Genomic DNA, 67,500 nt, shown 5'->3' with positions numbered 1-67,500 from the left:
CGGGGGAGACACAAGCACATACTTGGTTTGAAGGGTTTTCACATGAACTCTCTCTGTGTTAAACGCATCAAAAACGTCCCCATATCTAAGAATATCTCGCCTTTTTAGCTGAAGGAAGACACCTCCAGTTCAGAATATCCCCTTTAAGAAAAATCAGTATTCGTATTCACGAAGGCCAAGTTGTATTCATGTGGCTTTCTATAGGCTATTAGGCCTATGGGTTTACATTTGATTCATTCAATCACAATTCGAATAAGACAATTATTAGGTTTTACAAATATCCGGTGTATAGTGTCCACATAGCTTACTTCATTTTATTGACGAGTGTTTATTTTGGTCATCATTTGTGTTTGCAATTCTATGTCTATTTTCAGACATGCTAAATGTTCCACATAGGCTAATCCCCTATAATGTCCAACTAAACATTCTCTTTAGAATTCCATTAAATGATGACACCCTTTCTTGCCTATATTTGGGCGGGATGGGTGGTTCCCAAAGTTCTCCACCCCTGGGTTTTGCGCGCGCTCTCGTTGTTTAGGTTAAATTAGAATGATAATTCGCCGCCTCCCCAGCCTCGGTCCTGACCCCTTCAATAGGAGCAACTCCCGAGGGAAGTCCCAAAGGGAGATTCACCACTCTATAGGAATTCTATTGATCGCCACGCACCAGAAACCAGGCTAATTCCCGCGTATTTATCACTACCACGAAACTGCTTTGGGGAGAAAAAAAACAGTTTTTCACACGAGCCATGTTATTTAGGGTGTTTGTTATTTTTGTTAGTTAGTTTGTTCCACATAAGAACGTTTTGTAATAAGCTATCATTTTACACCAGTTGAGCAATGCCCTCCTCGCGGAGGCCGACTCTCCCTCGTGCATCATTCTGATCTGAGCTCTACTCTGCTGCCTACGATTCATGGCCGTGTAAAAATAGGACGGACTCAGTAAACTTCCCCCGGGTGCGCGGGCGGGGAGTGTGCTGGAGCCCAGTCCAGCTTCCCGTATGTTTACACCAGCCGCGGCTCGCTTCTTGGCGTCCTGCGCGTGTGCGCCTCCTCACCTCCGGAGAACGGCTGCGCGGCCCAACGCACGACCGTGCCTGCCAGGGGATTTACTGATTGGCGCTCTGCCCAGCCGCAAGCAGTCTAGTTCGCTCGGTTCTCACGACCTCAGCACCACAAAGGCATCTCTGAACTATTAACTCTGACACGCAGGCAACAGGAACAGCCGCATAGCCCACACACTGCCAACTAGTGTTTCACTTGTGCAGAAGTGGGATTTTATAGGCTACATGACTGGCTCGGAGCTGTTGTTTTTTTCATTTGGTATTTTCGTAGAAAGGAGTCAAATGCAGGGCACCAAAAGTAAAAGATAAACGTGAGGGATAAAAACCCCACAGATTAACAAACCGAGCTGTTGTTTGTTGAAAAGAAATTTGCAAACAAGCATTATCTTTTATAGGCATGATAAAAGGAAGGGGTTGAGTAAATATAGCCTATCACAGGATTTCAACATCAAAAGAAGATATAATTGCACCATTCACTTGCCATTGTAATGTATGAGGAAAATGGAAATTCGTTTGCGAATTAGTACCTAGATCTCTACAGAGACCACGTTGACCCGTCACGGTGACAGAATATCCTCCATATGTTTAAAAGATCTTAAAAGACAAACTGCCACACGCTAATGGCCCATAACTTATTTTTAAGCTGAGCAAGCAATCCGCTCTCACAAGAGTGAATGCTGGCGGACCTTTTACCAGGGTGTAACCTTATCCGGGGAAGAGGAGGCCCCGCCGGCTGCAAGTGGCTGACACACGGCTAGCACCACGCCGGCTGCCACGGCAACACGTCTCCCAGTTCCAGACCGCTCTCACTAGTGTGAGATGAGTTTACAGAGATAACTGAGAGAGTAAAGTGAGAATCGGAGAGAGCGAGAGAAAGAGAGGGAGGGAGGGATGAGGGTTATGTTTTTAAACGTTTTGGCCTATATGGTATGAAGGGGGGGGGGGGCAACAACAAAAAGCTCTAAGATCGTCTCGCATCCATGAAGTCTTGTACCGCATGTCTGCTTTGATCAATTCAACTCTCCATCAAGTGTACCCGCCAAGTGTCAGGCACTAAACTGCACGTTCCTCCGTTTTCCCGCTATTCAGGTATGGCTGCTCGAGACAAGCTGAACAATTGCTGCACAAAAGGAAGCGAGGACCCTTCCATATTCCCTTTTCAGTGGGGCAATCTGTTAGTGACATTAACCCCCAAGAGCATTTCCCATGGCCATGAATAGGCTTTAAGACTTCTTTAAAGAACCCGCTGCATAGGATGACTCTCTTTTCAAACTTTTAATTACCTTTTTTTCTGCAAAAGAAGAAATCCCCCATGCTATTGTTACTTCGACGCGTTTTACATTATATGGAAGACACACTCCCGCCAAAGAGTGAAAAGATGTGAGTTTTAAAACGTGTGGTAGGCTAGGCTATTCCCTCTTTGAGATACATTCAGGAACTCAAATAAGGTTTATTAAATTAGAACACACGCATGCTAGCAGGAATGCTATAGCCTATGGACTATTGGCCCATAGCCTAGGCCTGTTCAAAATAGAAACATTTCGAGGGGGCTACAGAATTAAGGAGACACTTTAAATCAGTGTTCTCTTTTTCTATCTACAATGCGATTAAAATAGTGAAGACAACTTAAGTAAATTGAACTTGAGCAACTGATTTATTGGAACAACGGGCCATTGCCCAACTTCAATTTCAAACGACAAACAATATAAAACACTCAGCTTTGGTATAACAATCAATAACAAATCTGTACAAAACTAAATATTTCCATAAAAAGTACTTCATCCCAAATAATTCATAAACTTCCATTGCATGAACACCATATTTATCACCACATCCAAATTTTGGAATCAGCCAATAAATACGAAAAAAAAGAAGAAAAAAAAACTTTTGCCATGTCCAACAAAGGAAACAACGTTCCATAAAACGGAACTTTTGAATTAAATGAACATTTGCATTTCATCGTAGTGTCAATATCCCCTGCTTCAGTCTACCAAGGGCGCCATACGGGCTCCGAGTTCTCCGGGCCAGTGCTAACTCCGACTGGGCTGACAGCCTGAGACACACAGGCGAATGATGTCATCCCGTGGACGGGGGAGGCTACAGTGGGAGCGGAGCTGGCATGGACTGGGCTGGCATTCACCGTGACAGGCACACCCGCGTTCGCGTAAAGAGGGATTACGGGAGTCGTGGCGGAGCTGAAGGCGGGGTTGGGAATGAGAAATGCGAACTGTCCATCCGTGGCGGGCACGAGCTGGAACCCGCCGAAGACTTTAGGGGAGAGGGCTTCGGAGGGGCTGAGTTTGGAACCCATGGAGGCACTGTTGATAGGCAGGGTGGAGGGTAGCTGCACGTGGAGGGGCTGCGCGAGGTGAGACTGCTGTTGTGTCTGCTGGGGATAGTTCATGGCGATCATCTGCCCCATGCAGCCGGACAGGTGGTTGAGTAGCCGCGACCTCACCTCCGTGTTCACCCCCTCGCTGGTGGACAAGAAGCGGGTGACCTCGTTCATGCATTCGTTGAATCCCGCACGGTATTTACTCAGGACTGTAGAATCGGCTGTCAGCGCTGCTAATAAAAAAAGAGGAGTTTGTTTTTAGAACATGTGCTTGACAAAATTCTGTGTGCACTGTGCTCACTTTTTTCTCCAAGTGATGGAAGTTTTAGGCTAACGAGTAGACTGTAGGGACATATGGTATTTGAATTTACCGGTCATCTGGACCCGCTGTAGGTTCCTCAAGTGCTTCACTGTCATCTCCAGAATATCGGCTTTCTCCAGTTTAGAATGCCTGGAACTCTGAAAGACAAAACAAAGCAAGGACGTTTTAAAACGGATGCAATAAAATACAGCACCATAAGTCGAGCGATTGTGCAAGTCTGTTAAGATGTTGTTGTTGTTGTGAAGTTAAACTTACATCTTTCTTAAGTGCATCGAGGATAAGTGTCTTGAGTTGTCCGAGGCTTTCGTTAATCCTTGCTCTCCGACGTTTTTCCATAATTGGTTTCGATGACTGGAAAAAATAAAATATTGACATTAATTATTTGCCCTTTAGCCGTACAAATAAGACTTTGGATTGCATGTCCGTTTCATTCGGAATTGGTTTCAGAAATTGACAGGTGATTGATTTTGTTTTAACTGTTTATAGGCTTATCTGTGTTCCGTTTTTTTTTAATCTCACCTTTCTATGCTCACTGGCATTTTTGGGTTTGTCCGGGGTGTGGGACGCAGTGGCTGGGGCCCCTGCGACGGGAGATCCCGTTGGTTTCTCCATAGTATCGGCTGGCATCTTGAACTAAATATTCTCCTCGAATACAAAAAAAAGTCCTTAATTCCTTTTGGGGGAACAGCGGCGATTATTACAGCTGGTCGATACGACCGCGCTTCGGGAGTTCAGAAAAAATCTTCTCAAACGTGAACGATCGCAGAAAGTGAGCGAGCCCCACTGATCAGCTATATCACTTGTTATCACCGAACTGTCATCGGAGTACGAGAGCGTGCTTGAGACCAGGCAGCGTCAGGGCAGATCGAGACTGCTTTGGTGCCGACACACGCCAGCGGTACTTATAGATGGTTCGCGTGCTCCTAGTTCGTGTGAAACCCTCTCTGCATTCTTTCCCACACTCCTCTCAGCCAATGGGCGCGCGGACTCACCCATTGGGCGCGGGGCAGACTGCTGATTGGACAACACCCCCGCGGGCTGTCAGTCACGCGCTGCTCAATCAGTCCTGCAGGGACAGACAACAAAGCGGCGGGTGCAGCGGAGCTGGCTGTGAAGCGATAAGGGGAATTGGGGGAATGCGCTGTGTGTTTGCTTCCAACTTTTTCATAGTAACCCGCAAGAATTCATGCTCTTAGTATTTTAGCGCGTAATAGTTTGAGTTTTAGAGAGAGAATGTGGACTCGGAACAAGGTCGAACAAACATTCTGAAACGTTTTTTCTGCTTTGATTTTGTTGTTGTTTTCTATAGAAAACTGCATCGCTATTTGTCTTCGGAGTTTCTACATTTGTGAATCAGTTCAAGATGCTGTTGTTGTTATGCTGTAATGAATCCCCAAATTTACCAAAGGCTTGTTATAGACCTCTGTAAGAACAACTAAATACTTATTTTTACTTACTTATCAATGTTTTCCGCATAAATAGTCTAGGCCTTCTATTAAAGGTTTATTGATAGACAATTCGTATTATACAATTGGACAAAATAGTTACTTAACACCGCTTATTCTAAGTTTGTCTTAACAACTAGTTCAAATCTTGTATATAATGTTTTATGTAGCCTATATATAATAACTACTAATCCTACAGTCGGTTGCGCCTTCAAAGGAATAAACAGCTGTAAAGGCACGCGAGGCGGTTTGCAGAAGCAAGCAGGAAACCAATGGCAGGCAGCCACTTTATGCAAATGAAACGGAGAAGGGTCTTATTGGCTGTGTGAACACCCATGTGTCAATCATTCCAGGGCGGGAGCCTCGAACGGGCGGGGAAAGCGATGCGACATCTGTCCGCGTGCCACTCGCACTGTGTGCGCCTGCTCCATGCTCTTCAGCTTCCCCTGAGCACGTGCCAAAACTGGCTTGGCTGATTACACAGCGGAGAGAGACGGAGAGGGAGTGTTCCTCTCCAAACCGTTGATTTTTCACTGAAGCACGGAAAACATTTCGCTCGTAGGCCAACTAAATGCGCTTGTCTTCTTCTCGCGTTAGTATAAACTAAAGATTATAAATGATACATAAATAAACACATTAGATAGTTACTTTATGATGTCTGCTATACACTGTTATAAGTAGCCTACTAAAATAAATTAATAGTTTTTTTTACATTATAAAAGAGCACTCGGTTAATCGTGCTTAGTTTCACACGCAACTTTGTATCAGCATTTGGGACATTTTAGCGCGCAACCCTTTAGCGTTCTAAGTTTGCCTAAACACTGTCTGCTTTATGGCTAAAACAGTGTTCGGACGCAGCGAACCGATTAGTTTGATGGAGAAGAGCGCCACCTGCTGACAGGTCTAGCCAAGAGTCACGTAAAGGTTTAGCAAGACTCCTTACATTGGCTTATGCACTTTTTTATTAAACTTTTCAAATGGTGCGTAATAGTAGACTTGGTAAACTAAACTGTCAGCGCCAGTAGGCCTAAGGCGCACTACTGCAGAAAACCCTGTTTAACAGGGCACAGGGTTCCCAACGATGGTATGCAAGCACGAATTCAACAATAAGCCTATACAATACATGATATAAAATATCCAAGCACTGACATCAATAAAAGGGAGGCAATGTTCTTAATGTCAGTTATACAGCGTTTCCAAGCAAGGAGCATGTATGTGATTGTTCACGCGTAGGCCTACTTGTGTTGGCCACCAGGCGGCGCAGTATTAATCCAATCATCTGGAACACCGTACCTATTGCGCAACAATTAGTCTCTAGTGAAATGTATTCACTGTTAGCAAAAAGAAAACCCAAACATCACAAGTAAAGAATGTGTCTTTGAACATAATCATAAACAAAAGCGGTTGTTCATAGAGCAGTTTATCAGAAGATGTGTCAAATAATGTGAAGGAGAAAAACGCACACCCATGTGTTACATTTCAAAGTTAGATCCTGCAATAGCATGATAATTAAATCATTAAAGCAGTACGGGAATAAAATCTATCCCATCTTTCTTGTCATTCTACAGACAGAAAACTCCACTCATCAAACAAACAACTAAATTCAGTCAAATAAACCACATAGCTGTAAGAGTTTAAGGACAGCGGAACATTTTCGGGAACAGTTTCAGGACGGCACACCTGAAAAGAAACAGAAAAAAAACAGTTGGTGAAAGAAGAAAGGCCACATTTCCACATTTAAAATCCGAGTTACAATGGGGGCCAACCAGTGCTGGCGGTGTGATCCTTAGATGTAATAGTAATCTAACAAGCCTTGCCTGAGCCCTATAAGAGCCAGAGTGGATCACCAGTCTATTGAGCGGGCCCAAATGTAATAAAAGTTTGTTAAGCCTCTTCCCTGCCCGGTCTCCATCACCCCCACCCCGTTCCCCTCCACCCACCCCACCTCTGTTCCCCTCCTGCCCCCCCCCCCCCCCCCCCCCCCCTCCTCATTGTTCTGGAGCTCTTGTCTTCTAAGAGGGGGCTCTACTGAAGCATGCCGGACTCTTGTTTACCCAGCATCCCCTGGACCTGAAGGGCCAGCTGTGTGTGGCTTGTGTGCTCACGTTTGCTTCGTTTGCTTTCGGATCGGCGCAAATGACGCAGAGTTAATTCCAGCGCCGGGCTCTGCGCAGGGTGCCCCCTGTAGGCCTGGAGGGATCACTGGATGTGGCTGGGGGTCAGGGTGGTGTATCTGGGGTTGTGTGGATGTGGTTTGTGTTTGATGTCAGTACTACGGTTCTGTCACTGTTGGATCAGAGATGATGAAACATGCCAGCGCTTTGTCCACGCTGTAGTGTGTCTGACACACAATGTCTGGGAAGGAACCTTTCAGACAGATCAAGTGGGGAAGTTGAAAAAAATCCCAGACCATAATTCCCTGGATGTTACTGCCTTTGCAAACGTACGGGAGTCTTTGCGGCGCACGCACAAAAGGAAGCACAAAGGAATCCCCTTTCAAGCCAGCCTGAAACATTTCGAGTGGCGACATTATCATAACGTCCGAACAGAACGCATTCTGACACCGACAATACCAGCCGGCGGAATGCTAATACCTTCTAGAACTCACTGCTCTTTTAAGGGCTGATTTACATGCAATCAAACTAGAGCTGAGGGTACTTGCTTTTTGACTTAGGTTCATGAGGTTGGGGCCCTGAAGATGAAAGGAGGGGATGGGGGCTTGGAGGGTTAGGGTGAAAAGGAAGGGAGAGGGGAGGAGAATGTCTGCCTTTGCAGATTTAACACTGTCCAGTAGATAGTTGTTACGGAGCGTGCCCAACAGCATCTTTTCACCGGCGACTGGTTGATTTGTCCTCATTTAATGAGTCTCTATTTTCCTCTAAATCCGTGTTCCAGAAAGCTGAGGGGAAGGGAGAAAAAAAAGAGTCAATTATACCTGTATTAGCTTCCGTTGGTTGGACAATCTCCTTACACACCCTAACCCTAATCAGAGGGCTGGTAATTGTGTTTGCCACGATGAATCCAAACACAAAGCAGCGGCGAGGCATGTGAAGGTGGCTGGTGCATTCTCACACAATTACTGTGTCCACTTTAGACAGGAGGCGGGCGGGGGTGGGGATGGGGGGTGGCGAGCAAAAAAAGGAACACAAAAGGGACAATTCAGGAACCAGAATCCACCTGCAAAAATTCCGGAAATTGAGCACAGCTGAAATGAACTGAAACAGTTTTGTGAACTTCCAGTGGGATGTGAAGGAATTTTATGAAGGAAACTTTGAAAACGGTTTCCTATTTAGAAACACTGTCTGGTTGTGAGACAGTTGCTCGTATTCAGCATGTTGCAAATCAATCAATCAAACACTCAATAGTATGCAAGAGCAGGCCCAGGACATTAGGAACCGTGCAGTTAAGGTACAGAGGTGCACTATGCAATTTTGGGCTCCCATTCAACAATGAACAGTTAGAATGAATCTTCGCCAATTATTTAGAACCTGTAATCAATGGTGCTGTATTAAAACTCAGCTGAAACATGTACCATTTTGAGATCAGGTCGACTTCTGTTCACTGAAATTATTATCGGAACACATTGCTTCAAGATTGGCCTGAACTTTTGAACACAACTCTATGTGGGTTATAGCAAGGACACATAGTATATAATATTTTGGGGTTTACCTAAACTAGGTTTACCTTCTAAATATTCTCTCTTAGACCACATCCAACCATCTATCTTCTCCAGTCAACATTATGCTTCTTTAACAAGATTTCTTTGCTTCTTTCAGCTCCCCTATCACAGGTTGTAGTCAGTCTGTCCAATGTTCCTCCTTCTGCAACATTGGGTTGGAGACCAGTAATTAAACCATGTTGATCCATTCTGCTACCCAACTTCAGCCTTTGACTGAGGACTCCTGTGGTTGCTGCATCCACCCTTGAATTGAATAGCAGGATTATGCCGCTAACCCTAAACCCAAAGCACAAATACGCTGGGCTGGAACCCATAGAGGAATCTGATGACAATGAGCAAATATGATGGTTAATATTAAATAACTGAGCACTTATTTTCATGTTAAATAATAATACTCTGAGCGCATGTGCTATCAAAGAGAGCTTTTGCGAGTTTTTCTTGGCATGAGATCTAAGGAGATTATCCCCTGGCTCTGAGTGGATATGATATTGCGTGTGTGTTGTTGCTAGGGATTTCTTAAAACTATGAGTGACTTAGTGATGTATTTAGCATTTGGTTACTCCCATCTTTGTATTGGTATTAATACAAATTGTTTCCTTGTTGAAGCTATTTTGTTTGATGTCTTCAGCACTGTGGGAAGTTTTATATTGGTAAAAAAATAAATCCATGAAAAAAGCAGACGTATTTCTCATGACTGGACTAGGGGTTCGATCAATCAAAGACTTCAAAGCAGGAAGTTAGTACAACAAACGTGACAGAGCATGGTATTTTTCACAGAATTTAGCCTTATTCTTTCTTAATCTTATTACTTTCTTTTTTTGTTCTAATACCTGCAAAAAAAAAGCCTGGGATCAATTATGTTTGCTTCGCTTTTCAAGCAGCTTGTTGTCATTTTGCCATCTGCAGACCAGCATGTCCAGTACAATGTGATGTATTCACCCAGTCTCTTTGCCTTTCTGAACAGAGAGAGAGATCCCTATTCTCTCTCCCCTCGGCCCAATTCAGAGCTTTATTCTCTTCTTTTAAGTGGACTGTTGATGAGGTTAGTCTAATCAGATTAAGTCAACTCACATTGGTCTCCGCAGTTAGTTGTCCTTGTATAGGTCTGACATCTCCATGCTTTTCCTTTATCTTCTTTTTTTCCTCTTTTTTTTTGCACTTTTCATCCAGGCTTCCACCCCATAATAATCCTTTGAGCGCAGATTCCAATGGACTCCTTTATAAACCTTGGTTTTCCAATGATATAGGTTGTTTAGAATGGGTCACTACACCGCAATACTTAGGCAGAGGGCTTTAAAATTGTGCAGTGACGCATTTGGAACATTCTCGCGGGTGTCTGTGTAAAAAAGGGCTTGTCAACCCTCAGATTAGGAATACACAAAACACTAAATCAAATTCTGGAAATCACTGGAACCTTTAATTAGATTCTTAAATAAATGTTTGAGGAGTGTTGTGTTAAAGTACAAGACTAATGCAATCTTCACTTGTGTTAAGACACGGATGAAACCAAATCTCTCATGGCTAGTTGTTAACTAGTTTCTAAATGTCATAAGCATTGTCTGGCAATTAATTGGTTAAATTGCATTAATATGTTTGAAATCCTTAAACTACTAAATAGATCACAACAATCATTTTACAGTTTGTCACAGGTTATTAGAATTTAGAATTTTCAAAAGTTTTTACTGAACAATTCAGCTGAATGTGTGCTTAGTTTGTATAAAGCTGAAATATTACAGTTTTTTTCTGCAATAGTAAGAAAGATGTTCAAGTAATACAGGATACCATGGACAGATACATTTGAGTATAAATGTATTTTGTTATACACACTGTCATAACTTTCAACCAGGAAACACAAAACAAACAGGGCTATTTGTTAAAGATAATCAAACTTATGCTGTTAACTCTATGTCTGACTAAGGGTCCACAGGATATAAGTAATACTGTATATTACAGTTTACTATTCAAAATACTAAAATATATTATAATAAGTCAGCAATATGTGCTTGCCATTTTAACTACTTTCTCTACTACAAATGTAATCAGTCAACAAGTAAATTGTAAACTAGCGAGGTTGCAACTTCTGGGGAGGTGTGTTTCCGACTATCCCTTGTTTAACTACATTTACAGACTTATTGTTTAAAATAATATGAAAAGTCCGAATATTCAGAGAAACACATGGGTGTACTTACATTACACAACTGATATTTCTGTATATTAATATGTATGTACACTTATTATTTATTAAAACTGCGTAAATGAAAAAAACAAAAAAAAACAAAGTGGGCCTGAACATGTACATCCATATTCCCGCCTCACTGAATGTGACCCCTCCAGGAAGGTGCCCTGGTGAGCAGAAGCGCCCCTTCAGTAGCCGACTGTACGGTGGGTGACCACGTTGTCATCAGTGTTGTGCCATGACTAGATTCCCCCTGCTAATAACAGGCTTACAAAGACAATAAGCACAATGACTACAGAGGAGGGCCCCCATTCACATGACTTAAGAGGCCTCCACTGAGAAAAGAAATGGCTGCCTACTGTCCTAATGAGGGTCTGGGGAACCATTTAAAGTTAATGGATCAGAGAGAGAGAAAGATGAAGGGGGGCGGGGGAGGGGGAGAGAAAGGAGAAGGGGAAGGAGGGAGGGGGAGAGAGAAAGGAGAGGGGGAGGGAGGGGGGAAGAGGGAGAGTGAGAGAAGTAGAGACAGAAAGAGGGGGAGAGACTGTCCCCATTAAAGACATTGCTGCAGTCTGTCCTAATGAGGGGCTGTAGAACAATTTAAAGTTAATGGATCAGAGAGAGAGGAGAGAGACTAAGAAAGAGAGAGAGAGAGAGAGAGAGAGAGAGAGAGAGAGAGAGAGAGGGAAAGAAAGAAAGAGAGAGAGGGAGAGAGGGAAAGAAAAAGAGAGAGAGAGGGAAAGAAAAAGAGAGAGAGAGAGAGAGAGAGAGAGGAGCGAAAGAGAGAGAGAGAGAGAGAAAGAGAGAGAGAGAGAGAGAGAGAGAGGGAAAGAAAGAAAGAAAGAAAGAGAGAGAGGGAGAGAGGGAAAGAAAAAGAGAGAGAGAGAGGGAAAGAAAAAGAGAGAGAGAGAGAGAGAGACGTTCTCCCCATAGTTACAGCGTTACAGCCATCCCTCTGGGCTCCACACTCACTTCTCTGGGCACACCGGTCACAGCACGTCATCCATTCATATCATAGCTCCACTCTGGAATAATCCAGTATGACAGTTACGGCCCCCTTGAGCGCGAGGGGGCGAGGGGGCGAGGGGGCGAGAGGGCGAGAGGGCGAGGGGACGACGCTCGGCGCGGCCGCCTGGAACCTCGTCTCAGCCTCCCCCGCCTGCAAATTCCTGGAGTTGAAACAGAGGGAGGGCGCCGCAAAGACAATGCATCAAACATATCAGACAGAAGCAGATCTGGAAATCAAAAGGGTTTCAAACACAGGTGTCCCTGGCTCTGCCGTCAGACAGCAGCTACAGACTGTGAACTGACCGGGACAAGACAAAGACATTGAGTACACTACTCAGTGTGTAGTTTGATAGTTTGAATAAGCATTGTATGTTTATAATGACTCGCTTGTTAAAAGTTAAATATATTGTAGATGGATAAAAGTCTTAAATGCAGCATGTTAGTGCAAGTTGATATGTACAGTATACTGTATATCGTGTATGTATATATGATATAGGTATATATACATATGTGTATTTCTACACATAACTTGTGCTTCCAATATTTTTTTTTAATTAAGAATATAATTTGTGTGTTGTAAAATTCTTGCAATGCAGCTAACTATAGAAAACATTCTTAGACTTTTTTATCTATCAAATTATTTTATGTAAAAAAAAACTGACTTTATCCTGAATCAACATTGAGTGCAAAATTGAAAGTACTTCTGAACTCCTTTACTACCATTTTATAAGATAATTTGCTACCTGTCACTGAAGGCTAAGGTACCAGAAAACTCATTTAATATGTACTAATAGTTTCACTTGTTTGTTTGTAGATTTGTTTTTCCCATTCATGGGTTGAGACGGGTAACATGCAAGTGAATGATATGCTTGGGAATTAAATACAGGGACAAAATGGTCGTTTTTGGTCTTTTGGTTTCGATTTAACTTGTGTCGAATCCATTTGGCAAAACCAAACAGGCCTAAAAGGGGAACAGCACTTTTCAGAGGCTGTGGCGAATGGTGTTGGTTAAGTCAAACAGACAAACACAGACCAGGAAAAGCGCATTTGTCACTGAATGAACACGCTGAATACGACCCACGATCTGTTTAGGTTCATAAAGAACCACTCCGAACGATCAGAAAGCAAACTATTCATATTCTGACTGATGTTTTCACAACTCTTGAGGAAATGTGGACATTCCTATGGCCATGGGCTAAGTGGAAAATCTCCCCAAACTAATGATGCACAAAGGTCCAATTTCACCATTTTCCTCCCTGATAGCCGTATTAAAGGTGGCTTTAGATATTTTTTGTTCCGTTCGGTTGGTCCGAGAGAAGCGAGATGCTTTTCTCTCTAAGTTTCTCAGGACAAAAAAAATGACTTCTTTTGTTCGGGGGCAAAATCAATGCAAATTAATCCTTTATGCATTTCCCTGTGAATAATTTAAAGTCTTTGGCACTTTTGTTTGGGCCCCGCTCACCAAACAAAATCATAAGAAAGGTAGAGAATGTGAGCGTTTATGGAGAGACCGTGTGGAATGAGATGACCCCACTCCCGCCTCACAAAGAGCCCTTTATGACGCCTCAAGCCTTCCATGAAGAGCCAGAGTTCCATTCTGACTGACCAGGCACCACGGGAGACACAACACGTGCAAACGCCGCCCGGCCAAATCAACTCTATTTACTCCAATAAAAGAGAAGGAAAACCAACCAGCCATAATCTATGGCCATGGGCCATTCATAGCCATCGTTCCCAGGGACAGGCTCACTGACAGGGTTGGGAGGAATGATGGTTGCCAGACAGTAGGCCGTGTTGCCAGGTGTGAGCAGTGAAGCCCTAGAGAAGAGACCTTCACCTGTGAATGACAGGGGAGGACTAGTCATGTGACCTCACACAATCATTGTTGGCTACCTGGATGGCTAGAGATCGAAAGTTTATTCATGACCCAAAAAATATACCAATTGTAGATTTTTTCCTTTTTAAATCTAGATATATTTTTTTTTTATGTTTCTGTGCTTTCTGAAGGCTATCATCTGATGTATTCAGGGAAATTAAGGGTTATAATGTTTGAGCAACTAATGACAGGCTTTTAGGGATGGAAACATGTCAGAGTGAGTTTGAGCCAGAAGGCAAAAAGGGGTTGTGCTAAAACAAGCAGCAAATGCGATCTAACGTGAGATAAAATACAACCGCCAAGCAGTCGCAATAATCAGCGTCTACCATCTACAGAAACGTTAAAACAATCTACTTAAAGAAAAAAAAAGAAGAAAAAAAAAACACGAACGGGAACATGAACTTCATCAATCAAACTCACGATCAACATGCTCAAATCAAAAATCCGATTCCCAACGTAGCTCAAATCTACAGCAGGATCATCCCTTCAGGCTACGCTTCAGTTTACAGTTTACAGACCATGCACTCATCAAAGATCAGCCCCTCCCTTACCCTTCCCTCCCCCTTCCCTCTCTCCCTCCCTCCCCTCATCTCTTCTGATGTGAAGGTTCACATACTTCCCCACCCCATACCCATACCCTCTCTTCCACTTTATTTTGGGCCAAACATCGTTGGAAGAAGGACGATTTGTGTTCCCCCGAAAAAAACAACAACATCATGTATCAAGCGGATCAAAAGCTTCTGGGGGTCACAAAAGCGAAGGGCTGGCAGAGTCACAGACAAGCACAGACATTAGTCACCTCGTTCCCTTTCAGAGACATCACAGAAGCAGCGAGTGTTTTTACACCGAGCAGGAAAGGCCCACGCGGGAGAGGCCGAGGGAATGGAAGAGCCTTTTCACTGTGGATGCAGACAAGAGAGCCACTGTTGTACGCAGTTGAACACAACAGCTCCGAGATCAGAGGAGTCAGGAAGTAGATGTGTTTCTTCTCGTGTTTAGCAACACAGTTTTGTGTCTTTTCCCCATGAACTTGTCCCCTTTATTTTTTTATCTTCACGACTTGTAGATACTGTTCCGTGCCACTGCTGAAAGAGTTGGACATTTGATTTACGTTTATTCAGTACAAGATGGTTTTATATGATGCAACGTACAAAAAGGGTTGTGTCAATGTTAGTGCCAAATAATGGCTAAGGCTATAAATAAATAGAAATCTATGTTTAGACTCGAGGAGATCTATTTCATTACCCGAAACTCACAACACGATGTCATCAACCAAACGTTTCACAAACACACTTCCTCACAAAGCTCCACTCTCCACTGAGGGGTTTTCCCGGCACAGCCACCCAGCCCTGCAGCACAGCCACCCAGCCCTGCAGCACAGCCACCCAGCCCTGCAGCACAGCCACCCAGCCCTGCAGCACAGCTACTCAGCCCTGCAGCACAGCCACCCAGCCCTGCAGCACAGCTACTCAGCCCTGCAGCACAGCTACTCAGCCCTGCAGCACAGCCACCCAGCCCTGCAGCACAGCTACTCAGCCCTGCAGCACAGCTACTCAGCCCTGCAGCACAGCTACTCAGCCCTGCAGCACAGCTACTCAGCCCTGCAGCACAGCCCTGCAGCACAGCCACCCAGCCCTGCAGCACAGCCCTGCAGCACAGCCCTGCAGCACAGCCCTGCAGCACAGCCACCCAGCCCTGTCCCCTGTACCTCACGTCTTTCCTATCCTCTGCTGTCCCAGACCCCTGCCTGCGCCTGACCCTGTGTACCCGGCCAACCGCCCCCCCCCCATCCCCCCTCCCCCAACTAGCCCCCCCAACCCTTCTCCTCAACCAGCCCTCCAACCCCCCAAATCCGGCCCCCCCAAACAAACCACCCCCCACACAACTGCCCATTTCCACACCCCCCCCCCCCCCACACCCCCACCCGGCCCCGGGGAGGGAGGCCCACGGAGAAGCTGGGTCTCTGGGCTCATTAGCGGGGCCCACCTGGAGGCTGGCCCTGGGGCCTGTGGGGGAACCAGCCTTGATCTGAGGGCTGAGAGCGGGAGCATGACACACGGCCTGGCTGGAAGTAGCCGGTTACTTCACAGAGGAAGCCGGGCGCAGTGTGTAACACAGAGCACTGTGGGGGACAGTCCCCCTCAAGCCCTCAGTCAGATCAGACCAATCTCTTTAATTGTCCCCACAGCCAAAACAAGTACTCGTAAGGAGACCCCTTTTCATCCACCTCAGCGTCATAAAAGGCCGTGGGTCTTTGAATTCTGCTAAAGAATCCTCTACAGGACTGCTGGATGGATGTTTTTGTTTTGGTCTGCGATCGCGGCTGTCGATATCAATAAACGACTGGCTTGTCTTTTCTCATGGATGTTTTTGCTCACTATGGGATGCTATCTCATTTGCATGTGTTGTTTACTGCACGTTAGTGTCAGTTATGTATGTCTGCCTTTATCTCAGGGTTTTTCTGGTGGTGGTTGTGGTCATGGGGAGGTATGTTGGTGTCTAGAGCCCCTGTGGTTGACTAGCCTATGTCTGGGAGGACACAAAGAGTTCCCACAGACAGGACAGCTAGCCTACTGGGACAAGTGGCTCCACACTCGCAGTCCCACCAACAGGGAACACACAGCACCAAACCAATATCAGACCTTGTCACGTGTCATATCACTGTCATGTAATGCAAGTTTTCTCACCCTTAATTCATCATTGATTTGCCCAGCCAAAGCAGGAGTCATGAGTAATCCAACACACATGAGAGTTTTTCCGATCAGTTGTTGGGAGAACGTGGTATCTGGGATCTAGTGAAGTTAGTGTCATTCAAAAGATTTCACAGAGGTGCAGATATGTGTGATATGTGGGTTTGTTCGCCCTCCCGGCTTCAGAGGCGCATTGTCCTGCTATGCTACAGCCCCAGGTAAGGGCCCTGCTCTCTGACTATAACCTGTAACCTTCAGTACCATAGGGATAGTGGTTAGCTGCTCTACCCTTGCAGTACCAGAGGGTTAGCGGTTAGCTCTTCAACCCCTGCAGTAGTATAGAGTTAGCTTGTGGGGGAAACATGTCCAGTGTTGTGTTTGAAAGTTTCTTCTCTTTTTTGTCCCCCTTTTTCAAATGACGAGTTTGGAGAAGGGTGACATCTTTCGTTCGATTTACACCCATGCTTGGTGGTCCAGAAACCCCTTCCCCCATTCCCCTCCGTAAAATGTATACGCAGAATTACAGGGTTCTACAGAAAGCAGACTTTCAAGACAGAATAAAAAAAAAAATCCAAGACAACAGAAGGTCCGCGAGATTGTGACCGGTACACCCCGGTCATGGGCCATCACATCACCAACAATTAGCATTAGCATTAGCACAATTAGCATTAGCATGGCTCTCCATGCTCTGCCATCTCAATAAGACCCTTATGAAAAGAGAAGCCTGCTGACTAAGCACATTCCACCTGCAGCTTGCAGTTCAAAGGGCTCCCATGATGGTCTCCCCCTGCACCTCGCCGCTTCATAGCCAGCCAGTCAGCCCACCGGCCCCGAGGCAAACCTGGCAACCCATCTCCACACCGCAGGTGACCACAGCGCTCCCCCAACAGTCCCATTCTTCTTCATTCTAAGTGCAGCTAAGCTAACTCTATGGTACTACTGGGGTTGAGGCGCTAACAGCTAACCCTGTGATAAAGTAAGGCGCTGAGATGGTAACTGCTAAATGTGTGGTACTGCTGGGGCTGAGAGGCTAACCGCTAACCCTACCGCGCTAATGACTATCCCATGGTACTGCAGGCTGACGACGTGCTAACCGCTAATGCCTCAGGTGACATGCAAGTGAGTTTCATCTTAGCATCAGCTCCACCTCTGCCCCGAGGGGCTAGGGAGCATGAGGGGATCAGCATATGGCCAGAAGAAGAATACCCCCACTGTTTGGAGGAGCTAGCGAGGAGCCTCCAGGGTGATCGTGGCTTCACGCCCCCCTTGACTAGATTAAGCTGAATAATCTCCCAGTAACGAGACTTTAAATCAGAAGTGGTAAAACTCGGGTCCCTGGGGGTCACTTACACAGAGCGCATGCTGTTTTACCCCCTAAAACACTCTATTTTACGACAGCAGTAAGAGCGGAAATGAGTACTTTTCCTCGCCAACTTTCCCTGAATTGTTCGCCCGTAAATGAAGGAAATAAGAGTTTATCTCTGTGTTCAAACGTACTTTTCTAGGCATTCCAAAAAGTTAACTCAATCGCATTTAGTCATTAACCCGCAAAAAATCTAATCAAGCAAACAGATTTGTATTTATGCCAACAAAGATTCAAATGAGCAACCTGCAGCCATTGATTAATCTAAGTGTGGGTATGTGAGAGTGTGTGTGTGTGGGTCATGTGTGTGTGACTTTTTTGTGTCCTTTACCTGTGATGGCCAGATTTGAAGACCGATACACTGGCCCTCTGTTGACAGTGCTGATGTCACCGCAGGGCTGGGACACCTGCAGGCTCTGCTTCCAATGGCTCCAAAAGAAAAGGGTTGACGAAGCCTAAGTCACCCATGCGTGGGTGATTATCTCCTCAGTTCCACATCACCAGAGGAAGACCTCTCTTTTCTCTCTAAACACGAAAACACATACACACATTTTTTTTACGGTGGGGGGGATTGTAATCATTGGGATTATGATTGGGATCATTTTGAAGGCTGATAGGGATATCTAAAAGTTTACCCAACATAACTGTAGGTGAGTTCAACAAAGCACCAAATCGTACATTTCAGAGATCATCCGACCTCGCCATCCGACCTCGCCAAACAGCCCAGAACAAACTCTGCTTTCCACCTCCATAAAAAAAAAACCCTCACCTCATCTCATCCAACTATACTTACCCAAAATGGAATCACATTCCTCTCAGTGTGGGCACTTTTGATTAAAACCAGGACAAATGACACTACTGTGGCGGTAACATTTGGCCCCCGGCATATTGAACTGAAGGCCAGGAAGCCCCTGGTTACCCTCCTTGGGAAAACAGCAACTAATAATGCAGCCGGGAGCACTGCTGTTAGGCTGATTAGGAGATGCCTTCCCTGGGCTGCTGGGCAGCAAAACGCCGTCTTCTGCCCTCTGGGAACTGAAGTCTTTCACCACTTCCCCCTCACCTTTCCTTCCTCTCTCCTCTCCTCCCTCTTTCCTCCCCTTCTCGTCCCGCTTCCCTTTCCCTCTCCTCTCTCTCTCTCTCCCTCCCTTCCTCTCCTCCCTATTTCCTTCCCTCTCTTGCCTCCCCCTTTCCTATCCCTCTCCAATCCTCCCTCTTTCTTTTCCTTTCCTTTCCTTCATCTCTCCTCTCCCTCTCCTCCCTTTTCCTCCACCCCACCCCCGCACAAGGCCTGGAACCTGGAACCCGCTTCTCTCCGTTCTCTTAATCTATCGTGAGGAGGAAGCAGTATAGACAGGAAGGAACCCTGGAGATGAGAGATATTAACATCAGGATTAGGGATGAGATGGGCTGAGGTGATTGAGGATGGGCTTTGTTTACCTGTTTATCTACTTATTCGTATCGCGCTGCGCCATGTAAACAAATGACTGCGCTAAGAATGCACGGAGAGGAGATGTGGGAGAACAGGATGGTTGAGTGAATGGAGGAGGCTGAGGATGTTCTGTACACGATTTACACAAGCTTTACTTCCACCTGAGTGGGATGAATCGAGATTAAGTCACTGAATAGACCAGACAATCAATTTATCTCTCGACCATCAGAAACGTGTGATGTCTCCCCATGTACTGTCTAAGTCAGAGAGACGCATCAACATAGCAAATGTCTTAATTTGACACCAGGAGTGATATAAATAAGTCAGTCTCATGAGAGTGGCTCTACACAAACACTCAACGAGTAAAAATAAATTAAAAAAACTCCCTTAGTGTGTAATCCACACTGACATTTGCTGCAAGTGGTTGCGACAGACCTGTTCATTACTGTTCCCCTCCGACAAACCTCAGGTCAGAGTCTGCAGCATCCACATGCTCCAGACAATGACATTCCAGCCAGGAGACACATCCCAGCGCCTCCACACCGGGCAGAACCACGACGACCAGATCCACGTCTGGACCTGCTGTCCGAGCTCCAGACAGCCGGCTGGAGGAGCCAGGAATGCCAGACTTGGGCTCGATAGGAGACCATGTTCCCCTTATTGGCTACCGGAGAGAAGAATTGCAGGGGACAATGTCCTCGATGAGTTCTCACACAATAGGAACAAGACATTTATGACTCTTAAGGCTATGGAGGAGGAGGGTTCAGATTCAGGACAGTGGCCTGTCCCCCACTGTCACCCCAAGAGAGAGTCTGGTCCTGGAGTAGACAGCCTCACATTTCTGAGGAAGGCTCTTCATGCAGAGCACCTACCATGCCTGTCCTATTTGGGGTGATTTAAGTGGGATGTTATTAGCTCTTCCATCTATTGTCTCACACCCAAAGTCTCATATGCCACTGTCTTTAATCATTAGCCCTCACGGCTAGTAAGGTTGGAGTCAGCAAAATTCCTGCGTGCCATTTCTCACTAGTGGTATGTGGAAATGACAAGTAAAAGCCCGAGGTAACCGAAGAGAAAATGTCAAACGCGTATCGATGGTTTCCATGGAGATCATTTCAGGGACACGTAAAGAATACAGTAAATACCGCATTGAATAAAATAGATATAAGATGTTTTTTATGCCACATATAGAAGCATGGTTCTGGTCGGTTTTCGTTTTCCTTTTTTTCGCTGGTATATTTCTTATATCTTATATTATATTTTAAAAAACGAAAGAAAAAATGAATGTTCTAGGGGCTACTTGGTCACATGATAAAGTTGCGTGTGTGTCATAAACTTTAATAGCAAAACAAGATAAATAGTTTTTACATTCTAGCTAAATAACTTCATTCTGGTGTAGAGTCCACCTGCCTCTTGGTATAAGTTCACTTTTTGAATGAAAATAGTATGATTGACTATAATCAAAACACTACAGAAGCGCTATCGTCTTTGGAAAAGAACAGCACAACTTTTGTGTTAGGAAAAGTTTCTTAAAAACCGTCTGCATTATAAAAAGGTACATAACGACTATATTACCGGTTAGAGGTTTGTCTTTAATAAATTAGCCTATATTTGGTTGGACAAATTTAAATACGCCTGGAAATTAACCAGCACGCTCAGTTAGGCTATGATCGCCACCTACTGGTCAAATGGCAGAATCTCAATTCGTTGTTGAAAGGATAACTTCTCGTTCTATTCACATTGCCAAACTATGTTCGTATCTTTATAATTTACTGCAACCTTTGGTGGCGTAATTTGGACACGTTGTGGCCTATATAGCCTATGTTATTTATTGGAAATCGTTCGTAAAAACATTGAATATTCTCCAATAATTGCAATTATCAGATAATATATTTACTGATTAAAGCTCTCAACTGCAAATATCAATATTTATAGGCTATTGCAATAACGTTTTTTGTGTTTTTTGTTAACAATATTCAATTGTAGGCTACCTCATTCCATAAACGCAGCTTCACACGTCATTGTCCGGTGGGTCAATACAATGTAGGAATAACCCACCAAACCCTTTGGATCAATATTGTTTTTGTCGTAGGCTATTTAAACCTCTCCCAATTAAACCGCCAGCGCTGGGGAGTTTCTCAACGCTACTTTGATAGGCCACTTATGACACAAATTCACGCTCCCAATTAGAACGACACATGTACCCGCATCTTTTCATCCACAGACACTCGCTCGATTTCAACACAGATCGTCTTCCGTTCAACAACACTGATTGGGCGAATTAGCCGACACCATTGTGGGCCTAAACTGCTCATCTGCTATTTGAACCGCGCAGCCCAACCTTTTCCCCAATTAGAACCATCTTCCACTTGGAGCGTCCTTGTTGAAAGCACCGGTAGAAAAACAAGTCTCTTTTAACAGGCGTGCTCCATTCTCTAGTTCACTGAGAAGTTTACCCACATGTGCCCCTGCCCCTAACCCCTGCATGAGAAGGGGTCAGTGCTAAGGTCAGGGGTCGGCACTTGTTCCATTGTGGCCCAGAGCCAACATGAACCCCAGGGTCTCACACAGTGGCTGGGAGGGGAGGGCGCCAGGTTTGCGTCAGGTCCCGGGAGGTGTCTGTGAAGGGAACCGGAGCTTCGCTTTGACGCTGCCCGTCGTGGCGGAGGGTTAGGGTTGAAAGAAGACTGTTCAGATTCCCTTAATTAAGAGAAGAACAAGAGGGTTGAGGTTCTTTGTCGCCCCCGTCCTTTGTGCGCCTCAATGCCCCGGGACCAAACAGAGGAGCAGGGAGACGGCGGCAGGGACATCTCACAGGTGCGCCAAGATGCATGTGAAGCTTCCCTTGAGAACGACCCGAAGATATCCCTGTGTGTGTGTGTGTGTGAGGGTGTGTGTGTCAGGTTGGGTGTGTGTGCGTGAGTGTGGATGTATGTGAGAATGTGTTTGTGAGGGTGTGTGAGGATATGTGAGGATGTGTGTGAGGGTGTGAGGATGTAAAGGTGTGTTTGTGTGTGAGAATGTGTGTGAGGGTATGTGTGAGAATGTGAGGGTGAGCGTGTGTGCATGTGAGGGTGTGTTTGTGTGTGAGGATGTGCATGTGTGTCACACACACACACGCGAGGAGTTGCTCCCAGAGTTTACGTGGCCCTCAAGGGGGAGGTCTGTGTGAGAACGGACCTAGTTAGGACCGTCTCCAAAGCCCCACAGAACCAGGCGTCCAGGTCAGGCCCCTCACCGCAGAGCGACTCTGCGGTGTCCTAACCACTGATTGTCAAAACAGCAGCAGGCTAGCTCCCTTTCTGCTTCTCTCTCTTTCTCTCTCTCACTTTCTTTCTCCGTTATCAGCAAGCCTTCGTCTATAATTGACCTGATTCCCAGATTACTCTCCACTGTGGCCACCCTCGCTGTAACTCAGAGGTGGGTAGCGTAGGTGACAGGAGACTGGCCGACTGAGAAAAAGAATGTCAAAAGAATGTATTCTTCTAATGGCTTTGAAAAGAAAACAGGAAAATCATTATAATGACCGTGGTCCCCTCCCACACATTCACTCACTCTCTCTCACACACACCTCACACACATGCACACACAACCACACCTCTTTCTCCCTCTCTCACTCATACACACACAATCCACACACCCCTAAAACACCCCCGCAAGCACACCCACACACACTCTCCCCCCCTCCTTATCCTTCTCTCTTCCTCATCCAAATCTTGATTAACCTCCTCTTCCACTCCCCTGTTCCCTCCCACTCACATTCACACACACACATAGACACAATGTGCCTTGGGGCCCCTGACAGATGGGAAGAGAGGGGTTTGGGTGGAGGCAGGAGGGGTGCCCTGGACAAATGGCAGCCTGGTTTAGTGTGGTGTTGTCAGGGTTTGAATTGATCCCTAGGACTGCTGATGATTCTCTCTGCCAGTGTGTCACAATGGCAACAAGTGTGTGGATCTGGGAGCAAGCTTGTGTAGGCATGGGACCCACAGACCCATGAATGATAGCTTAGCAAATGACCCTCCATTCACAGGGTCTCATTGTAGAGCATCGCTCGTTCTCTTTCACACTCCCCTCTTTAAAAAAAAAAAAAAGAAAAGAAAGAAAACTATACCGCTTTGTATGTTTTATTGGATTTGATTGGTTTGAGATTCAGAAAAGTTTGGGTTTTTTTGTTCAATTTTTGGGGAAGTATTTCCTTTTTATTTATTTTTAAGGTGGAGGGGGGTGATGGGATTGGGTTGGGGGGGTGGTTTGGTGAATTTTAGCTTGTTAAATGGATGAGCTTGGTGGTCTCACGGTACAGACTGGAATGATGTCAAGCTATCTGTCACTGGCTAAAGGCACTGAATGTTATTCAGTTCCATCTTAAAGCAGCTTGCAGGGAGGTCCTGAGGGGTTTCTCTCAGTGAGATAAACATCATGTGTGGATTTACACCACCACATATAATTCCTACCAAAAAGAGTGGTCTCACACTCTCACGCGACATAAATCACGGTTCTGTGTCGTCGTACTTAGTAGGTGTCACGTGATTTTCTCTGAGGGTGTCTTTGTGAGATTGTTTATCTGCGTACGGAGAAGTAGTTTCAAGGAAAAGATGATATTGATAATGGTGATGCTGGTGATGATGATGGAGACAATTATGACGATACAGATTATGCTAATGATGAAGGATAGTGATGGTGGTGATGTTGAAGACAGTAACTATACAGATCGCCTTGACGATGAGAATGGAAGACAGTTACGTCAGTGACTTCTGGTTGCCGTAAGACCATGAATCCATCCATCACATCTGGATAATGAGCCTGTTCCAGTCAACGCCTGGAGTAAACCTGGGTCCAGAGCCTGCTGTGACCTCTGACCTCTAAGCTGACCTGTAGGAGTAGTAACAGGGACAGGAACAATCGCCTCATTGGCAGACAACAGCGGCTTCGCCCCACAGGGTTACTTCATCACCGTCACTTCTGCCAAGCCTAGTTAATGTTTCACCACCCCTCCATTTTGTTTCCTTAGACCTGGGGAAGGGGGGGGGGGGGGGGGAGGGGGAGGAGAAAAGGAGTAGAGGCTTGGTTAATCACCAGGATGAAATGGAAGGTGATCGATTGAGCGGTAAGGGGAGGCAGGATAGCTAACCCTAATCTGCTACCTGCGACAGGGCAATCCATCAAGGCTCATTACTGTCGGTGCCAAACCCAGAATAGGTATCCATTGGCTCTCTGTCCTTATCCATGGTGTCTTATAACAGCATTGTTTCTTGGCTGGATCACCTGGACCAAGCTGAAAGCAGGATGTCAAATTCACACGATAAAGCAAAGCAGAGCATCATTGATTACTGAGGGAAAAATAGTCTGTTATAGCAGCACTGACTCCAAAATGCACACGATACAAAACATAATACAAAAAATACAGGTGAGAGTCTTATAAAAACTGCAATTATGTACATTAGCGCAAGCAAAATGTGTTTATATTAAGTTAATTGTCCTTATGCTTAGTAAGTGCAAAACATGCTCAAGGTGTGCAAAACATGCTCAAGGTGTGCAACACCTACTGTTTACGTCCTAGCACCCTTTGTGAAGATTTGGGTTCATACAATTGATGTGCTATACAGTTGGCCTTTGCTGATCAGTCGTGTTCCCCAGGGTGTTAGGATAGGAGACAACTAGCAGTGCTATTTTATTTAATCTGAGTGATTTACGAGTGCAGCCAGTGATTAAGATTAGTTAGTCGGTTAGTTGATTCGGTGACACGTGCCTTAGGCCTGAACAACAGATTCCTGGATATGTGCCCGCCCCGTAGTGGCTGTCGCTTTTTAAAAATCAGTCCTTAGTGGAGCGTTGCATTGTTTTGTTTATTAACTTCACTGCAAGTTCTCGAGTACTGAGCAAAACACCTGCTACTTCACTGAAGTCTTCAGTGTCCGGTATGCGAGAGAATTTACACATCACACATACACAGATTCCTAGCATTATAGTACCTATATAATAGCACAACTTGTAAGTATCACTAGCCTGCATAAAATATCTGCTAACTAGCGCGGTTAATTATTTACGTTAACGCCTAGCTAGCTATCGGGAACTATAAAACAGGCCGGAACAACTTCACTTGTCAAGCTCAGCGGTGGAACGTTGAGATACAGTAGCTACTTAAAATCACAACACAAAAAACTTTTTTGTGAGAAAACTGCTAGAGTCAATTAAAATCTGACTGCGGGGTTGTTTAAGTCAGGTTAAGTTACATATATGTATTGGGGGGGAAAAAAAGGAGCTAAACTGTCTGTCCACCCTACTGTAGCTAGAATCACCACAGATTTTGCCACATCTCCGATGCTAGCCAGCTAAGTCACGTGAAAAATGATCCAAAGACTCGTACCGAAGACCCAGTCGGCAAAGGAACGAATCATTTCTATTTCCTCTAGCTACCAGTAGTGAGCCTATGTAGGTCACGTGAAAAATGATTTGAAAAATGACCAAAGCATGTTCAACCCAACCATGTTCAACGAGGCCCAACCGTCTTGAACACAACAGTGTTCAATCGCAATACCTTATATTCCAGCTCATCATGGATCCAGGACGTCTCCTGTTCCGTGTTACTATGGATACAGGACACCTCTGTAGCATTGTTGCCGTGGCACCCTGCCTACCTGGTCCTGGTGGAGCCTGTTCTCTGGGTAGTGGGGCTAGGTGTCACGGTGTCCAGCTGGTGGCGACCAAGCGGGCGCTGGCGAGGGCGCACGCTGCCGTGGGAAACTACAGGAGCCACAAGGAGGTGTTCCACGCCTGTTGGAGGAGCCACGAGAAGGTGTTCCTAGCCTGGTGAAGGAGCCACAAGGAGGTGTTCCTAACCTGGTGAAGGAGCCGCGAGGAGGTGTTCCACGCCTGTTGGAGGAGCCACGAGGAGGTGTTCCACGCCTGTTGGAGGAGCCACAAGGAGGTGTTCCTAACCTGGTGAAGGAGCCGCGAGGAGGTGTTCCACGCCTGGTGAAGGAGCCACAAGGAGGTGTTCCACGCCTGTTGGAGGAGCCACGAGGAGGTGTTCCACGCCTGTTGGAGGAGCCACGAGGAGGTGTTCCACGCCTGTTGGAGGAGCCACAAGGAGGTGTTCCACGCCTGTTGGAGGAGCCACAAGGAGGTGTTCCACGCCTGGTGAAGGAGCCACAAGGAGGTGTTCCACGCCTGTTGGAGCATTTTACTTTCCCTTACGACAAAAAATCTTATCTAGCGACAGGCGACAAATCTAGCGACTTTCCGTTACTTTGGTACGTCTGTTACAATCAAAGCAATCCAGTTTATATAATTGTACATTCTATAAATTCTATTAAATTATTAGTTTTTCATACTGACATCTACATGAATATGTATTAATTTAGCGGATGTTTTCTCCAAAACAATGTACAAAGATACACACAGTACATCAAAGTGCAGCAGATAGCCAGGATTAAAAGTGTCCAGTCCTTCAGAACTTAACGCTAGAAGGAACAGTTCATGCATACAGAGTCGACATCTCAAATACGACCTCCAACATCAACCAGAAACATCTTTCCTACCGATCCCCTAAAACAACTGTAAAACTAAACTAAAATGACAGTGAGGAACAGGTGCAGTGTACAGGGGCGTCACAAATCTGCATCGCCACAGCGATGAGGGGGGGGGGGGGGGGGGGGCTACACTGAGTTAGGGGTCAGGGAGTGAATGTACAGCCCTCAGATACGTACCGATGTGTCACGACCATACATTCTCCCCGCTGCCTTTGTGCCATTCATCTCGCATAGGCAATGGCAAGTACATTACTATGTATTAGAGTGGGCGAGGTTGAGGGGTTAGCGAGCAATTGTTGAGGAGGTAAGGTCTGCATATTAAGAAAACACTGGAGGAGGACAAGGACCGCTGACAAGAGCCCTGAATGGGAATCAATTAATTTTCATTTACGTCCATTATCACCGAGCACGGATTAGCATGTGTGTGCCTCATACCAAACTGGCAAAGGCCCTATTGAGTTGAGTGAGAGGCTGAGAGAAAGCGACAGAGAGATAGAGAGTGAGGGAAGAGGGAGAGGGCCACATTAAGGTAATGACGGGGGGCAGAGACAGAGACAATAAGAGGGAGAGGCAGGCCCGGCCTCTGGCCTCATTAGCACCATACAGCCCTGTGCCAGCTAGCGTCGCACAGCTAGCATTCAGAGGCTAATGATTAACTAGTTCTCCATGAGCCATGCTAAACACGGGGGCAGATAACGGATCAGAGGGGAGCTGAGCACAGCCCACATGCATAAACGAAATAAAAATTGTGGAAATAAAAACTGACGTGTGTGGCTAACATGCCATGCCATAAATTGCCTTTCATCCAAAGCAATTTATAAGGGGGATTTGAACCTGCCACCTCTTGATCGGCCATCAAATGGCCTCTAACCACTGAGCTATATCCAACTGTAGAATATTAGTAAGCAATTGTTGTTCTATCTGTTCAGTATTGTAATAATGGTACACCCCAAAGAGCTGGGAAGTATTTGTAACAATAGAAAAGAAAGCTAAAGAACTAAACTGAGAAGTATTTTCCGTATCATACAAGATTTTCAGCAAAGTAAGGTGCTGTTTGGATTTTTTTTTTTTTTTTACCTGAACGGTCTGTGTCTTCATGAGGGTTTACATTGGGTTAGCTTTATAATGTTCTTAAAAATTTGTTATTTCAAGCCATTAACCGTGAGCTAACCGTTTTATCTTACATTCAGTGTCCATCTTCGTCGCAACTTTTTTCCATTCAAAAGTTTCCACGATAAGTGTAGAGAACAGTCAAATTAAAACAGGATTAGACCAAAAGGTCGATGTGGAGGGGAGGGGGCTCCTTATGAGCCAGGATGCAGGACCTGGGTTCAACGCCCAGGACGTCGCCCAGACAGTGTGACACGGGGCGGAGGGTATGAGCGGAGAGAAGAGGAGGGAAAGAGAATGAAAGAGAGAGATGGGGAGCAGACAGAGTCACAGATGTGACATCAGGGAGACAAAGGAGGCGTCGGGGGTTAAAGTGTCCAGACATCCCATCTTGGCCAAAGCTGTCTCCCAGCTGTTTGGCTCACCTGTCTATTAAAGGGGCGTGTATTTCACCGCACACACAGAAGAACAGACAGCTTTATAGGGCCGACAAGAGAGGGGGGCTTTAAGAGCTTCGATTATTACTCTGGAGACAATAAATCACCGATCATCTGGACAAGCTTGTTAGTCCAAGAGACACAGAAACAGAGGTTGTGGGAAAGCTTGAGCCGTTGCTTGGATTGTTTACGCAGCACACTGTAGCCCTGTGTGTGAATACACACAATGAGAAGGCTAGTGGTTAAGAACAGGCTTCAGTCAGGCGGTTCCAGCATTTAGGCCTTAAGGACCACTTCCTGTGAGGCCTTCAGTGATGCGAGACCACACGGGGAGGGCGTTTCTTTGAGCCAGAGACAGATAGGGGGCTGACCTCTTTTTTTCCTGTACTCCAGCGACACCACCTTAAAACAAAGGCCGAGAGACAGAAAGAAGAGGCGGGGGGGGGGGGGGGGGGATCAGATGGCTTAATTGTTCTCCCACAATTAGACCATCACTCAGGAGAACGCTGGAGCGGTCTGGCCAAAGTGGCGGAGGGAGGCGGCACGGGGAGAAAGGGATGAAAGGAGAGGACACTAAACCCCCTGCTGAGCCAGGAGGAGAGAGAGAGAGAGAGAGAGAGAGAGGAGGGAGAGAGAGAGAGAGAGAGGAGAGAGAGAGAGAGGAGGGAGAGAGAGAGAGAGAGAGAGGAGGGAGAGAGAGAGGAGAGAGAGAGAGAGTGGAGAGAGAGGAGAGAGAGAGAGAGGAGGGAGAGAGAGAGAGAGAGGAGAGAGAGAGGGCCTTGCTATTGAGGCTGAGGGAGGACAGAGAGCAGAGTTTACAATACTGTACAATGCTGTTCTTCACCATTAAGTGGGATGGAGGGCAGGCCAGGGGACAATGGGCCTGTGTCCCCTGGGAGAGACTGCAGCTCCTGAGGTCTCCTCCCCCTCATTGTCCCCCCTCTCCTCTCCCCATGTCTCCTCTCTCTCTCCTCTCCTCCCTATCTCCTCTCCCTCTTTCCCTCTCTCCCTCTTTCCTCACCCTCTCCTGTCTTCCCTCCGACCGCCCATATGCTTACGGCCGACTCACAGGACGTTGGCTCTGCTGATGACGCTTGCTCAGCATCTGGACACATGGGCTTCCCTCGTCACCTCGACGACCACGGAACACCTGGGGGTGGTGGGGGGAGGGGGGGGGGGGTCTTGCTTGCTAACAGCGATGGTACTCTATGATTCAGTCCCCAGCTCTGGGAGATTAAGAGAAGGGATAAGTACTTAATGAATATCTCTTACATTTTGATTGGAGTCAGAATAGAGTTACAAAGAATCATTTAGAATCATTGAAACATTTGATCCTGTTTAGAATATTATCACAGTTTTGCCACTGTTACCTTAGACATTATAGCATTAACAGAACATTTGGTCCTTAAAATCTTTGGTATTTAACAAAGAAAGGCCCATAATCTGAATGTGATAGAAGTTTCAGTACACACTACGAATGTTTCATCCCGAATGAAGAAAATGTGCAATGTTAACATTTTGCTGCATTACAGCCAGATGCCTTTGAGCACACATTGATAAGCTTGGAACTCCATAGCCTTCACACTGTTACTGTGTGTGTGTGTGTGTGTTTTGGGGATTTTGTGTGTGTGTGGGAGTGTGTCAGTGTGTTAATAGGAGGGTGTGTCTCTGTATGTGTGTGTGTGTTTGTGCTAGTGTGTGTGTGTGCAGCTCACAGTAACCGTGTATTCCGTCCCTTCTGGACGAGCGACAGAGATCTGTCAGAATGATGGACTGTGGAGCTGCTGCCTGCATTCCCAAACAAGCAAGCAGACCTGCCTTAACCACGGCACGCCCTTAACAAACAAACCCCCAAAAACAGAGAAGAAGAAAAAAGAAGGATGAACAGAAAAGGAGGCTGGAGGGTTGAAGCCCCTGCAGAAGAAGAAGAATCACCTCTTTAACAAGTGTTTATTCTGTTGCCGAGCTGCGAGGGCAATAACCTACCGTAGCTGATCCAGGAAGAAAGACCTGTGTCCCAGGGGTCAGGGGTCACTGCCTCAGGCTTTGTCTCCGGCAGGGCAAGCACACTCCAGCTTTTCTCCAGCTTTCAAAGAGCCTGTGCTTGGGGGTGGAAAGATAGGTCTGGGAGGACACTGGGTTGGGACTGGGGCCTTTTACGGAGGCTCTGGAAGAAAGAAACGGTCCCAAAAGGTTAAATGAAGAGCGAAAGGACCCTTCTGTCCCTATTACCGAGGGGACAAATGCTCGGCGTGACCCGCGGAGGTCAGAGTTCAGCGGCGCCTTTGGCGGCGGCACACTCTGTGTCTTTGTGGTACAGATGAGATGAACCTCTGCACTGTTTGTCTAAGTGACTCCCTCACCAATAGGAAGGGTATAAATATTTTGGAAGGGTGGGTGGAATGCTGCCACTTAACAGAATTAATTTATAGGCCTGGGCCCTGGCGGGTCGGAGTATTTAACTGGAGCCCAAACTCTGCCTCTGCTGATACGCAGAGGCAGAGTTTGGGGAACACGTTTTGTGATACTTTACCCTGTGTGGGAGAAAATAGGTCTGATGAGTTTCAATCTGGGTCGATAAACTTGCATAAAGTCTTGAGGAGAAAGGGAACCCTTTCCAGATTATATGAACCATTACTGCTATGAGGGAACCTTCTACAGTGTAATAAACAGTTACAGACAGGTGTAAAACTTTCAAACGTTTACTTTTAGTGTGATTAGCTCTGACTCCTCACTTCTCCATTACACCTCCCCAGTCCCCCCTTGCCCCCCCCTGTCCCCTGTCCCCCCTCTCTCCCTCCATCCTCTCAGGCTTGCCGGGGGCCTCTACCAATCCTGTGCCCATCGATGTCTCCGGCGGCACTTGTGGTGCTAAGACCCACTCACAACAAAGGCCAGGGTGGAGTGGTGTGGTGAGTGTCCCATGCCAGGACCCCGGCCGTGCATGGATTAAGCTGCCGGAACTACTTCCTCCCCCGCTGCCTGTATGGGCCGCCAGGGATTAACTCCCAGGATTAATCATCTACTTGTTAAGTTAACAACCAAGGTGCAATCATATTACTACCGCCATCCATCCTCTGTTTCCCACTCCTGTCCGCTCAGTTCTGCTACTCGCTGAGTTCCGGAAGCTGTTCCGGAATCCCCCGGGTCAGAGTGTTCTAGAATGTGTGAATGGTGACCATGGTGACTGTGGAAGGGATCTTGGGAAGGTCTTAGGTTGTATCTCGGTTAACTACGTGAAGGTTTGGACAACGTACTTATGTCACCACAGAATGCATGGAGCTGTTACCCATAGCAACAGAACCATCTTGGTTAGCTGAAAGCGGATGATAGCTGACTGTCTCTCCTTAAATTACAAACAAAATTTGCAATCTATTGTGAAAATAGTTTACACAAGTTATTGACAGAACTTGTGTAAATGTATTTAATCCAGAAGACTTCTACAAAACCATGACGGATTTACAATGCATTCAGTCTTGTATCTTTCTCCCATAGTGGCTAGCTTCCCCAAAATCTCAAATAATTATGGGTAGTGAGTTCAGTCGGCTGAACCTTGACATGTTCGACCTCTCTCCTGGTGAATGTGATTGAGGACGACAGGAAATGGAGGACCTTATAACAATCGTGATGTTGGACGAAAAAGATTAAAGATTTCAGCCTTGGTGACTTACTCTGTTTTTCACTGAATATGGAAAACACATTTTATCCCTACTCGTTAGCAAGTATTGGCACAATGAAAGAAAGTTGAAGAAGTTTGTTGAGTGGCCTGCTTAAGAAGGTTAAGACCTTAGGTCAAAGGTCACGCATGGGTTCCTAACAGAGCATGAGGTTCTTATTTTCTTTTCAGGTCGTTAGAATCCAAACATCACCTCAAAAACTCTCTCCAAGTAAACTACAAAATCACATCATAAAGTAGAAATCAAATCGTTACCCGATCCCCTTAACCGATAACAGACCAAAGCTCCAGATCTGGGTGGGTTACCAGCGAGAAAACAAAACCAGACGAGGAATCCACAAATGAACCCGGAGAACAATCCATCAAAGCTTTCTGTCCTTCGAGGTGCTCTGACACCCAGCAGGCTGGAACAAACCAGAGAGCTATGAAAGCCTTAAATCTCTTCCTCTGTGGAATCCATTTAGCATGCGTCTGCCCCAGAGCAGAGCTGGGGGGGGGGGGGAGGTCTAACTGGGCACCGAGCGTGCTGCTGTAGGGGCTCTGGTGTTGGGGGGCGAGGGGTGGAGGGCAGGGGTGGCGAGGGGTGGTGGGCAGGGGTGGCGAGGGGAGGTGGGCAGGGGGGGGGTGAGGGGCAGGAGAAGGCGAGGAGAAGGGTGGGCAACGAGGAGGGCGGGGAGAAGTGGGTCACGGGGGGATGAGGAGGAGTGGAGGGGGCGAGGAGGGCAGGGAGGGGGGGAGCGAGGAGAAAGGGGCAAAGAGTCCGGTCGGTCGGAGTGGTTGTAGAGGATTGTCCTCTCACTGGGGCGCCTTCTCCACGGGTGCCCCTCCGGCCCTCATGAGCCGGCCTAAGCCTGTTGGACACACATCAGGGTGGGAGGAGGGAGGGAGAAGGGCACTCTCCGGGAGCGGGTTGGCCTCGCCAGAGCTTACAGACCCTTAGAGGGACCAGGATGACCTTTAATCAGGGATCAGGAGCCCGGGGCCCGAGTCCTGCAGCTGGAGGTGCCAGGGGGTCCTAGGGGAGCACAGGCCCCGACGCCAGGCTAAGATGAAGCGGTCAAGGCTGGCACGCGATGTGCGACCTTTAAAATGGAGGGAAAGGAGAGGGGAGGGGGAAAGAGGAGAGGAGAAAGGAGGGAAGGGGAACAGAGAGGAGAGGACTCTAGAATCCTGAGGCTGACTCTAGAATCCTGAGGCTGACTCTAGAATCCTGAGGCTGACTCTAGAATCCTGAGGCTGACTCTAGAATCCTGAGGCTGACACAAGCTCCCTCTCAGTCACAGCGGGAACCCTCGTGCAAGATGGCACGGCTCTCCTCTTTCAGCGCCCGGGGGCACCTCCTCTGAGAGGCTTACTGGTTCCTGCCTTCCCACCCACGCACTCCTCACAAACACACACTCCTCACACACACAAGCAGACATACACACAGACACGATCATCATCCCAGAGAATGTGGTCCTCCGCCCCCCCCACTCCACCACCTCAACAGTGAGGATTAGCCCCCCCCTTCACCATCAGTATTATCATATCTGATCCAACCTCCACCTCACACCCCACACAGCCCCCCTCCCTCCACCTCTTCTCCTTCACTCTCTCCCCCTCTCCTCCCTCCCTCTCTCACTTCTCCCTCCCTTCTCCTTCACTCTCTCCCCCTCTTCTCCCTCCCTCCCACCCGCACCACCAGCAAGGCATGGCCCTCCATTCTTCCTGGGCTCTCAGGGAGGAGAGGAGGAGGATGGGGTGCCTAGGGCTTTTCACTGGGGGAACAATCTGCCTGGGGGAGGAAGAATGAGCGGGCACTCAATTAAGGGCTGCCCATTGAGCCGGTGGAGTGACACCCAGTGTGGGCCCCTCCAAAGGAATGGAGTCCTATGAATAGATTGTGGGCCTTCATGAAATATTAAAGAGAGGACGGATTTCCCACAATATTTGTACACCTCCCTTTGTGAGGATTTCTCCCTCCATTGAGCCTGAAACTGTTAACACATCCGCTCTGGAGGCCCGGGCCGCGGAGCGCAGGCTAAAGAGCCCACAGTCTGGGCATCAAACGCCAGGATCGCTGACCCCCTCCTACCCCTGCCCTCCCTCCTCTCTCTCTCTCTCTCTCTCTCTCTCTCTCTCTCTCTCTCTCTCTCTCTCGCCCTGTCCTGTTTCTCTTCTTTTTTCTCTTCCTCTCTCTCCTCTCTCCTTCCTGATTCTTTTTTCTCTCTATTTCTCTGTCTCTCTCTCCCCCTCTCCCTCCTCCTGGTCCTGGTCAGGGCTCACAGGGTGAGAGAAGGCCTGAGCTATTCATTGAGGGGATTACAGCGGTTTTAATGACCACCTGCCCTTTCTCCTTCACTGTATTGTGCGGGCCGAGCCGGCCAGCTATGGGTCCCTCCAGTCTTCAAGGTTCACCCCCCTCACCCCCTCACCCCCACCCAATACTGACCCTTCTCCACCAGCCACTCCCCTTGGGGCAATGCCCGCCAGGAATGTTCTGCCACCCACAACCACGAAGCAAGAGAACACCTCTTTTAAATCACAACCTCACATGCCAGGAGCTAAATCTTAATATTTTAAGCTATGGATCAGCTTCTACTCTATAGCTTACTTAATCTACTTAATTTCTACAACATAGAAATTAAACTTAATTTGGTTTGGATTTATGTGAAACTCTTTGATGAAATCGACACGGCTAACAGTGGCTGATGCCACGGTAACCGGTTGTTACTTTTCACGTTAGCCCGTTTTCCTTCCGCGCGTCTGTGTCTTTCACGCGCTGATCTGCGCTGCACGTTTTCTGTCCTGCGTCCGTCTGACGGCAGGAAGTCCAGCGTCCGTCTGACGACAGGAAGTCCAGCGTCCGTCTGACGGCAGGAAGTCCAGCGTCCGTCTGACGGCAGGAAGTCCTGCGTCCGTCTGACGGCAAGAAGTCCAGCGTCCGTCTGACGGCAGGAAGTCCAAGCCGGAAGCAGAACCGACTTCCTGTCAGACAGAGAAGAGAGGGCTTGCAGCCATCAAAAGCGAACAAGTGCTCTTTAACACAACTTCCTTTCTCCTTCGTCCCATTTTCCCTCTCTTTATCTCCCCCTGCCCCCCTCCATCCCTCCCCCCTCCCTCCCCCCCCTCTCTTATTCCACAGCTCCGTAGAGTGTCGCTGTGTAAAGGCCTCAGTGGGTAAAGAGGAGATTTAAGAAGTCCATTAGCATCAGAATGGCTACATATTCCTGCAGTGAGTCAACATTAGTTCATGTCACAATCGAGAGGTTGAGGGTAGGCCAGCAACCATAGCCCCTCTCCGACTACAGATGCTTAAAACTAAACTTAAAACTTATCTATTCTCCTTGGCTTTTAACATTCCTTTACCTTCTTTTTTCTCTGTAAATGTATCGATTATTGTTGTTGCATGTCTTCACATATATTGTGCAGCACTTGGATCAACCTTGTTTTTTTAGAGTTGTTTTTTTAAAAGTGCTATATTTACATTTACATTTCATAGACGCTCTTATCCAGAGCGACTTACAGTAAGTACAGGGACATTCCCCCGAGGCAAGTAGGGTGAAGTGCCTTGCCCAAGGACACAACGTCAATTTTCACTGCCGGGGAATCGAACCGGCAACCTTCTGATTACTAGCCCGATTACCTAACCGCTCAGCCACCTGACTCCCTATATATATTGATTGATTGAAGCTGTGGCTCTTGGGTGGTGTGTGAGGACTGACTCTTAAATATCAAGGATCCATGAAGTGAATTAAATTGAACACTCGTTGCCCCAGGTTACATGAGTGTGTTGGTTCCTCAGCTTAAGGCTTGTATGGAGACTGAAAGGTTCTCTGTGTCAGAACGGAGATAGGGCCTCTGTTCTCAATGTTCTGAAGCATACGCATTCTCAATGTCTGGAGAAATAGATGTTTGATGCTCGATGGAGGCGTACAGAGTACGTGAAAGACGTGTTTCTTAATGTGTGAAGGCAGATTCTATCTCAGTGTAAGGACATAGATATGTTCAATGTTTTGAGCCAGACATATTCTCAATGTACTGTATTCAAGGAAGATACGATCTCGACGCATGGAGAGAAATATGTTTCTCTGTTCTCAATGTTCTAAGCCAAGACACGTTCTCAGTGCATGAAGACAGATTGTCCAGGCTCCAGAGACACAGTGAAGGTGCAGTACGAAAGGTCCTCTCCGTTCACAGTGGAACAGCCGCTATATATGGAGAAGAGTTTTACAATGAGAAAGTTGGATCTGTTGTTACTGACTCATGCACATTTGGGAATCATGGAACCGTAACTCTTCAAGTCCCCATCACATCATGTGACTTCATGTGGAATTTGTAGTGGGGAAAGCAGTTTGTGTGTGAGAGACATAGAGAGAGAATGTGACTGTGTGTGTGGGTGCATGTTTGTTTGTTTGTTTGTGTGTGTGTGTGAGAGAAAGAGAGCGAGAGAGAGAGAGAGAGAGAGAGAGAGAGAGAGAGAGAGAGAGAGAGAGAGAGAGAGAAAGATGGAGATAAAGTACAGAACCAGAGGAGGGTGTGTACGCTGCTCCTCTGCCCCTTCCCCAGGACCCCCAGCTGGGGTCCACACGGCCCGCTGCCCCCTCGGCCTGCCCTCCATATGCTGGGTCTCTGGACCCAGGCTGCCGGCATAGGCCCAGCGCATGGAGGCCAGGCGGGAGTCGCAGGGGGTCCAGCCACCCCCCTAGCTTTGTACAGAGGGGGACGAGAGGGGGGCGGGACTCAGCAGGGGAGAAGAGGACTTTTCTAAAGAGCAGGCCAACTGGAGGCTCCTTTTCTCACAGGCTGCTCTCTATCCCTCCCTCTCTCTATCCATCCCTCCCTTCACATCTGAAAACCCTCTCTCTCTCTTCCTCTTTCTCTCATTCACCCTTTCCCTCCTTCCCTCCCTTCCTCTTTCTTCTCGGCCCTGGCAGATTGATACACTAGCTGAAATGTGATTTGGTTTTTGTTCTCCTGTTCTCTGTGAATTGACTTTCCTATGAAACCCCCCCCCCCTCCCTCCCCCCCCCTCCCTCCCCCCCCCTCCCTCCCCCCCCCCCCCTGTCCCTCCCTCCCCCCTCTTCTCCCTCTCCATCCCTCCCCTCTTTCCTACTAACCTATTCTCCACCAAATTCAACCAGTACACGCTTCTCTGTTTTTCAATCATCTTGTCCACATCAAAGTCGCTGGTGAGAGGATGTTAAAAGAGGAAGGGGCCAGAGACCAGACAAATCCCTGTACCCCCTTCCCCCCCCCCTCGACTCCCCCAACTCACACACACATACAATGCTGCTCATTTGAATGGGCCCATATATTGCCGATCAACGCGTCTCCACGGCGTTCCTGATGAAGTGTTGTTTTTGTGTTCCGAAGTGCTGAATTCCAAAGCGCCCAGGGATACATTTTCCTTTTGTCTTTAACATCAAAGTTATTCCGGACGGAATGTTTGCGTCGGAATGAAGGAATCACACGGTTTGGGGGGGGGGGGAGTTCGGGGGTCACCAGGTCCAATGAGTGTTGTTTACCCAGTAGTCCTGGCCAATCACTGACTTCTAAACCATGCAATCACCATGGGAAGGAACTTGGAACGTTCTTCCAAGACTTGTGTTTTGCATGTGTGTGTTTGTTTGAGATGTCACCTACCAAGGGCCTGAGTGATAGTGAGGCTCCCTGTATAGATGCTCAACAGGACCAAGACCTGATGTGTTCTACTGACGCCACACTGGCTACAGTCAGTCAGTTACTGATGTGACAGATTAATGTCATTTCACTTGCCATGTTGTGTAATATTTATATACCTTGTCTGTGTATTTCGATTCTAGATATTTCTAGCTTTATATATAACTTGTTGGCAAGTGAAATGACATATTGATCTGTTACTGAGGTGGACTAGTCTGAGTTTTCAAACTGCTCAGTTTCATGGGATATCTCTGACTTTAATCCACAAACACGTGGATTTATGTGTTTTAATTCACTTCTAATTTTACGTTCAACGTGAAATGTGTTGCTTTATCTGATTGGAATTAGTGTTCTATGATAGAGAGTTGCACCCACAACGACCATGTCAATATTCCACGGTGACTACAGTAAATAAATTGGATATTTAACAAATTACTCTGTGAAGGATCTGTTTAGAATCCTACGTTCATCTTTATGACTCAAATCAGTTCTGTGACATAATCTAACAAACATGGTTCTGGAATTTTTATCCGATTTAAGAACATTCTTTTTGCGTCACAAGTGGTCAGTATTTGGTTCTGCAGGCTAACAATGAATACAGATAATGACTTCAAGTGTAGAAACCTAAGGGTTTAATCTGAAATGACTTCATAGCAGATTCATATTTACCGAGACACAGTGAATGGACGGCATGGGAAGTTTTACTTCTGTTTTACAACTGTGATGGTTTTCTTCACTGTCGCACGCTGCACAGTGTTCCTTTGCTGCCCTCTATAGTATTGTTATAACTATTCAATAACGGACGGACGATTTATTTAGGCTACAATCAGACAACATAGCCTAATTATTTATCATTGAAAAATAAAATTGAAAAATGAAAAATGCTACCTTATCAATGTGTTGTTTGAAGCTGAGAGTTAATGTTGTTTTAGGTTATGGTAAGTGGGCAGTTTTATGACCGTTGAAGTTAGACTTTAGGGAAACAAAATTAGTTGGTACTGTAACAATGCTATTTGTGAAACTTCTGAAATAGTTTCCAAACAGAACTCTTTTTTACGTTTTATACAGCTTAATTTAGAACACTAGCTCTATAGGTTTCCTAGATCTCCGAACCTGTATGGCATTTCTACTTCTCCACGAGGGGGCGGAATAGTATAACCTGTAATCTTGATAGAGTCATTGTCATTTATTCAAACTTTTATATAGTGTAAAGTTGAAATGCCCTCATATTTGGTAGCTAAGTTGTTGGTATAACCGCTTGATCTGGAAGTTATGTGAACACAGATTTCATTAGCTAGGCTACTTTTACGTTTAGGTGGTTTAGAATGTATCTGCTTGTCAATAGTCACTGAACCTGAGTTGACCCCCTCCCGTCCATCATCGAGCGCATTGTGCTTCTCTGTTCTGTAGCATCGAGGAGAAAGAAAAACACTGAAGGAAGATGCATGTGACTTCGAGCCCTAGTGATAAAGCGCGTGAATGTCGCTGACAAATGAGGGGGTTTTGCCTTCTGTCTCACTAACTGTAAGCTACAGCCAATCATCACATCAGCTGTCAGATCTACGCGTGTCAATGACAATATTCCACGGAAACCTTTTCTTGGCAGGAATTGCTGACAAAAACTCCGGCGTCATTTTTTAAGATTGCGCCATTCAGTTCAGGCATCTGATTAAATACATTTACTGTCTTATAATATTAAAACAATCTTTAATTAGGCTACTGTAGCCTAATTAAAGAGATAGCCTAATATTGGCACCGCAGATCAAAAAGTGCAAAGGGGTGCGGGGAAAGGTGAGTTCCAGAACAGCGGGCTGCGGGCCAGACTGGCATAGGACCGGCTCGAGCGCTGTCATGTGGAACCTCCACACGGGTGCATTGTGGGAAACGGTACGGGTCAGGTACTCAGTGAACTGAAAGGGGAACTTAGGTGTCTCATCACAAGAGACAAGGCCGCACCCCGCAAAGGAATCCAGCCAAGGAAAAGTCACAGAAACGGCACCCGGGCTCTGTTGAAACACAAGATCTCATTTAGCTGACTTAAGCTAAAACATTTCTGATCCTCAAGATGCCTTGTATATACTTAGTTATATTTACATTGAAGATGATGATCTAGGACTTAAAGGGTGTGTGTGCCTGAGACGTTGCCCAATTCTCCACTCGCAGCGTCAGAACTGAACGTGCATGATTCTGGTATACAGCCTACTCGTTTATCAGTTCTCGATGGAAGAGTATCTCTTGAACTGAGCGGTAAAGAAACAGGAAAGCCGTAGTTGTTCAGCTCTTGGATTAGAGGAGTTTGGGAGTGGTGCTTAAATTATTACTGTATGCCCAGGGGGAATCACAGTCGTCTCTGCTGCGGCTGTATTTCATATAAAACCCACAACACACAATCCATGTGCTTTCATCACGCGGCCCAGCTTGACAGCTGTCTCATTAAAGACACATTTCTCATCTTTAAGTTTGTACAACCCCCTGTGTCACTAATCCACCTTCTCATTTGGGGGTCCTATACTTTTATAACATGGTAAAATTACTAAATATAGGCTAATATATGTAATAAAATACGGTTTACTACTTTCATACTTATATAACTACTTATATGTTTACTACTTTCATACTTATATAACTACTTATATGTTTACTACTTTCATACTTATATCCAGGGTATAGCCTACTCGTAGGCCTATATATAGCACACTCATACTGGCGTATGTTAAACTTAGTTTTACATTCAAAAAGTATTTATTTTAAATAATTAAATCAATTCAATAAGTAAATAAATACGCTGGTTATGAGGCGCAATAGACGCGGTAAGGATGATAGGCCTTTTCTGGTATTGTTGATGCTAAACGTGTTAATGGATCAGTTGGTGTCCAAAAGCGGTGACATTCTAAAGAAGATCCAAACAATGTCGGCAGCTGGACGTCACTCATCTCACTCCCCAACTTCCGGGTTTTACATTACTGACTCTCCTCTCCAGGGCATCGACCTGTCCACGGTCTCCAACCTCCTTCACCGTCCAACCCAGGAGAAGGAGGACGGGAGAAAGGGAGGGGAAGGAGGAACTTAAAAGTTGCCAGTTTACCTGAGGTGTTGAAAGCAACTGGTGTTTGGAAGGTTTTCTTGGAATGGCAGCGTATAGGGAATTTAAAGTTCCTTGTGGATAGTTGAACTGGTTGAGCGCGGTTATCACGTATACTAAGCACTTGTGCTAAAAAAAATTATACTGTACTTTCGATATGCACTATCTGTCGCTTTGGATAAAAGCTAAATTGGTCAACCGTCTGCTAAATGAACCTAATAAAATGTTAAAATGCTACGATTTTAGATTCTTCCAGACAGGTCCTTTCCCTCAGCTAGCCTACTGAAAGATCTAGCTATGTGTACATTTATGTTTCCAAAGCATCATTCTTACAGCTGGGTTTGACAAACGACTGCAAGTCACGGGGGTCATGGAAACCTTTGAACAGACAAAGCCTTTGATGTTCATCTCTTTAAAGGTGGGGCTTGGAGGCCTTAATTGAGGTGGGAACGAGGGCGATCTTCCGATGGATGTCATCAGTAGAATGATCTAGCAAATAGAGCTACACCAAAATAGTGTAGCTCTATTGAGCAAAGCATAATTCTGTCATTCTGATTCTACCCTCAAGAAAACATTTATTATATTCCAGGCCATGAGAATTGTCAAAATTCACACGTAACTATCGAATTGAAAATGAATGTATGAATGTGAAATATGAGTTGATTAAACTTCATATGATTGTACCGTTCTTTGTACTGAACCAGTGTTTGGTTTTGGCACTTGAACACATTTTTCTCTGGTCTCAGATGGCTTGGGCCGAACAGATTGGGTTTTACCGGGCGCCTTGTTTCGCTCGCATACCATCAGAAAGTCAATCTAGCTCTTGAGATTTCCTCAGCTCTGCACTGTATAACAGTAGGCCTATCTCCAAGAACGGTATGTAGAGATAGCAGACAGACCGCATGTCAGTGTGCATTTGACTTCCGAAAAAAAACAAGTATTTTCTGGCTTCTTTTGTCCTTTTACGAAGAGACAGTAGGCCTAAAGAATGGGCCCAAACGCTTTTCAAGCCACGATGATTTTATCCCCATTCCTAAATACACAGGGAGCATGAAACAGTTCATCCTGATCCTAAAAGCCAATGCCTTCAATCCCATAACCCCCCGACACACACACACACACACACACACACACACACACACACACCACACCCTCTCCACAACAGACCAGCCTTCTGAGTTGGGTTTCCCTATCACTCAGTCCGGTAGACGTGGTGTCTCCTGAGAGCAGGTGATTGCTATCTGTCAGCTCATGTAGACAGGGCTGCTGTTCATTCCTCTGTGTGTGGGCGGATGCCAGCCGCTAAGCTTGGCCAGGAACACCAGGGTTTGACCTGGAACTACTGGGAAAAACGAAAATCCTCCTAAGGGAGCTTTATATTTCTGTGATATTTGTTGACATTTGTATGTAAAATATACATACTTTAGTTATTGTAATATTTATGACATAAATGTCGCTATTATAATTATTTCTAAAACATACATAAGAAACCATATATTCCTTCCTTGAGGGTTTAGGTTGGTTAAGGTGCAGTTATGGATGTCTGTGATGTCTCTTACGCTGCTTGTGAAAAAGGGCTGTACAAATACTTTTTTTGATTTGATATATGTTATTGCATACACACAATATCAGTGATGACCACATCAGCCGTATCCATCCAGCTGTTTCCATGCCCCAGATGCAGAAATCACAGACCTCTTTTCTATCAGACCCCTGAGGTAATCTGCCCTCTGTCGCTTCGCAACCAGACTCAGGCAGTCTTGGATGCATGTGACCTGGCCATAAATAAAATCAGATCATCACACTTTTTGTATGGGTGAACCATATTAGACAGTGTGGTTAGATTTTTACAGAGGATTAAATTACCTGGAAATCGATAGTGTAAGTGGTAAAATCAAGTGTATTTATGTCAGTTTGTGTGTGTTTGTGTTTAAATAATGTGCATGAATGCAAGTCATGGTGTAACTGGTAACGGTGGTCGAAAGACAATGTTGCGAGGCTGCAGGTCATTACTTGTTAATGAATCCCTTTCGTGATCATACTTTATCATCATTTGTCATGCTGTTGCAATACCTTTAGCTGCACTGGCTGCGTGACAGAAGTAGGGTTTGTCTTACTCTTTCGCAAAATAGAGAAGACAGACACGCTTGGACTAATTTAGGGATTTATTTCCTTGTATGAATCTGAGGGAACGCCAACGGTGGATTATTAGCTGTGAACACGACTCATTAACATAAAGCCTACCAATTAACGTACACCTGCAGCATGCAAACAGTAGGCCTAACATTTGAGGACGTTGAAAGTGGTATAAAGTTGTCTAGAGGAGTTCAGACCAAACAGTAGTCTAACAATTTAACTAGTTCAATTGTTTTACTCTGAAGTTAAAAGCGGGCGCGTTCGGTGCATTTCAAAGGTTTCATGTCCTTTTTTTTCATTCGTAGACACAACTCTGCCTTTTAAGTCTCAACCAAAACAAACGCTGCGCCAACTTGACCCCCCAATAAATCAGATGAACGTGGGAAACGCGGCCGTATCAAAGGGCGCGTGCCTCTCCGGTCCTCTCGCACCTGTGGGAGGGCCTATAACGAGCAGTAACCAACCGAGTGTCTTACCTGTGAACACAAATGTCATCCACAGTACCTCCTCATAAAACACTGCAGTTCATTCCAGCAGCTACGGTGAAACTCAAGATGGATATGCTGGGAGAAACGGGTGATTCCCCGGAAAAAACGACAAAATTGAACACGAGCTTAGATACGGTATCGCTCGAGGCCAAGCGATGCACGGACTATAGTCCTCTGGCGGAGACGGATGAGACTGAAATCGGTAAGGGGGACCAGCCAGAGAAGCCCCCGTATTCTTACGTGGCCCTCATCGCCATGGCCATTAAAGAAAGCAAAGAGAAGAGGCTAACCTTGAGCGGAATTTATGAGTTCGTCGTCTCCACATTTCCCTACTACGAGAACAACAAGAAGGGTTGGAAGAACAGCATTCGACACAACCTCAGTCTCAACGAGTGCTTCGTCAAAGTTCCTAGAGAAGGACTTGGTGACAGGAAAGGTAACTTCTGGACTCTGGATCCTGCTTTTGAAGACATGTTTGAGAAGGGGAATTACAGGCGACGGAGAAGAGTGAGGAGACCGTACCGGCTGTCTTCCTTGCCGTACCCCCCGAGAAACCCCCCCGTGGAGTACAGCGAGCCCTTATACCTGCATCAGGCGCACGTGTTTGTGCAACCTCCTTTTCTGAGTAACTCCTGGACGAGCCAGCCCCAAGCCAACCCCTTCGGCTTCTCATCTCCGCATGGCGCGAGCGGACACTCGCGCCCTATATCCCCACCTGGATATTCCAACAGCCCGGTGACCTACCACAATCACCGTTTCCATCACGCTGCTTACGGAGCGTACCACCGACACCCGTCCGTGCTGGTGCCCCACAACGGATGTCCCTACGGCGGTGTGACGCAGCCCTTGAGCCCCAGCGGTGGATCTGCTCCAACAGCATACCCTCAGTACACCTATGCCATTCAACCAGACATGTCACTTGTTCACTCAATGGATTAGTTTGCTATGGAAGTTATTAGTTCACGGACGCTAAACGTATTTTCGCCTGCCACTTCTTACTCTTTTAAAAGGAGGGCAGCGGTTTCGTGTAAGGGTTTGGAGCTGTTAAAATGAATGTTCTGTTGCTGAAATATTCCAGTACTTTCGGAATGTTGCACTTTTGTATACTAAGTAGCCTATAAAGTAATGCAAAGGGAAATGGAGGCTCAGATAGGCTAAAAGCCTAAATATGTTCATGTTATTTATTTGTATTGTTCTGTAAGATTATCAATTACAAATTAGGATACACATCAAATATCTTTAAGTGCCTGCATTCTTATGTTACTCTATCAAATGTTAACGTTTTCATTTAGATACATTTTTGTTCAGTGAATGTTGAATTGATGTCAAACATCATGTATGTTTCAATACATGTTCTATTTGCATTTAAAACCGTATTGGTAATTTTCATAGGCCGGTGCCTATCACCTGCATGTGGATTATGGTTGCACATGAAATAGCATAACCTTGTTTAGGCTATCAATCTTGAAACATCTAGTCGTGTGCAGAAGTTTACATAATGTAAACATGTAGGCCACTAAGAGTTGTAGCTTACTACAAACTTAATAAAATGTGAACTTTATAAAACATTCTCCCTTTCAGATCCACTTTCCAGTCTGATATGTTTGTCATTGCATGCGATTGATAACTTGGTTCATAAGGCCTATTTGTAGATTATTATAGATACACACAATGTATCAAATAAAATATCAAACTCTACAAACTGACTGATCTCGGAGATCATGAATTTCTTCCGCTAGGATTTCAAGAAATTGCTCATAATTTAGGCCATGCTCCATATGGAACAAGCGAATTTCAATACACTTAGTCTGGTAAGCCGTGGAAGCCCAATTGAAACTCGAATACTTTTTGGTGTTTGCGTCAAAGCATAACGAAAAGCTCCGCCCGGCCAGATGACCCTGTAAGAAAAAACGATTGTCTCCACATTTTCTACGTACTTCCGCTTCCTGTTAAGGCTCCAGGTTACCAAGAAAGGGGGTTTGCCGCGTGTGCGCGGTGGAAAAATAAGACTACAATTCTCTCATGTTTCTTAGCTAGTTTGTAAGTTAGTGCAGGGGGAAATGGATACTTTTAACCAACTTCTTTTGGAGTATCCGCAATTAATGTACGGTGGAGTGGGAGCAACAGCTTTCGTTGCAGGAGGAACTCTGATTTACAAAATCGCGACCAGGTATGGCGCTAAAATGTCATGCGTGGCCTGTTTTGTTTGCATACTCAACCTGTCAATGTTGGCCATCGACTAGTTATCTAGCTTGCGTTTGTTTCAGAATGATGGTATTCGTAGTAGTATACAATGTAGTTCAGTTCTTATTGATTTGCTTGCTGACAGGGTTATAGCCTATCAACTATACTCTGTACAGTATAATTTCTTCGCATTTGCATGTGTGTAAACTGCTTAACTTGGAACGCTACAGTTAACGAATTGACGCACCTCGAAACGATGTAGACTAACACGTTTACTTCAGCTACGAAAGGATTATATAAACCTAGGATATTCTGGGAAATCACACCGAGTCGCTACGGACATTTGCCACCTCAAGTGAACAGTGAACAACTCCTATCTAATTATGCTGCTGTTGACAATTGCAGGAAGAAGCCCACCCATGTCAATGTCAACTGCTGGTTCTGTGACCAGGACACAGTTGTGCCGTATGGCAACAGGAACTGTTGGGATTGCCCAACCTGTGACCAGTACAATGGCTTTCAGGAGGTTAGTCAATCAATTTCAAAGCTAGTGTTATTGGCGGGTCAAATGCGTAACGACTGTCGTGACTGCCGCAAGAACGGTTTTGGTTCAAAAACATCCTTTCGGTATTTTGTGTTGTTACAGAACGGAGATTACAACAAGCCCATTCCGGCTCAGTACATGGAGCATTTAAACCACGGAGTGTCGGCTGGACTTCCCTCAGGATTGGCCGAGGCGCCCAAGACTTTACAATGGGTCAACTGTCAGATGCTGCTATGCAAGAAGTGCAACAACAACCAGTCTCTTAAAATCAAGCAGTTAGCCTCTTTCATTCCCCGGGAAGATGTATGTCGGACCTGTGACTGCTTGATTTTTTCAATGTTTTTATTTTAGTTGTGTAGTTGTAGTTTAGGTCATTAAAAATGTAAAATATTTTACAGAAATTTCATATTTGTTATGTTTCATTTAAGAGTGAGCGTTTTAGCTCAGTACTGGCAGATGAAAAAAATATAAAATGTCTTATCTGGATGTACTTATTTATAGATTCCCCCCCTCCCCCTTTGTAGGAAAACTATGATGAGGAGATTGAGGTGTACAAGCACCATCTTGAGCAGACGTATAAACTGTGTCGTCCATGTCAGACGGCGGTGGAGTATTACATCAAACACCAGAACAGGCAGCTAAGGGGAGTGGTCTTCAACCACCAGCTACAGCGCAGCAGAGACTCAGACAAAGCATTTGTCAGGGTTGGTGTTTTTATTATCCTTCCTCCCTTCCCCCCCCCTACCTTCCCTTACTTCCCTAACTCTCTTACTCAAGAAGAAATACACTGTATTTTCATGGTGTTTACACCAAGATGCATTCTGGGATTAAAATTAACACAAATTCTCTTTCTCCCCCCCCCCCCCCCCCCTCTCTTCCTACCCAGAACTCCTACTCCCTCTCCACCCCCGCGGGCGTGACTCTCCTCCGCATACTGGCCTTCCTGACCTGCGCCTTCCTGGTCGTAGCGACGGTCCACGGACCCGGAGACTCCCTCGCCCCGCCCTCCTCTCCTCAGACCCTCAGCGGGGGGGTGGTTCCCCCGAAACCATCCCCCTTGCCCTCCAACGCCTCCGCCCCCCAGAACGGGAGCGTGGAGGCGGTGGGGCAGGCGGTGGGGCAGGCAGTGGGGCAGGCGGTGCGAGCCCTTCTGGACCTCCTGCCCTCCGAGGCCCTGGTGCGGGCCGAGCGGGCCTGGCTGTACGGGAGGAGCCACCAGATGGCCGTGGCCTCCGTGGGTCTGTTGGCGTGCGTCAGTGGAGTCTTCCTAGCAGGGTCTGTAAGGTGAGTCACTGCCTCCTGCTACCTGTGGAGGTGAAGGTCGTGATTAACCTTCTAGGGGTCTTAACTTAACGATCGAAGTAACTTTCTTGTAAGCCAAGTGATTTAATGAATGTGAGGCAGATTAATGTGATTGAGATAAAGTTTAAGAAAAGGCATCAAAAGACATAATTAAAGTGCCCGGCTGTAATACACGAGAGAGTCCTGTAGTACAGTCTGTGTTGGGGGTCAGATGGCTGAACAGTTAGGGAGTCAGGCTATTAACCAGAAGGTTGCCGGTTCGATTCTCGGCCGTGAAAAATGACGTGTCCTTGGGCAAGGCACTTCACCCTACTTGCCTCGGGGGAATGTCCCTGTACTTACTGTAAGTCTCTCTGGATAAGAGCGTCTGCTAAATGACAATGTAAAATGTAATGGTGTAAGTTTGCCCTCATCTCCTGTCCCTGGTCTCTTTCCAGGCTGAGGCGTATCGACGCACTGTCTTCCGTGCTGTGGTTCCTGGTGTGGTGCCTGTACCTGGCAGAGCAGCACCTGAGAGCCCATGGCTCTGGTTGGCTGGACGCGGCCCACCTCTGCGCCGCCTCCCTCTGCTGCCTGGTCGGCCTGGCTGCTGCCGTGCCAACCCGCAAGTCTACCGGCCCCAGACGAGCCAGAGGTCGAAGGTTAGAATCTGACCAGTGACGGTTTAATGTGCTTTAGGACCTGTTCGTGTAGAGGAGGTGCAGCGTGGGACTGGGTGCGTGTCTCTGAACGAGATGGCGTCTCTCTCTCCTTCCACTTCTCTATTCTTCCCTCCCTCCCCTCCTTTCTTCCTGATACTTCATTAACCAACTAACGGCAGCACAGTCGAGGTGTTAATCTTGCGTTGTATCAATGTTAGTTTTTCGCAGCCGTTGCTACACTACAGGGCAAAAAAACAAACTGTAAAGAAGGCATGGATAAATGAAGTGTTGTTCAAGTTAGCAGGTGTTCAACACTTTACTTTTACATAGTTACAACGCTAAACCTTAAACTCAAACTGGGATTTTCCTGTTCTCAGTACATGGGGACTTTTACATATGTAGTTAAGTAGCCTGTTCCAGCCTATGCTCTGTGCTACGCCTGTTTCTCTGCAGCGCTAGTTTTACTGAATACATTGACCAAATGTATTGAAAGCATTTTTCAGTAAGTCTCCTCCATTTCATCCAATGGATATTTTTTTGTGTGTTAATTCCCACTTTCGTTATTTTTTTAATTTTTTTTATCAAATCGCTTTATTAGAATAATCTTTTACATTAACATTTACATTTAGTCATTTAGCAGACGCTCTTATCCAGTGCGACTTACAGTAAGTACAGGGACTTCCCCCCGAGGCAAGTAGGGTGAAGTGCCTTGCCCAAGAACACAATGTCAGTTGGCATGACCGGGAATCGAACTGGCAACCTTCAGATTACTAGCCCGATTCCCTCACCGCTCAGCCACCTTACTCCCCTGATGACTAAAATCTTGATATTCATACAACCTTGTTTTGTGTCCTTCAGCTGCTGTTTAGATAAAAGGCCTTACTGTTGACTGAAGTCATAATTTTACTACTTGAATTAAAATGTCCCGGCCAACTTTTGCCCAAATGTTAGAGACCAATAACACAGTGCAACCTCCACAGTATGTAGCGTATAAAAACAAATCTTATACATCTGAATAAATCTGTGCCATTGTTTCCAAGTTTTCATCAGACAAGCTTTTACATTTGCTAAACAAAAGTAGGTCTGCAAAAAAAAAAAGAGACCTCGCCTTAATTGACAGTTTAGAGGTACTTTTGTGGAGATATTCATAACCTAAAACTGGGGTTGAGACGAGTCCTTAAGCTGTTTTTCTTATTTTTTATGTTGGGCTTTGATTCTGAATGTTGTTGAAGTGTTTGTTTGTACTTGTCTTGCTGAAGTACAGTTGCACAGTACAGTCGTGATAGCTTGGAGTTCCGCTAAGCTTCTTAACTAAAGCATTGTGTTTGTAGCACACTTATTCAACTGACTGCCTGTACCTACCTACGTCCCTGAGCATGCACTAATATTTTTGCCAGCTTATAGTCCTGATTAATTTGCATACTTTTGTATTTAAAGCTGTAGTTGTTAGTGACGGGAAAAATAACAATAGTTTTACAGTAACCCCCTGATCAGACACTTGAAGACGTTATTGCGATTGTTTCTCGTTTCTAACTGGTTGAAGGGAAAAGCGTAAGTTTTAGTGGTACTATAGTTGCTACCACCAAGTCAGTACTTGCATGTTGTGCCGCTGTGATCTTGTATGTTAACTCTTACTAGCCACGTTGTGGTTCCAGCGCCAACACAGACATCTAGATATTGTAATCCAAATGAAGTTCCGTCTGCAACACCTCTTTGACAAAGACTGTTTTCGGTCTGCAAGATCTTTTCTTTGAGTGGGCCTTATTTAGCATATGTAGAGAATACACTGTGCCAGATTAGTTTTTTGTTTCACTAAAGCCAAATTTACTACATGCTTTGCTGGTTTTGTTAGGTTAAGTAGAATTACTTGGTCATTTGTTTTCAATCTCCAGATATAGCCGGGGCCTATGTGCGTGTCTTCACCGGTTATGGGTCTTCAGTTTGATAGAATTATTACTGTTAACTGGAGACTTTTTCCTTTAGCATTATCATGAATTGAAATCATTAAGTGATACAATTACCAAATGCATCTATATTATTTTATCAGGCACTAATGTTATGCTTTACATCCAGAATATTTGCGAGGAATTACCTAATCGTTATAGGTTTTGTGCTGTTGTATGTTGGGTGTTGTAGGTAGAAAAATGTGATTTAACTTTCTTATTATTATTACTGAGATTGTGATTGTAGTGCTATATTTAATTGTCTGACATTTTAATATGTATTTTACTCCGTTTTATATTTAGAAAACACTAAAAGATTCAGTACCCTGAAAGAATATTCAAAGCTTTGGGCAAGTTTACCCATTTTAGAAGCTCACACCAAACAAAGTGGTACTAGAATATTAAGCGGAGGTGGGTGAATATTTCAGATTTTCTTCAAAATATGCAAGATAAGCTATCATCTCCTGCTCGTTTGGTTGTCCTAACGTGTTCCGTCCATTCTTAGAATTTTGGCACCATTCTAAACGAACAACCACATTCTGTTTTGGGTACTGCATCTTGGAAGTAACACAACACTGTTTCGGGCTTTGTATGTAAACACTCTTGTACCACTGATTGATCGCTGTATATCGAATGTAATAAACTGCTGTGAAATGAGAAGCCTTTCCTACCCATGACCTTGTTTGGTGTATTGTTTGGTTAAGGGAAGAAAACGAACATTAACTATGTTCACTTTATGAACCAGTTTAATCAACTGTGGTAAATTAGGTCTGTAGGGGAGTGATGCCTAAATTAAATTGGGTATTAGGTCTGTTTCAATGATCTTCACTGATCAGTGAGATTTGGCTCGCTTTTCTCAATTAGACTTTTTTTTTCGTTGTATTTTTTTAATGCTGAAGTTATAATCTCCAATCCAAACCCTACCATCTTGAAATGAACTAATTCTCAGAAAAAAACCAACATGTTAATACTGACAACGTGTCTTTAGAAAGACTACAAACCCCAAAACACCACAAATATAAAAAGACTGCATTCATGCGGTTGGTTATGCCTTGCCTACTCATACAAAGGCTTGTTGATGGTCTTTGTAACGTACAGCAGATGCTGTTGGAGGTTGTGTTAAGGGGCTACAGTTGCTGCAGTTGCAGCTGTTTCTGACAGGACCCCAGTTTGTTCAGCAGCTGCTACGACCTCACGAGCTTCTACTGAGTCAAGGCCTCCCTTCTCTCAACCTGTCTTGATGGACAAATGGTCGACAACAGTGTTTCAACATCCAGTTGCACGTGTTTCGTGTCTGCTCTTGATGCATGACTGTGTTCATGCCTCTGGTCTGCACCTCTCTGTCACCGACCGTCTCTGGAGGAGGGGAGCTCTCACTGAACTTTTTCTTTCTGGGTTCTCCTGGGAGTTTGTCATTGTCCTTTCCCATGAGGGTTTAGGGGCAGTTCAATGGGTGTATGTGAAGTCGTCTGTAACATTTCTTGTAAGAAAGAAAAAATAAATTAAAAAAAGTTTGATTTGAACAGCACTAGCCCAGTATTCTGGTGTAAACAAGATTTTCCTGATGAATCCATGAAGTCAGTCATGATAACTGTATTCATTGACCCCCAGATGACCTGTTGGGTTAGGGTTGTTGAACCTGACTGAGGGAACTCCGATGTCCAAAAGTTATAAATTGAACCCCAAGTCTAAAAACAGGATTATTTGGTTAAGCATGGCCTAATTAGCGTTCTCATTTGTCTCAAGTTTTCCTTTACACGTATGAAGTCTCTGTGGTTCTCGTGTGTTAAATCCACTCAGGTTGCAACCTTTCCAACAGGACTGCTGAGGTAACAATGTCATAATTTATGACAGTTGTTATAATTTAATTAGAATATTAATCATTTAGCAGATGCTTTTATCCAAAACGACATACAGTACGGGGGGATTTGAAGCTGAGACCTTTTGATGTGTAATTCTCTAACCACTTTACCTAAACCCTCCCTTGAATCAATACATTTTCACTTGGACGTCTTTGTTTTTCTACAAACCGGTTTTAAAGTCACATTCAGGGAGTAGGTATGCTGAGCAGATTTCTCTCCTGTTTTAATTACATCCTTCAGCCTTAAGCATGTCCTTATCTTATTAAATTATTAGTTATATGATGTAATTAAGTTTTAATTATAGGCAGAATGTGTCCTCCTAGTTTAGACGTGAAGTGACATGCAATACTGCCAGTAGGATGTGTTATAATGACAGTGCTACACGTGTTGACTATTTAATGTATTACTTTAGCTTTATCCAAAGCGATGTTACCAGGAAGATTTGAACCTTTACCTCCTTGATTGGCCATCAAATGCTCAACCACTGAGCTATACTTATCCCTTATGCCGTACATGATAAATTGACAGAACTATATGTGTTTAGCAAACAAGGGGATTTGAACCAGCAACCTTTCGAGTTGGGTTAAAATGCACAATTATCCCCTATACCTATGTTATATTGATGGTGTCAGACATGTTATATTACAGAGCAAGACATATTATATTGATGGTGCCAGACATGTTATATTGATGGTGCCAGACATGTTATATTAAAGAGCCAGACATGTTATATTGATGGTGTCAGACATGTTATATTACAGAGCCAGACATGTTATGTTACGGTGCCATTTGAGTTCACCAGTGGAAGCCTGACATGTTCCTGTCTTCCAGGTACCTATCAGGCGGTTCCCCGGGCCATCTCTACGGCCTGGGCCCTTCCCCCTTCGTGTCCCCGGTGTCCCCTGCCTTCTTCGTCCCCACGCCGCCCCCCAACCTCTCCCGGCTGATCAGCCGGCAGCAGGGCTCCAGGGAGCGCAGGGCCTCGCCCTCGTCTCTCCCCGGACGGCTCAACCGGGCGCTGTTCCTCGGGACCATCCCCTCCCTCGCCAGGACTGGTGAGACCCCCCCCCCAGCATGACTCCCTTAGTCTCCCCCAGTCTGTCTCCCCCTCAGCCTGGTCCCCCCCGGTCTGTCTGTCCCCCCCCCCCAGTTTCTTAAACTGTTCTTATTGTGTGTGCTCGCTCCTGTTTCAGACTCAGGATACCTGTTCAGTGGCAGCAGGCCTCCGTCACAATGCAAAGACTCCCCGCCATCAGGTACCTAGCATGACTTCTCTCTTCAACTCACCACTGACCTTTTAACCTAAACAGCAGTGATCTCTCTAGTTACAGGAGTCATGCTAAGTTCACATAAGTTAACTTTTAGTCACTTTTTTATAACTACAAAGTAAATCACCAGTGTGCATGCACCCCAATCAACAAAGCTGTAAGTGACTCTTACTGGTTCAAGTTTCAGTGACAAAGTGCTCCTTTAACAAGTTATTCCAAACTCCTGTCGTCTGACCTCGTCCCTCCAGACTACTTCTCCCTGAAGTCTGGCAGCCGCCCATCATCCCCGGGCCCTTCCCCCGGCCCCTCCCCCGCTCCCTCATTGGCCAGCTCCGTCACATCCAGCTCTAGTTCCACCTGGCGGCGCCGCCCCCTCATCAGCCCCGCCCGTCTCAACATCAGCGGCCAGAAGCTCCGCCTCTTCTCTCACGACCCGGAGCCCGTGGCCCCGCCCCTGGCCCCGCCTATCTTCCACACCCCGCCCACTTCCTTCCACAGTGGCGGTTTCTCGCCGGACGTGTCTCCTTTCCACAGTCAGAACGGTAAACGCAGATGGAGTTATTCTAAACTGGCTTTAATGGCTTGTGTGTGTGTTCCATACCTGAGCAGTAGAACCAGGAACAAGACTTAATCGTGTGTGTTCCAGACCTGAGCAGTAGAACCAGGAACAAGACTTAAACGTGTGTGTGTTCCAGACCTGAGAAGTAGAACCAGGAACAAGACTTAAACGTGTGTGTGTGTTCCAGACCTGAGCGGTCTCCTGAGGGAGGCCAGTGTGCTGGAGGAGCCCCACCAGAGGGGCAGCTCCTCCGGGTCGTCAGCCTGCCTGGTGGACACCACCACTGGGGCCGACCCCGACGGCACCACCACCCCCAAGGGTGAGCCCGCACGCTTGTTTGTTTTATGTGTTAGTTTCCCTCTTTCTCTGAGAAATACAGACGTTGAGATGGAACAGTGAACTGTGTGGCTTCATGCCAACATTCTCTTTTTAAAAGGATTTGTAACATTCATCTTGACGTGTCGTCATATCTTCCCAGGTCATTAAGTCTGTGTTCTTCTTCCCAGGATGGCTGAGGCGTGTGTTGTGGCCAGGACTCCTGGTGGTAAGCCTGGGTGTGAACCTGTTCTTCTCTTCCCTCTACCTGTACCGCAACTGGAGCTGAGCCCTCACCTACTGCCATTGCTGCCTGCTCAACTTCCACTGTCTTTTCACAAGGGGAACTGGGTTAGCCACCAGGGGGTCCTCAACCCTTGTGACACGCTGCAAGACAGGGGTCCTTCAGAGCTCCTGTTTAAGTCAGCTTACACTGTCTTTTCACACTGGCACTGAGTTAGCCACCCGTGGGCCTCTACCCCTGTAACAAGACAGGGGTCCTTCAAAGCTCCGTGTGTGAGAGGGGGATCTCATGTCACCTCTCTGGGTTGTGAATGTTTCCCGCTCAGCCAGGGCATAGGAGAGAGGCTGACATGAATTTTTTATAATTTCTGTTTGTTCATAATTAAGCAGAGATGTGAAAGGGATTCTTTTTGCCTTGTTGGAGGGGAAAAACATATGGAATAATTTAAGAGGGATTCTTTGGAAGAGTCCGGACTGTTGATCATATATAACTTTGGTGTCATTTCCCTCAAATGTGACCTGGCTTTGTAATGCCATATTTAAGGTAGTTCTCGCTGATAATTTTCAATACCTGACTCCTTTAACTAAATAAGCATGTGTAATGTTAGTGTAAAAAAAGAAGACATTGTTTGCTTTGGGTTTCTGGTCTTTGTGTTGTCATGCTGTAATCTAGACAGAGATGTCATGTTCAAACTAAAACTGCATTAATTCTTTTTAAGATCAAAATCTCTGATTAACTGGACTTCTAGAACTACCATCTATAAAAAAAAAAACAATCTGTGTCCCAGCCTTCCATTCAGTGGCAGTGTTTCAAGAAGAGCAAATAGTTTTTATTTCCAACAGTGGCAATATTGCAGTTTATTCAACTTCTATCATTACCAGTCAGTTTCGGATGGACTTGATCCACACAACCATAAATCCATGCATCCACCCTCTAATCCAGTAACCTCTCTGAATGGATTAGTGGAGGTGTGTTGACCAGAAAACATGATTTGAAGACTGTGCGTGTACGACTGTAAACACTTGGCATTGTTTGTGATGGCCTTCCTCTAGCGAGTCAGGTCATCACTTTGGTCTTAGGGGTAAAGGTATTGTACAGGTCTGTTATTTCAACAACCTATTGAACCTTTATTTCATGTCTTGTGAGTGAAAACTGTCGCCGAAGAACGAGGAGTTTGTGTTCTGGACTTTGGACTCAAATTGTTCTCATCCGTGGCGTGAAACGTAAAACACAGGTGTTCATCTGTTACAAGACTTGTATATATTCTTTTTTTTGTTTTTTGTCTGAAAACAATTAGGGTTATTTATTAAAAGATTGTGTAATCAGTATGCTTTTTCACCCTTCTGGCTGAAGTGACAGGATTGAGTCAGTCCTTGTAATTAGGCTAACAATCAGCCTCATTCTGATTGGATAATGTTACTATTTGTATAGTATGGGCGGAAACACAAACATTGTAAATTTTTGGTTGTTGTCCTCTTGGTTTGTGAAGAAGCACGATCGTCGGTTTAGAATCTTGCTCTGTAACTAACATGTTCTGTTCATTGAAAGAAACACTATCGAAAAAACACTAATCAACCAGTCACTTGGCACTTCATCACCTACAGTATTTGAACCATGACAGTTTTGATGAATGCAAACCATTTCTGTACTCAACTAAATCATTTTTCTACAAAGCCAGCTTCTGAGTCTTGTGATCGAAGTACAGTTGTTCAACCTAACAAATTAATCTTGGAATATGGAAAAAGACTGTGGTACATGTGAATACATGCCATGTAGGCCACTGTTGTTAAGCTGCACATAGTTTGAGTCAATTGATATCTACTGGAAGTTTACCAAATTGACTTGATGGCTTTTGAGGGCAATGTCGCCCCCATCTGGCATCAAGTGGAAGTCTAGAACACAATGAATATTCTATAGAACAAAGTATACAGTACAAAGTAACAGGATGTAAAGCCTATACAAAAAGGGAAACTGCGGTCGTTAGTCCTTAGTTTTTACACCACAGAAGTGTTTACAGAATATGGTCTTGTACACAAGAATGGAGTCTAAGGTGTTCATGTATAGCTGTTTGTGAGATTGGATGTAAATATAAAGGGCTTTACAAATAGTTACATTTGATTTACACTCTTGTAAAAGTAAGTGTTCTGCAACACTTTTTACATTTCATATAGAGACAGAGTCATGACTATATGAAGTCATAGGCTGTGTCTACTACCGCGCACTTTACTAAGTACACTGCAATACAGTGCACTGCAATACAGTGCACTGCAATACAGTGCACTTACATCTGTAGTGCACTCCGTCGCTGAGTAGTGCTGTCTCAAATGGAACACTTAAGTTAACCACTTGGCGGGAAGTGACGGACGCAAATCTGATTGTGACACCCGCGAATCTAAGGCGAATCTGCTCGCGAGTCATTTCGTCCGCCATTATTTTAGAATTGAAATGAAAAGCTGCCGAAAGGGCTCCTCCTCTTCCACTACGTAGCCAATATGGCGCCTGTTTAGGGCGAGTAGTGTCCATCGTTGTACACTGCATTTTTTGACCGTTTGCAGTGCATCATCCGGGTACTTTCAGTGCACTGAATTCTGCTGGTTCCGTCAGTGTAAGCGCCCTAAGCACTGAAAGTCAGTGCTCGAAGTTCACAAGTGCGCTATAGTAGACACAGCCATAGATCTGTTTCTTAACTGTTGCAGTAGGTGACGATGTAGATTGAAGGCAGTTCGACTGCAGATCAAGAAGTTGCAGGTTCAAATCCCCCCTGTATGTCTCTGGATGAAAGTGTTTCTTGAAATGAAATCATGATACGCTAGGCCTTCTGAGTGCCAGGTCGACCAACACCAAGGCAAGAAGATGGTGTCTATGATGACCACAACTTTGCTGTTTACTAAAACTCCACACCGCACTGTTTCACCAGCGTTCTGAGGTGTTGCACATGTTATGCGCCACAGAAGTAGTTCCTTTTTTAACGTGTCTGTTTAGACACTGCAGTTCTTTAAAAAGAAACAAGACATTACTTAGAACCATTTATTGCAGGAAATAAACCCAGTTGGTACGAAAAGCTCACAACCGTTATTGTGTGTTTAACGTTACATATAAGATGTGTTCATTTAGATGCTTTTTCATGCTGATATGAACCTGCGATCGGCAGGTTGAAATGTTCCACCACTGACCTACACCCATCCTCCCTGTGTAACGCCGATTTTCAAATGTCAGGGAGTCAGGTGGCTGAGCGGTGAGGGAGTCGGACTAGTAATCCGAAGGTTGCCAGTTCGATTCCCGGTCATGCCAACTGACGTTGTGTCCTTGGGCAAGGCACTTCACCCTACTTGCCTCGGGGGAATGTCCCTGTACTTACTGTAAGTCCCTCTGGATAAGAGCGTCTGCTAAATGACTAAATGTAAATGTAATGTAAATGTAGGGTTCCATGAGGGGTTCTACCGGGAACCTTGAGGTTCTTTTTATAATCTTCTTTTAGAGGGTTCTTCCTGTTTTGTTTTTGCATAACAGTACTTTTACATGTTATTCAGTTAGCAGATGTGTTTCACGGATAGTGATGGTCGCCAATAGTGACTAGATGGTACAGCCGAAGATCAAGGATCAGAAGTGCTGATCGCTCTGGATAAGAGTGTCTGCTAAATGTAAATGAAGTGCATCCCAGCCGTGTCACAGTCCAGACTCGGAGCGGTCTGGACTATATGTACTACATACTGGGATCAGATGGCTGAGCGGTTAGGGAGTTGGGCTATTAATCAGAAGGTTGTTGGTTTGATTCCTGGCTGTGCCAAATGATGTGTCCTTGGGCAAGGCACTTCACCCTACTTGCCTCTGGGGAATGTCCCTGTACTTACTGTAAGTCGCTCTGGATAAGAGCGTCTGCTAAATGACTAAATTTAAATGTACTAGCCACAGAGCACAGTAACCACGTCACCATTCAATCAGCGTTCAACGTATATTATGTAGTATTTAACTTCAGATCAAAATACCTGTTTCTTGATTGCGATAGTGGGTATTTCGTGCGATCTACTTGTTTATCAGTAACTCTTCAGAGGAAGTGCCACAGACACTTATCTGAACTTCATCCCTCCTGAAAGATGCTGTTCTCATCCATGCAAAACTACTCTTTTCTTAAAACCACATTGGCATGCTACCAAATACACATTGGGCTGCGTCGGAAGTCTTGATATTATTTCACCAACTTCCTCCCTTTTTTCCCGCTCACCGACATACAGTATAGACTTTCCATAAGATCTGGCTAACAATGTTTAATCTAACAGCAACATTATATTATCCATGAGTGACAATCTTTAGTTTGATATTCTGAAATCCGTATCTTGGATGCATATTTCGGGATATGTACAGTACGTTCTGTAATCATACACAAAAGGTGACACAAGGACACACATTTTAAAATATGTCATGCTTCTTTATATATATGTTGGACTGGTTTTTAACTCTTTAATTAGAAATGTGTCAGAGTATCTGAGCTGGGCTTGTGTTATCGTCGTCAGGGCTGAAGGAGCTGTGCTCAGTCTCTGAGGACTGGAGCAGGACCAGGGGTCGTAACACAGTTTCTCTTCTGTACACTTCACTTCCTGTTTTTTTTTTTAACACCAGATGTCTGCAGTGGGTTGTTATCGCTGATGTTTACTATGGTGTAGATTTTTTTTTTTTTTAAATGTGTTAACGTTGTTTTGCAAAGGATACTTTTACTAAGGTCAAGCTTCGTCGCTGCTTTACTGGAGACTAAGGTAAGATTCTAAGCATTTTATGTACACATACATGAGTATTTAATGTAAAAAATGTAAAACGTTGTTTACTGTGGACAATCACAAGATTGTTGAACACCTTTTTGTGAAACAACTGAGTTTTATTTACTGCCAATCGTTGTGTCTTCTGAGATACTAGCAGATGTGTTTACTTGTGTTTGAGTGAATGACTTTTGTTTTGGTCATGAACCTAGTTTACTTTGTTTCAATCAATTTCCTCTTTCTGCAGTGCTACTATTGTGGGTCAAGTTCCACTTTTCTTGGGACTGGTGTTATATTATTTATAATGAGTATTTGCCTGTTTTATCATCAAGTATGCCCATGCAAGCCCTGGTATGAATCTCATTTGACACATATCCAAAATATATGTACTATTTAGTTTATTTATTTTTTTACATTTTTGTACAAGAAACGTTGCTCACAATTTAAAGTAAAATGCCTTTTTTTGCTTTTATGAATGGCCCTTGTTGCTTAAAGTTGTATTATCGTCATTATTATTGTAGTTAGTGGTGAATTTAGTCGTGTATTCAGCACTTAAACTGTCAGATTCCTTTCAGCAAAATCAGGAACTTGCAGCTTATAGTAGTGGTTTGACAGAATGATTTACTGGAATCCCATCACATGGACAAACACGCCTACATTTTTCTGAATGAGAAAGATTCTACCAGAACACAGTTTAGCAGGTCACCTTCATCAAATCAAATTTGTATTTATTTAGCCTCTTTTAGAAGCAGTGTCATTCATGTCCCACTGGATGGTGGGTGTGATGCTGGGTGCATGTTGCTATATGGTGAATGATGAATGATCTCATCCATCAATTAGGGCCTACCCTTCCAGGAGGGAAACCATTCAAAAATAATTTGTTGACTGAAGTGTATTTGATGGAGGCAAGCGACTGCGAAAATATAGAACAGTGGTAGGCTATAACTGCCATTTCGAAATAGGTAGTTTGATTTTTTTATTTGGAGGGGGTGGCGGGGTGGGACTGTATTCGTTACTTTTGTAAAACCGCAAGTAGAAGTCACTGAAATTCCCTGAGGGTTCGGCTAAGTGCCCACTTGTCATTCAATAATTTGATATCCGATTGCTTGTTTATTGATTTATTGATTTTGGATATCACACAGCTGTTGATAGGCTACATAGAAAAATTTAAGCATGTTAACCTCAAAAATGCCATATCCGCTAGAGTTAGACACACACACAAACACACATACAAATGTTTACATTTAACCAAACTTTGTAGACGGTCCCTTAGCGTTGGCGGGGAGGGATGAAGGAAGCTCATAGTGTGCGAGCATCACCGGTTGAATGACAACGCACTTGTCTCGCCTTATGCTGAGTCCGAGAAATAGTATGGTTCAGTTTACTGGAGTGTAAGCGACTCGTCTCTGGTGAAGTAGCCTAATAGTAATATTACGATCAATCAACCGACTTTCGGTTCAACGTTGGAAAGCAAACATAACCATCGATGGTATACAGAGAAAGATGAGCAGCAATCTAAGCTTCTAGAACGGAGGCAAGTAGCTAATTATAAAGGAAATGGTTGGTATTTCCCTATTTAAATTTAATAATTTTAATTCAGGCATCGCTTTACCTGTCGGCCAGATTCCAGAAATGTATTTTGATCTGAATTTATAACGGGTTTGACTTCCATCTAGGGGATTCTATAGTCTCCCTTCATATTAGATTTTCTTGAAACACTGTTAAACGTGCAACCCTCACTGTAATATGTTGTATAGCCGAATACAGTAGATACGTCTTTTCTAAAGTAGATATTATAAATGTCTTAAATTCAAGGATGTATTTCATTTGATTGCAGCACGTCTTGCTATATGTGAAATGCATGGATTGTGCCTTGTTTAATGTAGGCCTATAGCCTACTTCTCCATTTAGGGGTCAGTTAGAACTTTGTACCAGTCATTAACATACTGTAATTTAGTCGACATGGTGCATTGATGACAGATCAATTCGAATATTCTTTAACGGAATGAAACAGAACGTGCGGTGCTCATCAAGGTTCATAATCAATTTGCTGATAGACAGGTTTGGGCAGGTTTATTTCACTGTGTTGTTTATCAGCTACCCTAATAATTAACAGTGCATAAATCAGTGATGTATGATCTGTAAATCGGTGATTAACCATTTGTAAGACCAAGCAACCCTGCTGTTCGTGCTGCCAAAAAGGCATGCATTCAAACTTGAACACAGAGAGCATTTGCAAACTTGAACACAGAGAGCATTTGCACTGTTGCACATTATCTTCGTGCTGATCGCTAACCGGGGCATGCACTGTCTTTGTACTGTACGCTGTCTGCATGACCTGGCGGATCAGTAAGCTGCCGGTAAATGAGAGGCCGTCACCATGCCCCCGGGGGAGTATGGGTTACGGGCGGAGTGGGAGAAGGAGGGGGACCCAGAGATCATGATAGACTTCCTGCTCCCCACCGGGATCCTCCTGACGTTCTCGGTGTCTCGCAACGACACCGTCAAGACCATAAAGAAAGTAAGTTTCACGGTTTTATCTATGTGACCGTTGGTCCCGCCGAACAGAATGTAGCGTATATATTCGGTTATATTTTCAGTAAAAAGATGTTTTAAAGTATGTGTATATATACACACATAGCCTATATATTACATAGCCTATATATATATTATAAATATAATATATAGCATAAAATTATACAATACATACACTAGGCTATATCCAAATATATAGACTACTGTTATGTTACACACATGTTTTGTTAGAATTGTGTGCACATGTTCAGAATGTTGATATTGTATGATTATTATTGCTCAATATCTTAGATGGGCCCGATATGAAAACACAGGCTTTTTATCAGTAGATAAAAAGCCAATTTTGTGAATGTCTGCTCTGTATTCTGAAGCAGTGGTACCACAACGTTTATAGCTTATAGAGTCAGAAAGGTGGAACAGAGCCAACGCAGTGCAGTGTTGCAAGTCAGTAGCAGAAGAAGAAGAAATCTAGGTTCTTCGGACCTATCGACCGCTTAATGCTTTTTTTTCTATTCTGAGAAACGGAACTGTCTTTCTGACCTTCCCAAATAATCGTCACAGCATTCAGAGCGTGGTGACAAACGTATTTTTTCTGTTGTAGCGGTGACGGAGTTGAAAGGGGAGAACGTGTTTTAGCTCTGCAAACCCAGGCCTCACAATTTGTTGCAGCAGATCTGTTATCAAAGTAATTCAGTAGGCCAGTTTCTATGCCAACACTCCCAACGCTGTCCATAGAACACGGCTAGCATAGCCACTTTAGACGTTTTGATTTAACTGTCTTAAATAATTATATAGTTCTGAGCTGTTACGAAATGAACAGACCTCGATTTCGTGAAATGAAATCCCTGATTTGAAAAAATGTACTTGAAATGTGTAAACACGGTGGGATATTTCAGTCGTGAATGTTAAATGTCCAACTGGTACTGAACCGCATTGATAGCCTACGGATTTCTGTACAATCATATAACACTATTCAGAAAGACAGAAGTGATAGCCTACTACATACAATATATATTCACATAGTATGTGTGTGCGGTGTGTTTTTGTGTGCATGGGTGTTTTTGTGTGTGTGCATGTATATGTGTGTTTCTGTACTATGGCATGTGTGTTTTTGTCTGTGTGTGTTTGTGTACGTGCATGTGTTTGTGCGCATGTGTGTGTGATGGCATGCGTGTTATGTGTGTGTGTGATGGGGGTGTGTGTGTGTTTGTGCATGTGTGTGTGTGATGGGGTGTGTGTGTGCGTGTGTGTGTTCTCTCAGACCGTGTGGCGGAACGCCAGCAGCGAGCCTCTGTTCGGGGCGCTGGGCGATCCGGACGCGTACGTGTTCACCTGCATCAACTCCACGGCTGAGCGGGAGGAGCTGGAGGACGAGAGCCGCCGGCTGTGCGATGTTCGGCCCTTCATGTCCGTCCTGCGGCTGGTGGCGCGGGAGGGCGACCGCGTTGAGAAACTCACCAACACCCAGATCAGCCAGCTGATCGGCAAAGGTGTGGCCCCAACCCCTTCATAGGCAGCACATGGATTATAATTGGGGAGTTTGTGTGTGTTTGTGTGTGGGGGTGGGGGGGGGGGGCTGATGTGTGAGAAGCACTGCAAAAAAAAAGTGGGAGAAAGACGAGTGAGAGAGTTTGATGGCTGAGCGGTTAGGGAATTAGGCTATTAATCAGAAGGTTGCCGGTTCGATTCCTGGCCGTTTTTTTTTTTTACAAACAAACATCACAGAGGGCTTCACAGATGCCCATAAACCAACCCCCTTAACCAAAACTAACCCCCAAGGCTGTGTGTTTCTCCCCAGGCCTCCAGGAGTTTGAGTCCCAGAAGAACCACGAGGTGAACGAGTACCGTGCCAGGATGCGCTCCTTCTGTGAGGAGAAGGCCATGGAGAGGCAGCGGTTGCCATGGTACCAGTGGATGGAGTTCAGCTTCCCTTGTGACCTGGAACCCTGCGCTTCACTGCCCAGTTCCGGAAGCTTCAAGTCCAAAAACAGCAAGAAATTATTCGTGAACGTCAAGTTTGAGGCTAGCGATGTGAGTGTTTTCACGTTTCACCCTAGATTTTTTTTTGTGTCTTTTAGCAGAGGCTTTTATCCAAAGCGACATTCAAACAGGTCATGCATTAACTGCGCAGTTTTAACGATATTCCAGTGGTTAGTGCTTAGGAACGGTATGCAATCTGACACAGTTCAACAATAACGTCATTACAATATTACATAATTCCTCCTACCTGATTGGGGTCTTAGGGAAGCTGAGGAAACATGAACATATGTTATATATATATTTTTTTTTGTCTGTGAGACCTTCGGGGGAGGGATTTCAGTCTTGTAGTCTTGAGGCTATTCTGAACAACAGTGAGTGCAAGTCATAACTGCTGTAAGTTAGTTTGTTTTCAACCTTGCGTAGAAGGATTCTGGAGGAGGGCTCTAGGTGAAAGTGAACTATTTCTGGAACTTCCCCTCCCACACCTCGTAGTTTACTTTTCACTTCAAAAGAGACGTTTGTAGACACCTTCTGCAAACTGAAAACAAAAAAAAGTATCAAAACAAAGCCAGATCTAAAACCGGAGGAGAAGGAGCAGAAACTAGCATAACTCATAAGTGACATTTTTTTTGTCATTTAAATCCTATACAGTTAGTACAGTACGCAGTGAAATGAGACAGCCTTCCTCCAGGAGCTCAGTGCTACCTAAACAACACAGGAACTACACGAGACCACACAGAACTTAAAAAGACATACACATTTATAAGAATTTCAAGATAGAGTGCTCTTGCAAACGTGTGCAAAAGGACAATATCCACAGTAAGAGACAAACTGAAAAAGTAGTGCAACACTATACTTTGAATGTAAACATGAGTGTGTGAGCACTACTGTAACTAAGTCACAAGGCAGGTGTTTTTGACCTAATTCTGTTACCACCCACCAGTAACACACCAGGGACCAGTATACACAGCTAAGTAGTGAAGCATTTGCTTGCAGATTGCGAGGCAGCAGGTTCAAATGCCCCCATGCACTGTATTGCTTTGTGAGCAAAACATCTGCTGCTGTTATTACGAATAGCATTTTAATGGTATAATACGAATAACATTTTCAATGTGTTGTATAAATAACACCTCACGTTATGACATGAATAACATGTTGATACTGTTATTAATGTGTTGATATTGTTGTTAATGTATTGATACTGTTATTAATGTGTTGATATTGTTATTAATGTGTTGATACTGTTCTTAATGTGTTGATATTGTTATTAATGTGTTGATACTGTTCTTAATGTGTTGATACTGTTATTAATGTGTTAATATTGTTCTTAATGTATTGATACTGTTGTTAATGTGTTGATATTGTTGTTAATGTATTGATACTGTTATTAATGTGTTGATATTGTTCTTAATGTGTTGATACTGTTGTTATTGTGTTGATAATGTTGTTAATGTGTTGATATTGTTGTTAATGTGTTGATATTGTTGTTAATGTGTTGATATTGTTGTTAATGTGGTCCGTGTTCCTCAGGAGAGCTTCATGCTCCAGCAGGACTCCCAGGACCTCCCTCTCAGCTTGATGCGGAACGCCCTGAAGAAGAAGGCCACCGTGTTTCGCTCTGTCAAGCAGGAGCCTGAGCACTACACCCTCCAGGTCAACGGGCGATGGGACTTCATCTACGGAAGACATCCCCTGTGCCAGTTTAAGGTGAGGGACTGAGGGACAAACTATATTTTATATATAGTAAAAAAAACAAAACAACAAAAAACAATTATAATGATAATGGGTCAAATGTGTACCGAAAGCGAATACGCATGTGTGCACCGGAGTTGTGTTTGTCTGTGAAATTATGGATGTTCTGTCGGGTGTAGCCTGCTGGATGTGTCAGTGTTTGGTGTTTGTGCTAGGGGTTTCCAGCTCTGGGTTCTGTTGTGAGTATAATGTCTGCGTTGGTTCCTGTTTGTGATGACTGCCCCTCGGAGCCTGCAGCTTGCTGGCTTGTTCTCAGTGTGGGGTCCTATAGCGAGAGTCTCTCTCTCTGCCTCTCTCTTTCTCTCTCTCTCTCAGAGCTGGACTGTAGTGACTCAGTGGCACGATAAAAGGAGGCTCAGTTGTTGATTCTGAAACTCTTTCTACCTGCAGCGATGAGTCATATCTCCCTCGCAGGACTCAGAAGAGAGCGGCCTCTACACATAATGAGATTTCAGCTGCATTAACTCTGGAGTAAATGAACAGCCGGCCAAGAGCCTACGCTAGACTAGACTCTGGGAAAATATCTGTGTGTGTGTGTGAGAGATGTGTTGCTTAGGGTGAAACGGTTATATTTCTTCTCCCTAAGAGCTTTTTGGAGGGAGTTTTTCCCCTTGTCGTGTTCGTTTAGGTTCAGGCTGCTTCTAGGTGCTGACCTGTGGGCATCTGTGAAGCCTTAATGTGACGTACAAAGAGCTATACTAAGAAGATGTGATTCGATTATCCTCCACCGAACCCTGTTTTTTTGACCTCCTTCTCTCTCTCTTCTCCTCTATAGTACATTTTCTCGTGTCTCCGCGGCGGCCAGAACCCTCAGCTGACGATGGTGCATCACTCCACCATCGTCAGGTACCAGGACGAACAAGCCGGCGCCTGCAGCCAGGTGACCAAGAGTCGATCGTCGTCCAAACCTCCACCTCTACCCCTGAAGAAGGTCAGTGACCAACCTGTTCATGCCATCGTCTTTTTGTCATTAACAGATTTTGCGTACACGCACACAGACACATAACACAGACATACACATATACACACAACACACAGAAACACACGTGGTTGTTGCTCAACTAGTGTTTTGGACTTTGGCTTCATCCACAGTGTGTGCCTTTAACAATCAACAATGTTCACAGACTCGGTTTCCAAACTAAGTGTTTTATTCAGATTTTCATTATTAAAAATGCACACTGATGTGTGTTTCAGTTTACATATCGAGTTAGGGTAAAGTTATTTATAAAAAAAACATGTTTTTCTTTTCGGTGGGAAAGAAACATTTGTTTTGAGGGTTGCCAACATTTGTATGTCTGGGGCCTGTCACACAGATGCTGGTGGTGAGTGTTATTATAAGTCGGCAAGTACATTTACATTTAGTCATTTAGCAGACACTCTTATCCAGAGCGACTTACAGTAAGTACAGGGACATTCCCCCAAGGCAAGTAAGGTTAAGTGCCTTGCCCAAGGACACAACATAATTTTTCACTGCCCGGAATCGAACCGGCAACTTTCTGATTAATAACCCGATTCCCTAACCGCTCAGCCATCTGACCCCAGCCAAGTAGCTGCCCGATTTGAGTGCTCGCTACCGAGTTCAGCTAGCAGAGCAGGGTGACAGAAACCTTCCAAATTAATCTTTCTGACCTGTTTGTGAAAGAAAATGTTCTCAACAGAATGACTTTCATTCTGTTTCTGTCTTTTGTCATTTTTCTCTCTTTCTTTCTCTCTTTCTTTCTCTCTTTCTTTCTCTCTTTCTTTCTCTCTTTCTTTCTCTCTTTCTTTCTTTCTTTCTCTCTTTCTTTCTCTCTTTCTTTCACACTCTGGACGGAATGTGGCTAAATGATCCCAGGGATAACCAGACACTGCTTGTTCCTTCTCTTGCCCCTACAGCAGAACACGTCTTCACTGTTCACCATAGAGGAGCCTTTACAGATTCATCTGCTGCGCGGCACCAAAGTCAACGCAGATGAAGGGATGAAGGTCAGTGTGGTTTCGCGTAGGTTTCTCTCACTGCTCAATGGGGCGCTGCAGTGAGTTGTTTACTAATATGTCAAAAGCGGGTGTAGAATGGAGGTGTGTGTGTTTGTGGGGGGGGGGGGTGGAGTTACATGCAAACTATGG

The 67,500-nt window shown here is 45.1% G+C and overlaps 4 protein-coding genes across 8 annotated transcripts in view; 3 read left to right on the top strand and 1 right to left on the bottom strand.

Moving 5' to 3' along the window:
* Positions 1 to 2,694: 2,694 nt before the first annotated feature.
* her9 (hairy-related 9) lies at positions 2,695 to 4,583 on the bottom strand. 2 transcript variants are annotated; one of them, XM_067239671.1, is made up of 4 exons: positions 4,240 to 4,583; positions 3,976 to 4,071; positions 3,770 to 3,857; positions 2,695 to 3,631 (listed from the first exon to the last, which is right to left on the bottom strand). In XM_067239671.1, the coding sequence occupies exons 1-4, from the start codon at positions 4,345 to 4,347 to the stop codon at positions 3,051 to 3,053; spliced, it is 873 nt and encodes a 290-aa protein (XP_067095772.1). In that variant the 5' UTR covers positions 4,348 to 4,583; the 3' UTR covers positions 2,695 to 3,050. The 2 variants fall into 2 exon arrangements, with proteins under 2 accessions (XP_067095772.1, XP_067095773.1); XM_067239672.1 differs by having other exon boundaries at positions 2,695 to 3,628.
* Positions 4,584 to 43,514: 38,931 nt separating this feature from the next.
* On the top strand, positions 43,515 to 45,084 carry foxl2l (forkhead box L2-like). The gene has a single exon (XM_067239685.1). The coding sequence runs from the start codon at positions 43,515 to 43,517 to the stop codon at positions 44,451 to 44,453; it is 939 nt and encodes a 312-aa protein (XP_067095786.1). The 3' UTR covers positions 44,454 to 45,084.
* A 263-nt stretch (positions 45,085 to 45,347) lies between these two features.
* tmem201 (transmembrane protein 201) lies at positions 45,348 to 56,053 on the top strand. Its single transcript, XM_067239684.1, has 11 exons — positions 45,348 to 45,684; positions 46,104 to 46,224; positions 46,345 to 46,545; positions 46,767 to 46,946; positions 47,129 to 47,526; positions 47,982 to 48,185; positions 52,822 to 53,045; positions 53,184 to 53,246; positions 53,507 to 53,800; positions 54,005 to 54,136; positions 54,324 to 56,053. Exons 1-11 carry the CDS (start codon positions 45,575 to 45,577, stop codon positions 54,419 to 54,421), a joined length of 2,025 nt encoding a protein of 674 aa, XP_067095785.1. The 5' UTR covers positions 45,348 to 45,574; the 3' UTR covers positions 54,422 to 56,053.
* Positions 56,054 to 60,482: 4,429 nt separating this feature from the next.
* The window catches only part of pik3cd (phosphatidylinositol-4,5-bisphosphate 3-kinase, catalytic subunit delta), a 20,375-nt gene continuing 13,357 nt past the window's right edge, over positions 60,483 to 67,500 (top strand). For 2 of the 4 annotated variants that reach the window (XM_067240172.1, XM_067240171.1), the window contains exons 1-7: positions 60,483 to 60,665; positions 61,482 to 61,648; positions 62,924 to 63,152; positions 63,461 to 63,693; positions 65,173 to 65,349; positions 66,170 to 66,325; positions 67,270 to 67,359. In XM_067240172.1, coding sequence (XP_067096273.1) covers positions 61,508 to 61,648; positions 62,924 to 63,152; positions 63,461 to 63,693; positions 65,173 to 65,349; positions 66,170 to 66,325; positions 67,270 to 67,359 — 1,026 coding nt within the window. In that variant the 5' untranslated portion in view covers positions 60,483 to 60,665; positions 61,482 to 61,507. Of the gene's footprint in view, positions 60,666 to 61,481; positions 61,649 to 62,923; positions 63,153 to 63,460; positions 63,694 to 64,991; positions 65,350 to 66,169; positions 66,326 to 67,269; positions 67,360 to 67,500 lie in introns of those variants that run through there. The other 2 variants (XM_067240173.1, XM_067240174.1) reach the window with 2 other exon arrangements.

This window comes from Osmerus mordax, chromosome 7 (genome assembly GCF_038355195.1).
Source record: "Osmerus mordax isolate fOsmMor3 chromosome 7, fOsmMor3.pri, whole genome shotgun sequence".
NCBI lineage: Eukaryota > Metazoa > Chordata > Actinopteri > Osmeriformes > Osmeridae > Osmerus > Osmerus mordax.
Note: the sequence above shows the minus strand (reverse complement) of the source record. Positions and strands in the feature narration are given on the sequence as shown.

Excerpts from the sequence above, each read along its gene's own strand:
- her9 (XM_067239671.1), bottom strand. The coding sequence starts at position 4,347 with ATGCCAGCCGATACTATGGAGAAACCAACGGGATCTCCCGTCGCAGGG. Across the intron at positions 4,072-4,239 it reads ATGCCAGTGAGCATAGAAAG|TCATCGAAACCAATTATGGA; the intron begins GTGAGATTAAAA and ends TATTTTTTCCAG. Across the intron at positions 3,632-3,769 it reads ACAGCGGGTCCAGATGACCG|CAGCGCTGACAGCCGATTCT; the intron begins GTAAATTCAAAT and ends TTTTTTTATTAG.
- foxl2l (XM_067239685.1), top strand. The coding sequence starts at position 43,515 with ATGTCATCCACAGTACCTCCTCATAAAACACTGCAGTTCATTCCAGCA.
- tmem201 (XM_067239684.1), top strand. The coding sequence starts at position 45,575 with ATGGATACTTTTAACCAACTTCTTTTGGAGTATCCGCAATTAATGTAC. Across the intron at positions 47,527-47,981 it reads TTCCTAGCAGGGTCTGTAAG|GCTGAGGCGTATCGACGCAC; the intron begins GTGAGTCACTGC and ends GTCTCTTTCCAG. Across the intron at positions 53,801-54,004 it reads TCCTTTCCACAGTCAGAACG|ACCTGAGCGGTCTCCTGAGG; the intron begins GTAAACGCAGAT and ends TGTGTGTTCCAG.